Here is a 69,774-nt window from a genome sequence, read left to right as displayed (position 1 = left end):
TCTCTTTTATTTCATCTGCATCAGATTCAAAAAAGGAAAAATCATACAACATTAGAATAAATGTAGTTATGACTATGTTTTCAGCCTAGCAATTTAAGTTCAATTTTCAGCAGCAACGTTTCACTAGAATCAGAGATTTCTTTGATGGTTTAAAAACACAGTGAAAATTTGGCACTTTGGAACCTTACTTGAATACAGCTTTAACTTCTTATTTTCAAAGAAAAATGAGATTTAACATTAAAAAACTAAGGCAATGCCCCTTAAGGTCCTTAAAAAAAAAAAGAAAAGAAACTCAACCTGCTGTACACATTAAATAATTCAAATCAATGATCCTTTTAAGCCCTTAGCAATGCACGAACCAATGGGGAAAAGCAATCTAATACTTCATGCATTTAGGGGATTGCATTAGAAAGACTCTTAGCCTGCTTCTGCTTTTATAAATGCAAATATATGCAGAGCAGACAGATTGGGATCTGTACGATTTAGCAATGATCGAAACTTGTAATTTTTGAAAATGGGACAGATGTCCAGACTAGTTATATTAAGATGCTGCTTATTGAGGAAGAAACCAAACAAACAATCCAATTCCACCTCCTCCTTAAAAAGGAAACAAATAAACAATGCTACGACAAATTAGAATAAGCTGTATGTCATCTTGTTTCTTTTATAGAATCTGAAAGCTGAAAGGCAGCTTAGGGTAGAGGAACAAATATTTCCCGACTGTATAATTCACTGCATTACTCATCTTCCTGTCCCTAAAACACAGAAATGGGGGGAAATGCTTCCCCATTCAAGGACCACTGAGAGTCTAAAGGTTAGAGATCAGCTAGATCTCTGGTCAACAAATAAGGGCTGAATGAATGCCATCTTACTTTATTCACTCAAAGTTGTTGAGTGCTTACTGTCTTCCTATACTCAGAATATAATGGCTCCCAGGGCTTATTTGATGATATTGAGTGCCTACAACGTGCCAGGCACTGAGGAAATATGATGAAAACAGTAATTGCCCTCAGTCTCGCGGGGAAGACAAGTAAATAAAGACTTGATTTAAATGGGGTGCTAAGTATGGTAATGAATGTATATGAGGTACCATGGCAAATGAGATGAGGATGGATTGATTCTGACTGGGTCATCAAAAAAGACGTTATTACTATACACTTGGGCTTTCCTGAGTGGTGCAGTGGTAAAGAATCCGCCTGCCAATGCAGGAGATGCAAGAGACGTGGGTTTGATCCCTGGGTCAGAAGGTCCCCTTGAAGTAGGAAATGGCAACCCACTCCAGTATTCTTGGATAGAGGAGCCTGGCGGGCTACAGTTCATGGAGACACAAAGAGTCAGACATGACTGAGCCACAGAGCATTCATGAACTATATGCTTTGAGACTTGAAAAATTGCTGAGTATGTTTCCTAAGAGTTTAAACTGAGAAATGACATGATCGGTTGTGTTACAAAACAGCCACTCTGGAGGCAAAGTGGAGTATAGTAGCATAAGGAAGAGGCTAGTGGTGAAGAGGTCTAATTGTGGCAGCTGCATAGCCCAGGTAAGAGGTGACAAGGGCGTGAACTAATAGAATGATGCTGAGCCTGGAGAAAGGATGTCTAGACATGAGATTCAAGCAAAGTTGTCCGCCACTGAGCTTCTGCTACATTTCCAGAGAGCTCCAATGGCTACAGGATCCACTCTTACACTGAGCTGGAATCAATCTCACTCCAACTACCATTTGCTGGCCTAGTTGTGCATTCTGGAGAAATTCAGACATGACAGATCCTCAGATCTTGGCTCTGAGTTCATGCTTGATTGCCATCAGTGAAATTCAGATAAAATATTTATATTCCTCTAACTAATAAAACAGCAGAGTCAGGACATACATTTCAAACGTGCCCTAAATCTCCTGCCCTAAACATTCACCTTCAAGGTAAGCTGAGATCTGCTCTGAGAGGCAAAAGCAGAGCAGTTGGTTTTTTTAAATCTTAAAAAAAAAAGAAAAACTAACAAACTTCAGTTTCATAGATGTTTGCTGGGTTTTGAAATCATTCACCTTATGAGTTACCCCTCCTTGCTTTACAGAGTCTACAAATGAGGTTCTTCATTCAAGAGAATAGGATATGGCCATTCTGAAGGAAACTGCTTCTCTGATCAATGGCCAGTACTTTACATGAATAACGGACAGGAGCGCAAGAGAGGTCATTCACGGTTCTACAACCCTGCTCTCTGCACTTTCACTGCAGAAATTCAACCTGCTGAAGCCACCACTAGAAGCCTACAATTCTAAGAATTGTCCTGGATTTCCCTCCGCAGTTTTACAAAGAGTCCTTCAACCCAGCCCAATCTACCTCCCAGAGCAAGATGGTGAGCAGAGGCCCTGGTCAAGCAGAAGTCTCTGTGTATGTCGTCGGTATATTCAGGGAGGCCAGGGATTAATAAAATACTACTGAGTTTTGTTCAGGGAAACACAGATTTTTTTATTATGAAAGTTTTCAAATATATATAATACAAACTCACGTATGACCTTCCTTCAGATTCAACATTACCAACATCCGCCGCTCTTTCTTCATTTATCCTTTTCATCCTTTTTCTTTCCCCCTCTTTAACTTCCTTTTTTCTTTCTCTCCCTTCTTTTCTTCCTCCATTCCTCTTTCTTTTGTGTAGTATTGTTAAGCAAATCTCTTACATTATGTTGTTCTATCCCTATATGTCAGAGTAACTCTAAAACAGACTTTCTAGGGACTTCCCTGGCTGCCCAGTGGTTAAGCCTCTGAGCTTCCACTGCAGTGGGCAGAGGTTTGATCCCTCATCAGAGAACTAAGATCCCACATGCCACAGCCAAAAAAAAAGGGCATTTTCTTATATAAACACACTGACCAAATTCACTATCACACCTGGCCAAATTAATGATCAGTGTTTAAAACCATCTAGTATCTGGAACACAGGAAAGTTTTAGAAGAAGGCTTGCAATTTCTGTTGCTTTTCTAGGGAAAGACTATGCCACAGAGATTTCTTAGATTATCAGGAAATTTCCCCTTATACTCAGCTTAAATTTGCATCCTATCACTGTATATTATATCCATGTATCATGCTAAATAATTAATCTACCTTTTTAATGTCTACACATTTCGAGTATTTGTATATAGTTAGCTGGTTTTTCCCTTAGTCTTTACTTAACTGAACTATACATATTTAATTCTAATCTTCCCTTATTCACTGATGCCCTCAGCCCCTTAATCATTTCAGTGCTTTGCTTTGAACCTCGTCCAGCTGGTTTCCATAAGCCCGGTGATGAGTAGCCCAGAACCAGATGTAGTGTTCCAAGAGTGTTTGCACCCAAATTAAACTGCTCCCCATTTCCCCCCCCGAATATTCAATCCCAAACCACAAGAGCCGTGCTCTTTGTCATATTATAACAGGAACAAATGTCTTGTTTTCTGCTTTTATTCCCAGTTATTTTTTGGCATTGCAGCATGTGTTTCATTCCTCCCACTAAACATCTGTGCTTCAGATCACTTTCCTCCAGATGTAATACAAACAGCATCTGGGAATCCAAAGAGTACAGAGACCCAGCTCTGCCACTCTAGCGATGCGACTCTGGCAAGTCACTTACTACTCAGTGCCACTTCAAGTCCTTCACCTAAATAACAGATACAGACATTCTTCCTACTTCACAGGATTGCTGGAGGGTCAAATGAGATGATGTAAATGAAAAATGTTTACTAACCATTCTTTGAAAAGATTTTTTTAAAAGTTAACTAATTTATTTATAGCTGTGTTGGGTCTTCATTGCTGCATGCGGGCTTTCTTCAGTTGGGGAGAGCAGAGGCTACTCTCCACCTGCAGTGCATGGGCTTCTCATTGCGGTGGCTTCTCTTCTTGTGCAGCACAGGTTCTAGGTGCATGGGCTTCAACTGCACCCAGGATCAGTAGTTACGGCTTGTTAGCTGCAAAGCACGGGCTTCATTAGTTGCAGCGCAGGGGCTCATTAGTTGTGGCTCATGGGCCCTGCAGCATGCAGGCTTCAGTAACTGTGGCGCACGGGCTCCGCTGCTCTCAGCATGTGAAATCTTCCAGGGATTGAACCCACGTCCCCTGCATTGGCAGGCAGACTTCAACCCACTGTGCCGCGAGGGAAGTCCAAGGTTTACTATTAATAACTTTAATGGCATATGTTTATGTGTGTGTGTTTATCTATCTATATCAGTACATGAAATATAGAAAAGATGAACATTGACATTCGCTAAGGACTTTTTCTACTTGTATCAATAGCCTATTGTACCATTTAATAACCTCCGGTATCAGGAAATTCTTTCTTTCAGCCCAGTTCTTCTCATCAAAACAGAATCATATAAAGTGTCTTATATACCTGGACTACATAAGCCATGAGGATTTCAGGTTTATCCTTCACTTACATGTAAATCAGGTACAGGACATTTGCTTCTGTTTACTACTTACTGAGTTCTAGGGAAGTATGCTAAACACTTTACCTGAAAAATGACCTAATTTGGACTTCATAATTTCATCAAATAGTCACCATTGATATCCCCAATTTACATATGAGGAAACTGGGGCCCAGGAAAGTTAATTAACTTTCTTAAGGTGAATAGCTGAAGATAAGCAGTAGAGTTTGGTAAACCTAACAACTCCGGAGCCCTTGCTTCAACGATGGGCATGAGTTAATATCTCAAATAATAATTAGGAACCCCTAACTACAGATTAAATTCAACAAACATACTATATGCCAGACACTTAGAGAAGTGAAAAGGAATAATTCTTTTCAGGAGGCTTACTGTTTGATCACAGAACTCATGGCTGTTACAAAGGAACAAGTAATCATGGCTGTTGTAATGATGACTCATGGCCATCGTACGCAACTGTACCAACTATCCAATGCCTAAGAAAATGCTTGAAAGTGTTAGTCCCTCATCATGTCCAACTCTTTGCTATCCCATGGACTGTAACCTGCTAGGCTCCTCTGTTCATGGGATTCTCCGGGCAAGAATACTGAAGTGGGTAGCCATTCCCTTCTCCAGGGGATCTTTATGATCCAGGATTGAACATGGGTCTCCTGCACTACAGGCAGATTCATTACCATCTGAGCCACACTTATGCAAAAAATCATATTGGTTTAAGAAAATCTATTTGATGACTATTGCTAATCATTTTTCCTCCAATTCTCTGGCTGTCAATTATCTAATAAATCACTGAATAAAATCTTTTTCTTTAAACTGTCCATTCAAAGATGTATTAACTGAGAAGGCTCTAGTTCAGACTTTTTATTATCCAGACTCAGTCCTGGATTACTGCATTAGACTCAGTTCCAACTGACTTTCTGCCTATTTCTACCTACTTTGGGCTTCCCTGGTGGCTGACTGGTAAAGAATTCCCCTGCCAATGCAGGAGATACAGGTTCAATCCCTGGGTCGAAAAGATCTGCTGGAGAAGGAAATGCCAACACACTCCAGTATTCTTGCCTAGGAAATCTCATGGGCAGAGGTGCCTGGAGGGCTACAGTCTGTGGGTTTCAAAAGAGTTGGACATGACTTAGCAATTAAACAACATTTCCACCTCTTTAGTTTCTGCCAGACATCACTGCTAGATAAACCTTCTTAAAATAAAGCTTCCATATGAACCAGTCCCTCCTCTGAAGTTTTACTCAGTTCTGCCTTTCAAGGTTCCAAATGATATGATGACAATTTGCTTTTCCATACACAAGTTCTCCTCGCCACCCAGACCATCCTCTTCTTTGCTGATGGAATGTGCCTTGTATACCACCGTCTTTGCCGGAACTCCTCCCCTCCATCCGACTTGTCTCCTCTTTGAATAGTATCTATTGTTCAAGGCCCAACCCAGGTCTTCCTTCTTGAGGCAGCAGTCCTGGTCACTGAACGTCCATGTTCTCCATCCTCTGTTTTCAGTAGGAGCTCAGCAAGGGTTTGCAGAAATAAATTATAGCTTCATTAAACACCAATAGCACTTTTTGGCAATATCACCCACTGATACACAATTATGTATTGTCTTATGGCACTGTATGCATGCATGCTCAGTCGTGTCTGTCTGTTTGTAACCCCATGGATTGTAGCACGCCAGTCCCTTCTACCCATGGAATTTTCCAGTCAAGGATACTGGAGTGGGTTGCCATTTTCTTCTCCAGAGGATCTTCCCAACCCAGGGATCGTAGCCGGGTCTCCTGCATTGGTAGGCGGACTCCTTCCCACTGAGCCAGCTGGGAAGCTCAGTGGTGTTACTTAACTTTCCATTTGTACATTTCTTGAGTTCCTATTTGAAGTAAAGTGAAAGCTTCTTAAAGGCCTGAACCATGTCTTCAAGACTTCTTTTGTATGCCATATATTGTTCCCCAGGCAAAGGTATTGTATACTTAAACTGACAAAGAACTGACCCTGATGCTGGGAAAGATTAAGGGCAGGAGGAGAAACAGGCAACAGAGGATGAGCTGTTGGATGGCATCAGTGACCCAATGGACACGAGTTTGAGCAAACTCCAGGAGACAAGAAAGGACAGGGAAGTCTGGCGTGCTGCAGTCCATGGGGTTGCAGAGAGTCAGACACAACTCAGTGACTAAACAACAGCAAATACTTACATAATATGGAATAAAATCACCTAGTCAACACCTTTAGATAATATAGCCAGTTCGGCAGGCCAAAAGAACAGTCACGACTTAAAGTATCTGGCCTCTAAGTCTTAGCCTTACTAATGCATTAATTTGGATCTGATGAAAATAAACTGAAAATGCAAGAAATTCAGATGCCCTCAAAAGGATAAATACAAAGGAAAACACCTAGACACATCAGAGACAAACTGCTGCAAATCAAAGATAAAACCTTGAAGGCAGCTACAGAAAACTATACAAGCCAGAAGACAACTGAATGACATGAAAGTGTTGAATGGAAAGAAAAAAGAAGTTAATGAACCCAGATATATATATGCAGAAAAACTGTAACTCAAAACAAAAGGTAAAATGAACACTTTTCAGACAAACAAAAGTAAATTCATTGCTCTCAGACTTGTGTAGTAAGAAATGTTAAAGGAAATTATGCAGAAAGGAGTATGATACCAGATAGAAATTTAGATCTACATTAAAAAATGAAAAACACCAGGATGTAGATAAATATAAAAGTTTTAAAAACCTTTTTAGATTTAGAAGTGTTTAGAAGATAACTAACAGTCAGGGGTCAGCAGGCTACAATATGAAGGTAAATATAGTTTTATTGAAATATAACTACATCCATTCATTTCTGTGTAGTGTCAAGAGTTGTCACCCCTGGTCTAAAGCACCAAAGTAAAGAACAATTTTAAAAACCCAATATATTATAAAGTTTATAATATATGTAAGAGTATGAAAATAGCCCAAAATATAGAAGATATGGAAATATACTCTTGTAAGATTTCTACCATATATATGAGGTGTCATAATACTATTTGAAGGTAATCTGTGATAAGGACATGTATCATAAACATAAAAAAATTTTAAAGAGGTAATATTAACAATAGGGAGATATAATGGAATACTAAAAATATTCAAATCTGAAAGTTAATCAAGTGCCCATCATTCAGAAAAATGGATAAATGTAGGTATAGTCACACAATGGAATAGTAAACAATAATGAGAATGATTTATGACTGTACAAGACGATGGAAGAACCTCACAAATATAATTGTGAGCAAAAGAAGCCAGACATAAAAGAGTATACACTGTTCACTTTATTTATATAAAACACAAAAACAAACAAAATAACAATCTGTAATGTTATATATGTGGTTACCCTTGGCAGTGGGGTGGGGTTAGAAGGCTAGTGACCAGAAAGAACTCTCTGGAGGACCTCCAGTGAATTAGTAACCTTCTGTTTTTTTAATTTAGTTGTTGGTTACACAGGCTTGCTTTATGAAAATTTATTGGGTGATACATTTATGATACATGCAATTTTCTGTATGGATATTAAATATCTGTAAAAATTATAAATATATATATATTAACTTTTACTGATACCTATATAAATATATGATATATACTTAAACTAAACCCCTGATGAAAGAATATGACAACACACACCAAAAGAGGGATTCTGAAAAAAAGTTGATGTTCTATAAACTTTAAAAAGTCACAGTAATTTTGAAATAAATACACAGGTAAACAGTACATTAAAATAGTAAATTAAAACAGTAAATTAAAATAACAGTAAATTAAAATTGGAAATTCTCTAAGAAGAAGCACTGAGATAAAGAGCTGGAAAATATGAGAGTAATTAGACACAGAATAAAATGGAAAGACATAAATCTAACAGGACTGCTAGATGGAACAGATGTGATATTCAAAGAGATAAAGGATGAGAACTTTCCAAAACTGATGAACAACATGAAAGTTCAGGCTCAAAAAGAACATGCTCTGAACAGAATAAACACAAATCATCTATACTTAGAAGCCTATGTTAGTGCTGCAAAAATTCTTAAAGATAGACTGGCTGTCTCCTTTGTTTTAAAGATAAGAATACTAAGGCCTAAAAAGATTAAGTGATTTGCCTTAATCAAAAAGCTAATAGTAGAGATGGAAATAATCTTAATATGTTACAGTTTAAGGCTTACTTACAGATAAGAGGAACAAAATAGTAATTTCTGACTTCAACTTTCCTACTGGTATCATCATTTATAACAGCAATATGAGATATTACTGTTCACAGAAAGAATTTAACTCAAGTTGAAACTATGAAGAGATTACGGATTCAAGTGCATGCAGTAAGTGTTTAACAAGTAATACTCAATAAATGATTAGGCCAGGCTACTGCTGCCTACATATGCCTTAAAGAAATAGTTTCAAGATAAATTTCCTATTTCAATTTAACTACAAGACCATTATAATCATTTCAACCCATAAAACTTATATTTTTCATATTCCTCTATTTAAAAGTTTCAACATTTTAGAGTGCTTTTGAATTACAATTTTTCTGTTATATGCATCAACATATAAGGTAAATTACTTTCTTCCTTTAAAATAGAACTATTTAAATCTCTAAATGCCCATGGTAAGTCTGATACAAACTTCAAACTGGTCAGAGAGACAGAAAATGTACTAAAGACCTGATATAAAGCATTCTTTTCTTATGTAGTACAATGAATAATTTCTGATGGTGGATCTGGAATAGGTATTAATTCAAGTATTAAAGAAGAAAAGATCTAGTTAGGATAGGAAAGTGTTAAGTTTAGTTCTTATTCAAATTTTATAATTTTGAATTATCAGAGAAAAATTATATTATTTTAATGATCATGGATCTTAAAGCTATAATAAAATAATTCTATGGCCAAGTCTGTTGACTTTTCAGACAATATTTTCCAGAAATATAAAAAAATTAACTGTCAAAATGAAATGATCTGTATATTCCAGGTGGAAGCATTTTCAGAAATTTCTAACACATGTTTTCTTACAAATAAGACAACTTTATTATGACATGAAATACACAGGCACAGATATTTCTTTAATATTTTGACTAAAGTGAAAAAAATAAAGCAATTGGTACTTAAATACCAGATTCAGGAGAAAACTAATTTGTTTTATGGATGAGTCAAACTTTTTAGAGCATCCTGATCAGTTACAGTTGCTTATGAAAGTTAATAATGTTTTTAATTTTTAATAAATTTTAACTCTTCATACTCACAAATCTGGCAACTATAAAAGAATTCTTAAAATTAGCAAATTTAGTCAGTAAAAATGAAAAATGAAACTAAAAAAAAACAGACCATGAAAATACTTCTACCAAGTATTTGCTGCACAAATAACTCACACAAATGTATAAAGAAACCATTAAGACATTTATTTATATAAGTGACAAAGTATATGAAAAAGTCACACAGAGGTAAATCGGCAATTTTGAACTCTTATAACTTACTAAATTAGCAACAGTAACATATAAAACCCCCACCCAAAGCTGTAAACTTCTGGTGAACTGATATACTCAAATGGTAACACTGTAAAATGTTACAACTCTCTGGGAAAGCAATAAGGCAAACTTATTAAGAACCATAAAACTGTTTATATTACTTCATTTAATAATTCCACTTCCAGGAACTTATCCTAATAAAACTGAAAATAACCTAAGAATTTAGCAATAGGGAAATGGTTTAAATAAGCTAAAGTAAAAAGATTAAATAATCATTATCAAAACTAAATACAAATAGGCGAAAAATATGAAATTAAAAAATAGTTTAAAAAAAGAGTAATACAAAATGAGTGTTCTGAAGTCACTGTATCAGGGTGGTGAGGATTATGGGTAACTTTTCCATTTGGCAAAATTTTCTTCAGTGTTTTCAATAAAAGAAAACGATCGGCTACCATTTCAGAAAGTCAGTTGTCTTTTCAAAACATTTACACTCTTTACCATTAGCAAATTATACATGCCCAAATGTAATTGAGGAACAGAGCCAAGATGCCTCAGGCGCTTTCCATCCCTTACCAGGCAGTGTGTGAAGGCGTACTGGACCCTGTCCCATTCCAACGGGAAGAGGCAACCACGGCCACCTTTGGTGACACAAACTGCAGGCCCTAGCCACAAACTAGTAAAAGTTTCAGTTCACATCTTTGTATGTCTGAAGTTTTATTTAAGGCATTATGATAACTAGCTCTTTTCCTTACAATTTTCTGTGTCATTTAAGAAAGTTCTAACATTTTCGTTCTAAAAATGTTGACAATACGCTCAAAGTGCTCTACTGAAGCATGTAACTTCTTAGACTGAGTTTATATTATGTTCACCACAAAAGCGACCATTTTTCTTTACATATTTAAAATTTAGAGGTTAGAGGTTGCATAAAAACTATCTTTGCAAGAAAGACAATCCATAAAAATCTAAAAATTCTTATTTGATGAAAATTTAACAACTCTTAACTTTGAAATTATATTTATTTGAATAAATGCAGTGGGATTTCAACAGACTGGCTGCATTATATATTGCTTTCCCGTAACAAAAATATGAAGCACTCATTACACATGAAATTTACTCTTTTGGAACGTGACTGTTTTCAAAGCTATGGTAAAGAGGGACATGGACCTGTCAGTAGGCCATTTGAATGAAAATGTTCGAGAACAACTGTTTTTCAACATTTAAAAAGACGGGATTAACTGAAAACACAGGGCAAAACTCAAAGTTTGTAAACATCACTTGAAAAAGCAAACTGCAAACAAAATACCAGGGGCTTGATACCCTAGAAAGAGGTGTAAATAAATACTAAAAAATAAAGAAAAGCTTTTAATTGAAGACACATTCTTTAGCTTAATTTTTAAAAATTAGCTTATTTAGTATATTGGCACGGGGTGGTCGACTGTACTGATTACCAGGAAAAGATCTCATAGCTGCCAAAACATAAGCCATAGGAGCTGTCCTATGCTAATGGTAGAGTAGAGGTGAATTCATTCAAACATTGAGTCTTCTCTTTACATTCCATTAGGGGTAGCAGCAATAATTTGGTTCAGTTACAAATATTTATTATAAAAGTTTATTAGTTTCCAAGATCTAAACAAACACAGCTATTACCAAGATAAGTATAACATTATTAAAGAAATGTTCTTAATAATCATCAACTCTCTAAGACATAAGAGCTAAATAATGGCTGTTTCAAACATAGTTAAGGAGTTTCAATAACCAGAGCCACCAGGAAGCCAAAATAAAGTCAAAGAAACAAATATACATTCACTTCATGACACCAAAGAAATATGTAGCTCATTGTTTTTCCCCTCTGATTAGAAAATATGGTCAACTTTTTCATAGGAAAAGACTTTTTAAGAGAGATCAAAATCAAAAAGTTGCTTTTCCTGAATCCGATCTAACAGCATGACACCATTCTACAGTACAGCAAGAAATGAACAACTGCAGGGCTATTTATAATGTACAGCAGATAAATTGTGTACCATAGAAACCATAAATGATGGACATTTTTCTTCATGCAAAAAAAGAAAAAAACCCAGAGGTATCATTTGTCTTTTGCACGTAGCCTGTCATTCTGCACATAGGATTCAAATGTCAACCAGGAAATGATAACAATCCCAAGCCAGTCTTAAAGTGTCTTAATTACATCATCTTCTCCCTTTGTGTCATTCAGAGTTATATACTCACAACTCAAAACTTGCTCATTAGACTCCTCAGGTTTTGACTTTTTAAGTGCCAGCTCTGCTGGGAGAAGAGATGAGCACTGCTCGAGAGACTGTGCGATGTCATCGATCGTCCATCTGTCTTCGGGCAGGGCATGCTCCTCCAGGGTGAAAGGTCCCTGTTTGGTGCGCGTCAGCTCTAGCACATTGGCACAGGAAGAGAGTTCTGTGGCAACAAAAGGGAAAAAGAAAATGCATGATAAATGATTTAGTATTTCATAGTCTTATCATTTTTCAAATGACTGAGGGACTCAATTCAAACCTTTCAAAACTACCCTAAATGTAAAGTTGTAATAATCCAAAATAATAACCAGGAGCCTTGAGATTAAGAAATGATTAAGTAGCCAAATAATATTTAGTAGTTCATCTAATGAACTGGTTCAAGTCTAGAAGGAACTGGCGCTCACTTTTCTTATGTAGCCCAGGAAGCAACCCCCGGAGGTTACCATTACTCTCACTCTGCAGATGAGGTCATGAGGCCTGTCCCAGGCCACCACAGTCAGCCAATGGCAGGGCCAGACCTCCAACTTCCCGGTTGTTAGTAAGGCGATGGCTTCTCGGTTGTTTTAAAAAATTTGACATATAGCAGTGAAAAAAAAATTTTTTTTTAAAGAGTAATCTTTTCTTCTTGTACCTACTTTGAGTTAAAACATTTTATGCTTGAAAAAAAAATGCTGGTCCTTAGATTCACTATTCACATCTTCATTTTCTGTTCCTCTTTTTCTCTTCTCTCCCATTACAAGCATTTCACTGCAGCTATGGATGCTGCTAATTGTCTGCCATAAACCTAGAATGCTTTTAAGGCTGAAAGCACAGGCTTCATTACTGGCACAGTTCCTAAGGCCAGTCAGTACTCAGAGATATGAAAAACGGAAAATTCCTTTTTCCCATCAAAAAGGAATATTACTCTCTAAATGGTAATTCGTAATTCATATTTATGCTTACCTTTGCCAATGTCACTGACCAAGCTTCTGATATAAAAACCTCCTCCACATTCGACATCTGGAATGTTAACAGTGACATGGTAAATTGCTAAGCTCCTATGAAATCCACTTTACATAGAAATGATGCCCCTAAACAAATGTAAAAATGCACTATGTAAACAATCGAGTGATAAAATATTTATGTGCTAAAACATAAATTATTCATCTAGTAGCATATGTGTGTGTGAGACTGAAAAGTCAGAGTGTGGAGAAAGCAAAGAGCAGAAACTCACAAGCAGGTCTTAAATTACATGGCAAGTCATACCACTCTAATACTTCAGCCTTGTACATTTAATAGGTTTTAAATAGTTAGGAATCTCAGCTTTGCTATCATGAGCTGCAGACTTAAAAAAATTTTTTCAGATTTGCACATCTTGTTCATTTAAAAGGTTTCAAATGGTTAGATATCTCAGCCTTGCTATAATAAGCTGTAGATTTTTAAAATATTTCCAGATTTACATACTCGAAAAATACAACAAACAAACAAAAATTCCCTTTTCAGTGACAGGAATTATGTTTGGGGAAATATATTACACAGAAAACTCAGCATATTTAAATGTCCTTTTGGAAATATTCCTAAAAAAAATCATGAAATAACTTAAATCTACACAATGTACCAGAACTGACTACTGACTGCATGTCTAAACATCTTCGTAGCTTAGCCAGTATAATACAAGTTTATTGGTTAAGAGCAAGGCTCTGGATTATTTTTATTCATCCACAAGACATCCTGAAAAGAACTGTATTTCCATACAAAAAGACTACATTCCACCTGTTTCTAGCTTAGCATACAAATGAAGTTATTTGAGGGAATTAATCAAAACTCCCCACCTGGGTATTTTAATTTCTTTTTTCCCCCATCAGCTCAAGGTTGGGAGCCACTGCTGAGATTTAAAAAAATGAGCACTAGGACCAAATGGAGGTGTACTACACTCTTGCACTATATTTGACTTTGATGAAAAGAGTCAAATGTGGCCTACTATAAACTCCAACGAACAAATGCAACTGGAAAAATCTGAGGTTTGTTTTTTTTTTTTCACTTTCATAGATAATATCTGCTTTGCCAACACAGCTGCTGCTTTTTCATGGAACATAGTAAAATACTTTTTAGCATATTTGTTTCATTGTTTGTCTAATATTTTAGAATCAGGAAACTTAAGGAGTGATTTCCTAAAAAAAATTATACAAAACCCACAACCTACAGGAACTTACACTAAATAATAACGTCAAAAGGAGAAAAAAGAGCAACAAAGTTTAGAAAAAAAGATTTGGGAAATTATTTCTAAAAGTCATCCTATTCAGAATGCACCATGAAATTAAGAGCAGCATCAATTTCAGGGAGGAGGATCAATTTCAGGGAGACTGAAGATTAAGAAGAATTACAGCTTTTGATTCTTCACAACTCTTACATATTCAGGGCTTTAGCTGGAGATCATAAAATTTTCAAACAACAGAAAAAGTCTTTTTGGGTTTTAAATTTATTTCAAATATGGATTATAGATAAATTCAAATTGCTAACTTGAATTAAACTTTACTACATGTCCAGGAATACATTTCTGCATTACCCATTATTCCTATATTTTCATGATCTTTAGCAGTAATTTGCTGGTGACAAAGAGAAAGAAAAATCACTCAACTTTTAGAATTTCTTGTTCACAGACTGAAAATGCATTGTTTTAAAAGGACAAATAAATGTCAATAAAAAAAACTGAGTGTAAACTATCAGGTACTAGCCAAAATGAGAAACAAGTATTCATAAGATAATAAAATAGAAAATACAAAATCTTGAAAATATGTATTCCTTACCTACTCTTCTCTACAAAGATCCAAAGTATGTTATTTACAATTTTATAGTAAGATAATATAAGAAACTCAGACGATTTAGGACAACTCTGAACCCCTATATAGCCATAGGTATTCTCATCATATGTGTTGTCAGAAAGTTATTAACAAATTCTAACCTTCTTTAAAGTCCAATTTAAAAAAATTTCCAATATCCTCGGATCCATCAAAGTTACAGAAAAGTAGCCAAATATAAAATAAAGTCACATGTAAATACAAATGATTTCCGATTTCTCCATCTTACCGAGTGTGAAAAATGGTGGCTGGAATTTCTGAAGGGAGAGGCTGTATACAGTAACTGGCCTGGCAGGCTTTGCTTCTACTACGTCACCTCTCTTCATCAAAGTTGAAAGTCTCTGGCCATCTTTCTTTAATGCAGAATAGCTTGCAAAGTACAAGAGGGAGACAGAGAGAGAAGAAGGGAGCAAGAATAAAGAGAGATTGAGAAAGTGACAGAGAATAATTCCAGATTACAGCATGAAGAGAAAAGATGATTAGCAGCCCTTTCAACCGAAAATCCTTCCAGGAATGAACTTTTTTTCCTTCTAACTTACTCCACACTGGTGTCGGGGACAGAGTTCCTAAATATCTTGGAGGCTAATACAGTTCATTCTGGCACTCAGGGAGCAATGTTGTCAAATATTCCTCTTTAACCATCTTCCTGGAGATGGTCTATTCATGTCTTCACTAGTCCTCATTCTGGGTAAAGGGAACAAGGCATCCGGTAGCAATGATCTCAGCTTTATTTCCTTGAAACAATATATTTCCATTGTAATTATATTCATTTTCACATAAAAGTTACCAAACTGTTTCCAAAGAAAAAATAAGCAAATAATCTACTTAACAGCACTTAACTTTGTGTGATTAAGTATGATTAGTGCACAAAAAAATCCTTGGAACAATCACAGGGAAGAAAATCCTAAGACGATTCTTATAAACATAAATGTTTACTATATCTTAACAATAACGATCCAAAATAATGTTTGTTCAGATCCTGCTACAATTTTTAAGTCTTCCCATTTGAGGCAAAATTATAAAGAAACATTTCCCACAGAGATTTCAGTGTTCTTAAAAAAAATTAAGAGTTTTTTAAAAAAAACAAAATTCTAAAAGAAGTTTTAGTAACATATCCTGACACATTTTATGCCATTAGAAAAAAAAAGGAAGCAATTTGCTTGAAATTATAATGTGCACAAAAATATGGCTTAGGTGGGAAATCAATATACTTATACTTTTAATAAGTTATAATTCTCATCTGTTTCATTTGTTGCAGAGAATTGTGAAATATAAGATTCTGGGCCCAAAAAGAATGGTTCCAACACCTGACAGGAAGTGTCAACTGGACTCTAAAGCAAAACTCTGATGCCTGTGCCAGATGGGACTGGTCTCTTTTCTGGCTATTCTGGGACAAGCAACATGTCTGCTGCTCTCCAGAACTGCCCTGATGACTACAGGGGGAACCAGAAAAACCAACAAACCCTGGAAGAGCACAGATGTCAGGCTGGGGCAGTGTGTGTATGCGCTGTGCTCAGTCGTGTCTGCCTCTTCGTGACCCCACGGACTGGAGCCCACCAGTCTCCCCTTAAAGACACCAGAGGCTCTGTATCCTATCTGAATCAGGGTCACCTCTCTTGACCAGCTGCTAGGTCTAAAAGATGCCTTGCCATAAAGTAAAAGGAAGCCACTCTCCTTTTTCTTCATTAGCGCGATGTCAGCCACTGGAAAATAAAATCAAACATTTATTCAAATTCAACAATTGAACTTACAGGGGAGGTACTTGCATTATATTCCCAGTGAATTTCTGAAGAATGCCTTCAATATCTTCTTGTGTTATTTTATCTGCCAAAAATGAACCAAAAAAAGTGTGACTAAAACAATCACAGAAGTACATGTGCTATTTTCACAGTACTGACAACTCTGAAAATTAAAAAAAAAATTTTTCAACAAAGCACTTATTACATTATACATTTTACAGGTCAAATTCTACCTTGTTGAGATGGATAAAATACACAATAATGAGATAAAAGGGGGAAAGTCTTATACTGTCCAATATTAAGACTAAATTCAACTTCCTATGCTTCATTTTTTTCTCCATTAAAAGAATCCAATCATTTTATGTACATTTACTACATTCTCACTAGGGCCTTCAGAAGACCTGAGAAAAATGCTGCATTAGCTACAGAAATGGTCCTGCAATGATCAAAAATGTGGTGATTAGAAAGTAGGTAGAAAAATACCCATAAAGCTATTTCTAAGCTTCTCCAGGGATCAGATATAATAAATAACTAAATAAGTTATTGAAAGCTATCAAGTACTAATCACATTTAAAATTTTACCTGATAGATTTCAAAACTGTTGTATGTATGGCATGGTATGAATTTTCTACACTCACATGTTAACTTTGTCCCCAAATAAAGCTGTATTTATCCGTCTCCTTCCCTCCCTTCACTGCTCTTAGAATTTCAATCCCGAGTCTGGTCTCAAAAATAAGCCAGTGTAAGAAAGGAAAAATATTGGGTTGGTTTGGGTTTTGATGTCATGGAAAATCTGAATGAACTTTTTGGTCAACCCAATACATAACAGAGATTTTATCTGTCTTAGTCATGTTTTCAGCTTTTGTTTGATACTCTTTCAAACAAAATGATGCAATATTAAAATACTGTTCTATAATTTTAACAACTGGAAACTAACACACTGAAATTAAATATTTGGGATTTTCACATATAGATAACTATACAAATTTCATACTCAGTAAAAAAACTAGGTTACAGAAACATTCTATTACTTGTATAAGTTATAGTCAATGGAAAGAAATTAGTCTTCCTCTACACTCTGTAGGAAATTTACTTGAACTTTTTATCCTGGTATATACATGTTGTATGTGATCTTCTTATTTAAACAATATTACACAAAAACTAATTATTCTGTTTTGAATTACTGTACTAACACTAGAATAAAAATTAAAAGACAGCAAGGAACACTGTCCAGATTTTAATATCAGTGCAGCAAGAGAGCTTTAATCTCTGTGTGACCTTGATCCTTATGAGCTAAACATGAACAAAAGACCAGAATCTACTAGACTCAAATAGAGAACAGCTACACAACTCAAAAGAATAGCACCTAGCAGCTCCATACAGGTAGAGATGAAATGCCCATTTTGTTCAAATTGTTGTACAAACAGATGTATCTCATGATATGAATGAGGATTTTTTTCCATGAAAAATGTTTACTCTCTTGAAACATTAAGACATAATTACTGGTGATATTTCAGTTATGCAAGACTTCCAAATCTAGACAGCCAATGCTACCACCATGCTGGCAATTGCTCAAAGAAATGCCACTGCTGATAAAATTGCTACAGTTCATAATTTAGTCATCCATACATTTAAAAAATAAGACCAAACAGCTTTCTAGTTCCACCAAGCTGGTCTCTTTACTAACATTTCTGCCAAGGCCAATTCCCCTGTCCTGCTTGGGGGACTCTCTTTTACTGAAATTTTCCCACATAAGGTGACAAAGATGTATTCTTTCTCATTCTACTCCTGCCGTGGTGTCGCCTTCTCTGACTTAAGATCCTAGGCATGTATGGTTTTGCTGTTCATTCTGCAATTAATCATTCACAATTTTTAACAGCTATTTATTTTATATATGTGTGTGTGTGTGTGTGTGTATGTGTAGGTACTATCTCACCAATGGAATTCTAATCTCCTAAAAGGCAAAGATAGCTTTTCTTCTTATATAATGCACACAATTAAGATGGTACTCGAGACATTCTTGTTGAATTTAATTTGCTGAGGAATAATAGAATCTCAAGGTCAAAAGAGCATTCCTAGTCACCTAGGAATCATTTATTTGATGCTTGAATCACCAAACAGAAAGCCTATGCAGCAAAAAAAATTTTTTATAAAATCCAATGGTTGCTCATGATTAAAAAAACAAACAAATGGTAAATTAGGAATAGAAAAGCAATTTCCTTACTTTGATAAGAAAACTAAAAAGCCTATAGAAAAAATCTATAAAAATAAGGTACAAAAATCGCTCTTTCAGATAACAAGACTTATTCTAAAACTATAGCAATTAACATAGCTTGGTGTTAACACAAGGATAAACAGACCAAATGCAACAAAATAGATTCTAAACAAACCCACGCTTATAAGATGCTTGATTTGTGATCCAAGAAACAAGGTAGTGGGGAAAAGTGCTGAGTGAACTGGATACCCATACAGAAAAAAACGGTAGGCTGTAGATGTAATGTGAAAGGCAAAGCAATAAAGCTGCCAGAATGTAGAAAAATATCTTAATGCTCTTGCATGGGAAAAGTTTTCTTAAACAGGACGCTAAAAAATTAACCATAGACTAAAGTAAAACTAGGAACTTCTGTTTTCCAAAAGACGCAGCTAAGAGAGTTTTGTAAAAGACAAGCTACAGAGAAGACAGTATCTGTAACACACGCGATCAAACAGAAGAGCACATATCCAGAGTTGGTTTTTTTTTCCTTCCAATAAAACTCATACAAATGAATCTTAAAAAAAAAGTGACTCAATAGCGAGGGAAAGAAGAAACAAAACAAAGAAATGGGCAAGAGACCTGGACAATAAACAAAGATGGCTTAGTACCCAAAAAACATATGATAAACTGCTGAGTCTCACTGTGTGTGTTAGTTGCTTAGTCGTGTCTGACTCTTTGCGACGCCACGGACTGCAGCCTGCCAGGGATTCTCCAGGCAAGAATACCGGAATGGGTTGCCATTCCCTTCTCCAGAGACCCTTTCTGACCCAGGGATCAAACCCTGGTCTCCTGCATTGCAGGCAAATTCTTTACAATTTGAGCTGAATCTCATTAGCAATGAAATTAAAACCACAATGAAACACCATGACCTACTGATCAGAATGGCCAAAACTAAAAACACTACTCATTACCATGTGTTGCCAAGGATGCGGTACAAGTAGAATGCTTATACACTGCTGGTAGAAATGCAAGGTTGTACAACCACTTTTAAGAATTACTTGACAATTTCTAGTATAGTAAAATATGCATTTACCCTATGACCCAGCAATTCCACTTGGGTATATATCAAAAAGAAATTATTGCACATGTTTACCAAAAGACAGGCATAAAATACACATAGCAGCTTTATTCATAAAGTCTCAATCTGGAGTCAACCCAAATATCTCATGACAGAAGAGTATGTATGTATACACACACACATCTCTTTACATATTTTATACAGATGCACGTAAATGTATGAGTGTGTGAGTGCTAAGTTGCTTTAGTTGTGTCCGATTCTTTGCAACCCTATGGACAGTAGCTCGCCAGCATCCTCTGTCCATTGGGATTCTCCAGGCAAGAATACTGGAGTGGGTTACCAAGCCCTCCTCCAGGGGATCTTCCCAACCCAGGGATCGAACCTGGGTCTCTTATGTCTCCTGAAATCGTAGGTGGCTTACCACTAATGCCAGCTGGAAGCCCACATAAATGTATATGTACATACATGGGCTTCCCAGGTGGCGCTAGTGGTATAAGAACTCACCCGCCAATGCAGGAGATGTAAGAGAGGCAGGTTCGATCCCTGGGATGGAAAGACCCCCTGGAGGAGGGCATGGCAACCCACTCCAGTGTTCTTGCCTGGAGAATCCCCTGGACAGAGGCTTTGGTGGACTACCGTCCAAAGGGTCACAGAGTCAGACACGACTGAAGCAACTCAGCACACGTACATACATATACTTTTCCACACAGTAGCACAGGCAAAGCTATACTATAGTTTTAGGATGATCAGCAAAGCGTTGGACATTAGAATAGTAGTTATATTTAGAAAAGAGAGATGTTGTAGTCACTGGGATGGGACAGGAAGGGGGCTTCTAAGAATTTTTAATTTCTTTTAAGGATTTAAAGATATTTATTTATATTTTTGCTGTGCTGGGTCTTCATTGCTGCACACGGGCTTTCTTTAGTTGTGGCAAATGGAGGCTACTCTCTAGCTGTGGTGCGTGGATTTCTCACTGTGTGGCTTCTCTTGTTGCATGGGCTCTAGGGCGAGTGGGCTTCAGCAGCTGAGGCACGTAGGTTCAGTAGTTGTGGCTCATGGGCTCTGGAGTGTGGGTTCAGTAGTTCTGTTGCGAGGGCTTAGCGGCCCCATGCCATGTGGAATCTTCCCAGACCAGGGATCAAACAGGTGACCCCTCACCACAAGGTGGGTTCTTAACAACTGGACCGCCAGGGCGGCCCCTCTATTTCTTGACTAGACTGGGAGCTGCATGGATGTTTGTTTTGTGATAGTTCATTAAGTTGTAAACTTATACCTTCTTCACTTTCCTTTATTTGCATGATACTTCATAAGAAAAAAGTTTCAGTGTAAATAAAAGGTACCACGGGATGACTGATACCCAGCTACACCCTAGCCCCAATATAGTGTGTGCCTTATTTGTTTAAATGACAACTGGAGACCCAATTCAACTTTTCAGCTTCCTCTAGGAAATGTGGGCAAGCCAGACCACAATCCAGGAGGAGCCACTCGCATCAGATACGACATTAGTGGCATCCATTCGAGAAGACTTGGCAACGTTCTATTACGGGACCAAGAGGTGGTGGTGTTTGGAACAGAGGATTAGCAAGAGATGGCACTTACAGTTTACATTTCTTGCCTCCCAGTAACAAAGCCACAGGAGGCATAGAAAAAAGCTATTCCCATCACCAGAGCAGTAAGGCCTTCCCAGAAGCTTGGCTCACATCCAAGACAGCCTGGGAAGCCCACAGCCTCAATGTCCTGAGCTCCCTGAAGAGCAGATGAGCACACTGGAGCCGTGTATCCTCGGAGACACTGGCAGCTGTACCTGAAACGTAATACCTCACTGTGGATGAGAAAAGAGCAGCAGAAGATAGGAAGACGCTTTGCCTTTTCTGGAACTTCCGTGCAGTCTTTTCAACATCTCTATCACCAGCCTAGTTTATTCATACCCACTATAAACACTTTATTCTATATGCCACGCATTGCTCTAAACACCAAAAACCAAGAGAGACACGGTCTCAGCCAAGCTTAGGAATTAATGTACAAAAATTTATTAAATAAATGGCAAAAAATACTATTTAGAAATAACAAAAGGTATCAGGATAGAGAATAAAAGAAAGGGCCCTATTAATAGGGTTTGAACGCTGAGTCTGAGCTAGAGATTCATTTTGTATGGCTAAAAATAGTAATTTGTCTAGATGGGATAGTGACCTCAGGTCCTTCACATGCCGTTTACTGCATAACCCCTTCTTTTACCCAGATGGCGGTTGCTTTCAACAGGTCAATTAAAAGCTGCATTTTTCATTGCTGTAATGACTGGTGGGTGGCGACGGCAGCAGCACCTAATAGGTGAGGACCAGGGATGCCAGACGTCCTGGGGTGTGCCCGGGGCAGTGCAGCGAGGAGCTGTCCTGTGCTCTGCCTGAGTTCTGGACATCGGCCAGATGCTCAAGTGGGTGACCTTCTGTTTAGAATTACTTTAGGCTAGGACCGGGCTTCCCTTGAGGCTCAGCTGGTAAAGAAAATCCGCCTGCAATGCAGGAGACCTGGGTTCGATCCCTAGGTTGGGGAGATCCCCCGGAGAAGGGAAAAATGCCCACTCCAGTATTCTGGCCTGGAGAATTCCATGGCTTGTATAGTCCGTGGGGTCGCAAAGAGTCAGATACAACTGAGCAACGTTCATGTCATTTAGGCTAGAATCTAAGTCCATTTTCCACTTAAATACAGAATTTTTTGTACAGTCTTGTTGTTTATTTGCTAAGTTGCGTCTGATTCTTTTGCGACCCCATGGACTGTAGCCCACCTGCCGACTCTGTCCATGGGATTTCCCAGGCAAGAATACTGGAGAGAGTTGCCTTTCCTTCTCCAGGGAATCTTCCAGACCCAGGGATCAAACCTGTGTCTCCTGCACTGCAGGCAGATTCTTCACCACTGAGCCACCAGAGAAGCCCCAAAATAATTCTCTTCTTCAGTTGCTCCCACAAGGAGATACTGAACTTTCCAATACTGAGTCATGAACGCAACACACATGTCAGTCTGCATTTGACTTGTGGCATTCACAGTGATTGATGGGTAAGTATCTGATATATATACGTATCTGATTACCTCATGAAGACTTTCAGTGTAGTAATATCTGTGCATTTACATACTGATGTAACTATTTTACTATAAATTACCTTTATTTCTTCTTTATAGTCCATTTACTATAGTACATTGATTTTTTTTTTTAATGTGTAGGTAGGGGAGAAAAACCTCTGAGTTTTATTTCAGCATAATAAAGAAGGTATTACAAAATACTGGTTATAGGTCTTAGGTTTAAGTCTCAGAGGGTTGAGAACACAGGTCCTAGTTGTCCATATGACATGAGTTTCTTAAGGATACAAGGTGGGTTTTATATTTAGTTTCCCCTTGGCACCTGCTGTGTAGCTTAAACAGATGACAAACTATGCTGACTTACCAAAATCATACAGAAAAATCATGTCAATCAGCAAAACTCTCTGAGCGCTCATTTTCTGGGACGACACTGTCCAGTCAACTATAGGGAGCTCTCCTTTTCAGGGCCTAAAGAAAGTTGTTTAGTTTCTCAGATTTCAAGATTATAATGAGATGATTTTAACACACTAACATACTTTCCTTAAGGTAAAGTAAGGTCATAAATGATATAATACAAAGTAGAGTTTTTAAAAATTCCAAAATGCTTCAGGGTAGTCCTTCCTATGGGTGTATATTCAAGTAGTTCATTACCCTGGTCCTCCTGTAACATTCCCTACTCAAAGAACTGCACCGTCATGTAACAGTTCTAAAACCCAGAAACCTAGATCTTTTTTTAACAACTTCCTCTCTGTCCCCATCCAACCAATGAGTCTCACCAATTTTACCACCTCACCATTCTATTAACTATATATAAACTGACATATAATGTAGGATACTCTGGAAATCTCTGACATCCTCCTAGGGCTCTTTAATCTCACAAGCATTCTGGCTGAAGATTATGGTTGGGTTTCCATTAAGTGGGCATATGCTGTTATTCCATAATAATAATAATAATAACGATTTCAAGGCTAATTCAACATCTATTTTTTAAAAGACTCAAAATTGGTTGATTTTTCTTTTCATTATGGTGCTTGATTAATCATGCAAGATACTAAGCCACATATAAACACTAACAGGACAAGAGAAGCCATTATGAACAAGGAAGGAGAAGGTTGGTCTCTCTACTGGGGGAATATGTAATATACATTAAGACCACTCAACACAAAAACACAGGGAAGCAGATGTTAGACTGCCTAAAGCTACATTAAAAAAGATAACATTAAGCACGGGCAAAAAAACAAAACAGAACAGAAAGCTTACAAATAATTCAGTTGATGACATAATGATGTAGGTGAACTGACCGTACAAAAACCACAACTGCTGCATTATAAATAGCATAAGCACTATGAGAGTTGCTAGGAAACCATTTCATTTACCCATCCTTTCTTAAAGAAGTGAAAGAAGGGATGGTAGAAAAATTAAAGTGCGCCCCAGTGAGTTCTCTTTATTTCCAGAGAAATAGCTTTCCTTTTGTTATATTTTTTTTGGATACTCCAAAAGCACAGGAATATGATCAATTTTAAAGTATTAAACCTAGGACATTTATTTCAACAGCTATGAGATAATTATATACACCAAAACCAAAACAACAACAATGACACGATGCAGGTAAAATCGAGCAAGAGAATTTCTCTGCTTTGTTTCACCTAGGACTAGGAAAAATGTCCTAAATCGTATCTGTTGTATATGTGTTTTTGCCAAGGGAGTTATTTGGAAGAATTCTGCATGTTAAAAAAATATTGAGGTGGGAGGGGGTTCAGGACGGGGAACACATGTAAATCCATGGCTGATTCATGTCAACGTACTGCAAAAACCACTACAATATTGTAAAGCAATTAGCCTCCAACTAATAAAAATAATTGGGAAAAAAATATTGATTATAGGAAAAGTCAATTACTGCAATTCTTTACTAACAGGCATACCATATAAGCAACAATGTAATAAACAATTTCCAGCCTTTTTAACCTAAAGAAATGTACTGACAATTAAAACCACGGGAAACATAAGAGACTTATTTTTAAATTCCAAGTTCAGAGAAAGCTTCTTTAAATATTAGGAATAAGGGCTGCATGTGGCGAGCTTCGTACCATAGGGTTTCTCCTCTGTTACTCTCCCTGTAGAGTCCAGCGTGTCGGTGGCCTTCCCCAGCTCCCCAGTGGCGATGTACCTCTAGAGGAAGAGACACAAGAGAGGAAGACAGGCCATGAGGTAAGAACTGCTATGCATGTCTTAAAGCTGATAAAGAACCTTACTAATAAACCTATCTGATACAAAATAAAAGGCAAAATCAATAGACTGTAACTGCTTGGTTAGTTGTTGACATGTGGGAAGTACTGTATAGATTGAGGAACATTCACAAACTTTCCAAACCAGCCAACATGACAAGGAAAAACCTGATTTTATTGATAATCATCGCTTATAAATATACAGTTGTTGTTGTTCAGTCAATAAGTCGTGTCCAACTCTTTGCTACCCCATGGACTGCAGCATGCCAGGCTTCCCTGTCCTTCACTATCTCCCAGAGTTTGCACAAACTCATGTCCATTGAGCTGGTGATGCCATCCAACACTGTACAAAAAGTTTTTAAAAAATCAGTTATATGTGAGACAGCAAAAGAGACACAGATGTATAGAACAGTCTTTTGGACTCTGTGGGAGAAGGCGAGGGTGGGATGACTTGGGAGAATGGCATTGAAACACGTATATTACCCTATGTGAAACGAATCGCCAGTCCAGGTTTGATACACGAGACAGGGTGCTCGGTGCTGGTGCACTGGGATGACCCAGAGGGATGGGATGGGGAGGGAGGTGGGAGGGGGTTCAGGATGGGGAACACATGGGGAACACATCCGTGGTGGATTCATGTCAATGTATGGCAAAACCACTACAATATTGTAAAGTAATTAGCCTCCAAATAAAATAAATTTACTTTAAAAAAATTAAAAATTAAAAAAAATCAATTTTCTACTGGGCAGTGTAGATTGTGAAGGGAAAATTTTAAATATATCTAGGAGTAGAGATAATGGTACAATAATCACCTACTTAACATCACAGGATTCAATAATCTGCTGTTTTTGTTCAGTCGCTAAGTTGTGTCCGACTCTGTGACCCCATGGGCTGCAATAATTTTATACCACATGCAATTAAAATTAATTTTAAATTATCATTTCTTATATGAAATACCAAGCTCAGTCTTAGGAATTTGATTATGCATTTAAACAAAAGCTAAATACATAAAAACTAGTATAGCAGAGAGAATGTACATATGTGTTTCTTGTAAGGAGAAATGGCTACATCTTAAGCTCTCTGAAAGGATACAAGCCACTTCTCAGAACTGCTCATCACTCACAAGTGAAGAATTAGACCACTCCCAGTTAACTGAGGATTCTTCTGCTTTCTCTCTTGGGTCACACTGTACTACATATTCTTTATTCTCTTCTCGCTTGGTCAAATTCAGATTTCATTTTGAGGATCACAGGAATTAGCGAGAAAAATGCAAGGAACAGAATTCTCACTGAAAAGAATCGGCAGCTATGTGAGCAATTTAAGATGGAGTACTTTGCAGAAATATGAGTTTATTAATGATAAGCTTATTATGCTACCACTCCGAAACATGGTTTTGAATATCTTCATTAACAAGGAACAGCTCTATACAGTGCATAAAATGTTAAGTCCTTCAAAATTTTGAATATAGTACTTATGAAATATAATGAATATTAATAGAGTGTAAAGAAAAGGTACAAATTGGATGAACCTCTGGAGAAAGTGGATTAGAGATGCTCCAATCTTAAGAGAGCTGCTGCTAAGTTTCACAGGAGGAGCTTTATTAAAGTCACACTTTGCAGTAGACACTGATTAGGTAACCTAAAAATGCTTGTGTACACCTGGGGGAAATTACTGTCCTCTGAACACATCTGGGGGAAACATCTGTATACCCCAGTGATGATACCCATTCAATGATTGGAGGGGATACAAAGCTGCTTTCTGCGGAAATGCTGGCTTTGCCTACAGGCACTATGGTTTATCTCCACATAGATATGCGAGTAGCATTATACCTGGAAAATGCTAGTTAAGAGCATTTTCATGGCACCAGCAATCTCGTAATCAACCCTTCCATGGCTCATCTGGTTTCAAAAGCACATATAAATAACCAACTTTTAATCAGCAATATAGGAAGCTAATAAAGATAACACTCCAAAACCTCATCAAAGCCTGTTACTTCAAAGTACACCTGCCATCCAGATTCTCCTGAATGACTGGCTCAGACAGTAAAGGGACTGTGAATCTATTGCTTTCTTCTGGGTAAGCTATATTCCACACTTAGATCAAGTTAAGTCAAAGGGATGTGTTCACCTAACTCCCTTAGAATCATTCTACCTGTTGTATTTCATGCAGAGCCACTTATACACATGTTGTAGAACTATTTTTGAGAACCACTATCTATCATTCAATCTCCCTTACTGTAAAAAATTTCTTTCTGACTTTAATACCCAGAGTAAAGTCTCTTCCTTAAATAACTGGCATGCTTCCTCTTCCTCATCAATGTCATGTTTTTGCCTAGGCCATCAAAAAGTCAGAGATAGAAATAAAATGAATGAAATTAACTGCATTCAAGATTTCCAACAGAAATTGCTCGAATAAAATTAATGTCTATGGCATCTGTAGTCAGAGCGATCCAACAGGCCTGTAACTCAGGAAAAAGAGATTGGGGATAGACGAAACACGTGGAAACAGTAATAACGTATTTACTGAGCAACTTTTCTATAATAGGCACTGTACAGAAAACCTATGTGCTTTTTTTACATAATACACTCAGAATCCCGAAAGAGAATGCAGCAAGAAAAAAATGACTCAAGATAAAGTTGATCATTGGCAGAGCAAAGCCTGATAGATAGGAGAGAAAGCTAATGACAAAGACAAGGAAAGGCTCTTTTCTCAAACCTTGCTCTGATCTGACTGGGCAGGAATGCATATAAGGAGTGGTGGTGGTGGTGGTGTAGTTGCTAAGTCGCATCTGACTCTTGCCACCCCATGGACTGTAGCCCATCAGCCTCCTCTGTCCCTGGGATTTCCCAAGCAAGAATACTGGAGCGGGTTGCCATTTCCTTCTCCAGGGGATCTTCCTAACACAGGGATCGAACCCAGGTCTCCTGCACTGCAGGTGGATTCTTAACCAGCTGAACCACAAGTACATAATCTAAAATTAAAAGTGTAAGAAATACAAACAGCTACCAAGATAATAATGACTCTTATTTTGCAAAGGTGAAGTACCCAAGAACTAGGTCTCTATAATAAGACACATCTGGAGTTTTCTACTTATATTACAGTCATCTGAAGATCAGTGATTTCACTGTATGACATTCAGCTTTCCTAGCTGAATATCAAAATGATTTGTGATAAATAAAATTTAAACAAGAGCCAATGATGTATGCATTTTTCCAGTCATCACACTTCTGGAAATGTGTCTGGAATTTACATGTAAAACCTTTCAAAAACATATAATGTGTTACATGTACTTATGGGTTTTTTTAGGGGGGGTGGATAATGAATATTTCAGTGAACTTTAACATTTTATATTGGTGGGGAAAACAAACAAACAAATGCCTTAATGTAAAATATATCTTTTGTTTTATTAAAAAGTGAGTTTTCATTGTAAAGATTTTGAAGAATACCAAATAGTATGAAAAAATTAAATAAAATCATCCATAATCTTGTATCAAAATAACCATGGTCTATATTTTAGAATTAAACATATATTAAGCAATTGGAAAATTCTGTACCAGAAACAGATTCTAACCTCCACGTGTCAGTATTTAAATACACTGTACAAATTACTGTACAATGTCAAACTCCTCCATTCTAACACAACTGTTATATTCTGTGATTTTGGAGATTCTTCCACTTATCTAAGGTATGAAGATCCTTCCCAACTGAAAGACAGGCTTTTATGCCAACTAATAACTAAAATGGGATGTTAAAGGCAATAGGCTTTCCAGGTCTTTTCATTTTAAGAAAAACTTACTTAGACCCCTGGCCCTCAACAGTCTGGCCCAAGGGCCAGTACCCACCATGAGATAAGTTCAGAAAATGAAGGTGCTTAGAAACTTATTTAGCAATTTGATATTAATTATATTTTTAATAAAAGTCTGCAGTGAAATGGTAAGTTTCTTAAACGGTCTTTGACCACAGTTTCTTTTCTAAGGAAAAATTTGGACAGAAAGCAGTTTACCAACTATTTATAACCCACTTGCAACAAGGGTTTTAAAACAAACAAAAAGTTTAGTCCAGGAACTTGCTGAAATTCTCCCCTTCCTAATGGCATATTAATCTTCCTTCCACATTTCCCACATTTCCTATCTTCCCCATTTTCACTGGTCCCAAGTCCAAGCTATTAAAACCAGCATCTAGCTGCTAATTAGAATACAGATATTATTATCTCTCTTAAAGCCGGAAGAGGCCCAGAGAGGTGAAACACTGACAGCTAGACTTGTCCCAGGGCTCCTTCCACCTTGCCAGTTCAGTGACGGTTCTCACTCAAGGCCTAAAGCACAGGTTTAGAACCTGTCCTGTCCCTGCTTAATCCCTCCTCCCTCTCCTATTCAAAGCCTTAAAGGTGCTTTTGGATGCAGTCAAGGAATGATGTAACATCATCTTTAAGAAGCCCCATTCTTTTAGTTAGTAAACATTTTGTAAACACAACAAAACATGTCTTTTGTTGGAAACTGCATGGCTTACAAAATGATATTGTTTCTACAAAAATTCTAAGGTTTAAAAAAATCTTCTAACAGAATTTATGATCTGTAAGCTTTCTTTAAGACATATAATTATACAAACAAAAAGAAACATACCAAAAAATCCCTCACAAAAACTAAACACATCTATTTTTAAATTATGGGTACCACAAAATTTTTGCTTCGATAAGTCAAATTTACTTTTCAATTATGAATTTACAGTCTCAATATTTTGAATCTCAAATATCATGATTATAGACACTGTGATTAATACCCAGGGTTGACACTCATTCAAGCAAGTTATACAGTTTATTTTTTAACTGATAAAATCCAACACATAGGTCATTATGAAAACATTCAAGAAAAACAGAACCATTCCAGTATTCTTACCTTGGACCCTGATAACATTCTGGTCAGCATTTTTGTTCCCCTTCCAATTCCAACCACTACAAATCAAAGAAAGAGATATTACGACATCGTATTGTGAAAACTAGGCTTCAAAACTGTGCTTTATGACATACATTGGGCACAATTTCCTGGCTTATGTAAAGTTAGAAAAAGCATTTATTTAGCATAATGTCAGGGCTCCTATGACTCCAATCAGTTGAACTTGTCATGCAAGTAAGAAATTCTGAAGTGGGGGTGGGGGAGAGACTTTCTTTCTTTCTCTAAGTGTGAAACATAATATTAGAAACCTCAATCCAGACAATTAGATAACAAAAAGTTTTGAAAAAATCTCCAAGGACTCACTGGAATTTTATATGGGCATCAGTGAAAAAAAATGCTACAGCTAATCTTGGTATGATAAACTCCCTGACAGAGTCCACTATTAAACAAAGCAAAAGCTATTATCATAACTAATGAACCATTTAAGGATGATTTGTGCCCAGCAGTATACAATCAAGAAAATAGAAACATAACAAATCAACCAGACACAAAGAATAATACAGGGTAAAATTTGAGTCTGGAGAGTATAATAGTTTGCCTGGACCAAATAAAAAGTACAATGGCCCACATGTCTCCTCAGTTTCAAACATTATCCTTGTAACAAAACATTTCACCAGCCAAAGATGAGAGGATGTAATCATTTCTTCACTTAACAGCAAGCAAAGTTTCATAAGAATGGAAGTATTTCTCATTAGTGGATACAATTTTGTAAAAGCACACACAATACTACCATCGTAATTCAGGATTATAAGAAACAAAGAGAAATGACTGGCGAGTTGAATGAATTATCATGAATATTTATAGCAGATATGATCCACTGAGTTTACCATGTATCAAATTCTACTCTAAGTGCTTTCCATTCATTAGCTCATTTAATCCTTAAAACAAGATGATACGATTATCCCTCTATAATAGCTGAGGAAACTGAGGCATAAGAGTCTAAGAACTCTGCCCGGTATCTCACAACCAGTAAATGCTAGAATTAAAATTCCAACCAGACTAACAGCAGACCTCCTTCCCCTCATCCCCCTGCCAACTTACTTATCCAGGCTTTCCTCTCACTGCCACCAGCCCAAATCAACCTCCCTGCTCTATATCCTATCTCTTCTTCTTCCAATTCATACCATTTCATAACCATTTCCGAAAACTCCACGGCACAAAGCTTCTGAACAATCCTCAATAGGGTCCCAATGCCTACAGCACCAACTTCTTTGTAAAGTATTTAAAGTCCATCCTGTGAAACACAGCTCACATCCCCACTCCTTCATAAGTCTATCCCAAAGCCCCTCTCAGCTTCTTTGATAGTCGTAGTGGTTCAAGGGCTAACAAACACTCTCTGCCTTCGGGATCCTCTGTTCAGCACAGCGCTCTTCAAATGAGAGCACCTGCTGCTGAGGCAAAAACTTTGTATAATAATAACAAAGATTCAATTCAGTTTCATTCCATTCAAGAAACCCCAATCAATATTTTGCAAGCAAGCAGCTACTAGGCACTCCATCCCAAGAACACTTTTAATGGAATAGCACATAGCCTGACTTTGAAAGGGCTTATAATCTCATGGGCAAAATACAATACAGATGAGGGAAACAGCAAGTGCTCAAAAAAAAAAATTTTGCCTGAATTAATGAGAGAATAACATTAAATAACAATACAACAATACATGGTGTGTCAAAATGAACACACAGATGATAACTACTGTAGGAGGTTACTCTACATGGCCGCAGAGTCCAGAGAATGCTTCACTGAGGCATTCAGAATTAGGCCTTAAAGAATGTACAAGATTTGAACATGCAGACGAGAGAAGTGTGTTCTAAAGAAGGAACAAATTGACAGATTCTCAGGCACAAGGATGAGCACAGTGGGTTTATCAGCCAGAGTGCAGGGTGTCTTAAGAGCAGGTTGATGTGTCTGATTCTATCATAGTTAAAAAAGGCTGGATGGATGACGATTTCTCTGTTGCTTCAGTGATCCACAGTGAAACAAGAAGGTATCTTAGAGTAACCCAGCTTGTACATGTATACAGTCTACTCTGTCAAGGGCTCAGCTGTTTCTGACTCTTTACGACCCCGCTAGGCTCCTCTGTCCGTGGGGATACTCCAGGCAAGAATGCTGGAGTGGCTTGCCATTTCCTCCTCCAGGGGATCTTCCCAACCCAGGGACTGAACCCACGTCTCCTGTGTTTCCTGAACTGTAGGTGGATTCTTTACCCGCTGAGCTACCGGGAAAGCCCAGAGTATATATATATAATAGCTCAATTTAAAAAAATCTGCATAGACAAACAGCTAGGGAGAAATATAACCACAATGTTGACAAAAATTATTGCTGGAAGGTGGAAAATGGATAATTTTTACTTTACACTTTATGTTTTCTTGTATTTTCTAACCTTTTTGACATAATTTTCTAAGTTTTAAAGTTAAACTTCAAAATAGTATATCAAAACTTAGTTCCATTTTAAGTAATTTATACTGAATATCATCTTCCTACTGCTTGTGCAACAGATTACCAACACAGTGGTTTAAAACAACACAAACTTATTATCCTACAGTTTTGGAGGTCAGAAATCTGAGGTGACTTTTACTATGGTACAAATCAAGGGGTCAAGACACTGCCTTCTTTTCTGGAGGCCTGAGGGGAGAACCTTTATGTAGAGGCTTCCCTGGGGAGGTTCCTTGCCTTTTCCAGTTTCTGGAGGCTCTTTACCTTCCTTGGCCCAGGACCCCCTTCCTCATCAAGGCCAGCAACCGCATCACTGCAACCTCTGCTTCCATCGCCACATCTTCTCTGACACGCTTCTGCCTTCTCTTCCAATTTATAGACCCTTGTGATTATGCTGGATCCACCAGGATATGCCAGGATGTCTCTTAAAGTCAACTGATCAACAACATTAATTCCATGTGCAACTGTAACGCATCCTTGTTATGTAATCTAACATATTTATAGGTTCTGGAGACTGGGACACGGACATCTTTAGCGAAGTCATTATTCTGCTTATCACAGAGTTGTTCAGAATTTTGTAAGCCCTCTTTATAGAATTATATATGCTTTATATATAATATATATGTATTATATGTAATAATTATTTAACATTTGAAAACATTTTATAACTATTTCTAGTACTTATATAAAATATAGGCTAATAGAATTATAAACCTGAATTTCAGATTATATTTTAAATTGTCAGCTAAACTCTTAAATCTTTACCATCAATATTTCCCCCTCAAAACAGCAAAAACAGCCTAAAATGTTGAAAGTAAAAGTATTTTTCCACTAGGTCCAGTTTTGTTAAAAACAACAACAATAATACAAAAAGCCCTTTAACAAAGCTCTTCACAGGGTAGAGTATGTATCAGTATACTATAGACACTTCCTGCCGCTGCTGCTGCTAAGTCGCTTCAGTTGTGTCCAACTCTGCGCAACCCCAGAGACGGCAGCCCACCGGGCGTCCCCGGCCGAGATTCTCCAGGCAAGAACACTGGAGTGGGTTGCCATCTCCTTCTCCAATGCATGAAAGTGAAGTGAAAGGGAAGTCACTCAGTCGTGTCCGACTCTTAGCGACCCCATGGACTGCAGCCTATGAGGCTCCTCCGTCCATGGGATTTTCCAGGCAAGAGTACTGGAGTGGGGTGCCATTGCCTTCTCCGAGACATTTCCTAAGACAGTCCAATAAACCTGAGAATTACAGTAGATGCTATCACTTTTTAAGAGATAAACTGAAGTTCTGGGAGGTTATGGGATTTGCTCAGGGTGTGCGTACTTAGTAAATAAAGTAGCCAGTATACAACCCATGATGATTACACCCCAGTGTTCATTTCACCTTACACCAAAAATCAACTTTGCTTAACAGTCTGTAGAATTTAGACAACAAACTTCCCTTAATCTGTGACTAAATATCTACTTTTTAAAAAACTATTTCTCAATAGAAATCACAGGTATTAGGAAAAAAATTAATAATTTTGACATACGAACACACTATATCATATTGAAGGACATGTGTGATCAAATATAAATTAACCCTCTAAATAGAAAATTATTTCCAGCGCAATTTCTTCCACTCACACAAATCTCTGCCAAATGCCACCCCTTCACAATACTAAAATGGAAGCTTTCAACAAGATCCCTTAGATTTAGGGTAAAAAATAAACTTCTTTACCCAGTGCCTTGAATATCACTATTTTCTGCATGCCAATGAATAACAACAGTCATAAATTAATACAATTGGTCTATTCATAAATAAACACACATTTTATTCCCTTTCTTCTTGGACTTATGTTCCTGTGCTTTAGAAAGGGGCTTCCCAAGTGGCTCGGTGGCAACAAATCCACCTGCCAGTGCAGGAGACACAGGAGACATGGGTTCAATCCCTGGGTTAGGAAGATCCCCTGGAGGAGAAAATGACAACCCACTCCAGTATTCTTGCCTGGAGAATCCCATGGACAGAGGAGCCTGGTGGGCTACAGTCCATAGGGTCGCAGTCAGACACCACTGAGCGACTGAGCACGCGTGGACACCTTAGAAAATGGAAGAGCTTAAGAAGAGCTGAACTGACAAGAATCATGAACCCACTTCTGGAAGGAATGGTAAAGAATGCTGACTGATTAGTCATTTCTGCTGCGGACAAGGGGAACAAGGGTAGGAGTACCAGCTATTTGCCATCCTAGGTTAGGGCAGAGGCTTTAACACTTAGCACGTCCAGGTTCAACTCCTGATCTCACCACTCACTAACTACAGGACCTCACACACAGTAAGTGCTCAATAAATGATTATCAATTATTATGGTAAGAAACAGTTAACATGTCAGAATTTGCCTATTCAAGTTCTCTAACTCAGAAAATGAATTTTCATGTGTTTTTTCCTGTTTTAACCTCAAGTAAAGATGTTTCTGCCAACATGCATCACATAAAATCTGTAATTTTAGAAAATGCAAATTATATACTGTTTCCAATTTTCTTGAAAAATATAATTTTATTCACCAATTTTATCCTTTTCTTCTAAATAAGCATTCATTTCCTTTGGCTGGCTTAGATCAGGTTTGTTTTTATTTGCATCTAATTTTAGCTCTAATAAAATGGATTGGATGCTCTAGCACAGTATTTTTCAAAGCATGAGTCACATTCCATTAGGGCAGCATGAAATCAATTTAGAGGATTATGATCAACATTGTAAAAAAAAATGGAATAGAGTAAAATAAAAAACACCAGGGCATGTAAAAAGGTAGGCTTGTTCCATAAAAGTTTGTTCCTAGTATGTGGGGCAGGGGGAAATAGGAATTCCAAATGTCTATTTCTGTGACTATGGATACAGTTATAAAAAGGTGTCTAAAAACATACCCCATCCTGCGGATACACACTGTGGCAGTCTAAAAAGGCAGACTTCAGGATCTCTGCATGTGTGCTAAATCATCTCAGTCATGTCTGACTCTTTGCGACCCTATGACTGTTGCCCGCCAGGCTCCTCTGTCCATGGGATTCTCCACTGGAGTGGGCTGCCATTCCCTGCTCCAGAGGATCTTCCCCACCCAGAGACTGAACCTGCATCTCCTGCAGATCTTGCATTGCAGGCAGATTCTTTACCACAGAGCCACTGAGGTGTTCCCTCAGAACCTCTACTAGATGCAAAAAAAAACCCCAAACAAACTAAAAAGGTGGAAGAAAAAAAGACAAATGACTCTTCTTCCCTCAATCAATTCTATCAGTCTTCCTCCACATGCAGTAAGACACTTAACTAATGTCCCCAAGAGAAAGTGACTTCCTCTGAGGAACTACAAGGTTCATCTTCTGAAGATACAGGCAAAAAAACAAACAGTCATATACTTTGTCAGGAGTCCCCAAGACTATCCCACGCTGAAAGATTCATCCATGGCTAAGATTTACCTACAGTGACATCCTAAGGTTACACAACTGGATCCTCTATCCTTCCATAATCGAAAAAGGAATAACATGTGTAAAATGTTCCTGCTCAAGGGAGCCCACTGGAAACCCAGCATCCAAAGTTTTTACTGGAGGGGATGAGAGGAATGGTTATCCAGGCACCCTCTCACTGCATGGTGGGACAAAAACTGCAGATTCCAAGATGGAGAGCAGGTGTCCAGCATAAATCACACTGCTTACACAAACCACTGAGGAACACCAAAACGCGCTTATCGGATGGGGAAGGGTGGGTTCAACCCCAAATCCAGGTCCCCAAATGCAGGCAGGCCTTCAGAAAGATAGTGAACTCAGACTTGCTGTGTTAACTCTTTTCTGCACAGATACACACCCTTTCTCAAGGTTCATCCACACTCCACACATGAAAGTGGCTATTTCTAATAGCCTTCTATACCTTGCAGAAGGGCTTCTTGAGAAGATGGCACTGTAAATCTATAGTAGATGTGAAATATTCCAAGTAGACTGAAAATGGCATAGCTTTAGTCAATTTTGTCTGTTCTTAATCAATATTTCTTTCTAATATAAGTGGCAGTTACATCAAATTTCCATTCGAATCTCTTACCCAGGACTCCTCGGGCTGCACTGTCTAGAGTCCCTCCGTGCCCAATTTTCAAAGTCTGCTTTTTCCTCTTGGTCCATTCTGGAGAAGGCATTCCAGCTTCTTTGAGAGTAATTGGGATTAAAAAAAAAAAAAGAAAGAAAGTAATTACTGAGAGAAACAAAGTAGAATCTCCAATACCATGGGATGAGGTGGTGTGGATGGAATACTCAAAACAAATAAAAAGCATTGTACAAACTTTATATATAAAGATTATAAGAACTGACCCATTTGAAAAGACCCTGATGCTGGGAAAGATTGAAGGCAGAAGGAGAAGGGGACAACAGAGGATGAGATGGTTGGATGGTGTCAGACTCGATGGACATGAGTCTGAGTAAGCTCTGGGAGCTGGTGATGGACAGGGAAGCCTGGTGTGTTGCAGTCCATAGGGTTGCAAAGAGTCGGACATGACTGAGTGACTGAACTGATTACAACATTACTGAAGAACAGACTTTAAATATACAGACTCTATCTAAATTACAAAGAAACAGTATTCCCAAATTAGTTGTCGAAAAACTAGAACTCATTTTGTAAGGGAAAAAAAAATTTTTTAAGTGGGTAAATATCCACACTAATCCACAAAGATCCAGTGAATTCCTGGCAGTAGTGGGCTTGTAGATGGAGGATGATGAAAAGAAGTTTTTACATAGGCAGCTAGTTTTAAAAGTCCTCAATTGCATCTCTAAAATCTCTCTTGTCCCCTGGTGTTCTCTGCTGGCCACTCCAGCTACCTAAACATCTGCAGCATATCTCATACAGGGTTACTTCTGAGAATACTAAGTTCCCAGACTATCTGTATATCTGCCCTCCTCTCCTAATCAAAAGTCACCAATTCCTTAAAGAAGCTAATCTCAACAAAAGGTTACATGGGAAGAAGGTAACAGTTTAAGATGCCACTTATACTCCAAAGCATTTAGATTTTAAAGAGAGAAAAGGAAAAAAACAAAAGATGCTAGCCTGGCCTATCTCATATTCCTAGTGTAAAGAATAAAATCAAATAATGCTACCTGAACGTGCTTTGGAAACTCAAAGTTCTATACCAATATGCTGTTACCATCATCGTCATCATGGTAAATAACAACATATTGAGAGAATACTGGCCACCGGACTTCAAATGAGCATGCAGAGAGAAGCAGGAAGAGCCGTCTTGATCTCTATCTTTCCAAACCCATAAAACCATCCTTACTTGCCAGGTGGCGCTAGTGGTAAAGAACTCACCTGCCAATGCAGGAAATGTAAAAGACCAGGGTTCGATCCCTGGGTTGGGAAGATCCACTAGAGAAGGAAATGGCTACCTACCCACTCCAGCATTCTTGCCTGGAAAACCCATGGACAGAGGAGCCTGGTGGGCTACAGTCCACAGGGTTGCAAAGAGTCCAACATAACTGAAGCGACTGAGCATGCATGCATTACCACGGACACAGAGAAGATGGAAAACAGAGTAAAAGAACCTGAAACGCAAGGACAGAGCGAGGTAAGGAGAGAAGGCAGAGCCACAGTGGAGAAGCCAGGTGAAATGGCCAAAAGGATGCGCTGGGTTGTAATCACCACTTAATTACCATCTTGGTGAGTTAGAACTCCGGATTCTGGGACACGATCCTAATGTTACTCTCTGATTACGACATCACCATGTTTGGAGAGACATGAGGATATGCTTTAACGTGAACCTGTAAGGTTAGGCTTAGACTTCAAACCCTTCACCTTCACCTGTAACCCATTATGGCTCTCTCATATTGTACTTATAGAAACATTTTGGGAACTCTTTGCATTTTTAACTTAAAGGTGCTTGGAGAATGGAGGCCCTAAAGTTTACTGTCTTCCCTTTGTGCTTTTCCCTTTTTCCAAGTTTGAAGACACCTGGCCTCTATTATGTTGGAATCTGGTTCACCCCACTGGCATCATGGATGATGAATATTTACCAAGATCTTTTCGAGCTATAAAATTCTGCTATGTTTTAGGCCTTGAAGGTTTCAAAAAGACAGAAGAGCAGAGATTTCAGTGCCAGATGAATCAATGTAAGGAAAGGCAAGGAATATTAATAGAGGCCGTGACAACTGACTGTGGCCTAAATCAGCTATTGTCAAACCCGGCTGGCATTAGAATGTTATGTTCTGGAATCTGTATCTTTAAGAGAACCTTCCAGGTAAATTCTGACAACCAGTCAGAACAGCATTTAGAAAGCCCTGGTCTAGCTAACATAAATATAGAATCAGCCAATCACAAGCAATAAAGAAATGGAGAGTGATGAGAATGTCTACTTCTGAGTGAGTGGCCTCCAGAAGACAGTTCAGCAACAGCTTGGAAACCATCAATTTTAACTAAGTTTCAACAAGAAATTTCAGTTCCTGGAGATCAATTAACCAGAAAGCCAGGCTATGGCTTTAATCCTATGAGAAACCCACCTGAAAGAAAGAACAGAAATTATTACTTTGAGGAACAAAAATGCCATAGCTTAGCTAACAATGAAGGCCAAAGGAAAGCAATTCTATGAAGGAAAACTCCATGATGACACCACAAGGCTTGTCCCTGATATAATTCCTTCCTTCAACATCCTTACAGGTAACAAAGTATAATGAAAGTATAACAAAAGAATGACCAGATATAACACAGGTATTAAATATCTTCAGGAATTTACCAACAAACATCTGAACCTGTGTCAGTTTTAATTAACAAATTCCTACCAGAATACTTTGTTTTTGCAATAAAAAGGAAAGCAGTAACATTTGCCAGGGGACACTATTCAAAGAAGAAATTTCCTGTACTGATTTGATGGAAAAATAAGCCAGGGCCAGGCTCTGGAGGGCCTTGAAAAGCTAGTTAAATAGTTTTATCACCAAAGGCTACAGAAATTACTACTATAAGCTCAGTTAAGGAGGAGTCAGTGTCTTTCAGATTTGACTTATTGCAGGTGTCAAAAAAAACCCTAAAAGTTCCTTGATTTCACTGTATGAAACGAACTACTGGATTGACAAACTGAGAGATCCTTTAGAATTTTCTAATATTCTCCCAGTGTATATAAAGAAACAAACAAAAAGAATGCTCTTAGAAATGACCAAGTTATAGTGTTCAACAAAATGTGGTCCATAGACTGCTTACACCAAAATCACCAGGAACAACAGTTTAAAGATGGAGTTTCCTAAAAACACCCCATACCCTCAGAATCACTATTCTGACAGGGTAAGGATTAGGCATCGGCATCTGCATCTGTGCGAGGGACTTTAAATAATTCTCATGTCCACTCTCTGAAAAACACTGTGTTAAGTCTTGGTTAAGTAATATCCACATTTCCAACATATTTTTAAGAAAGCAGCTTTGGAGTGTAGAGAGCCAGTGATTCATTTGGGTACAGTTCACTTACGTGAGCCAAACAAAAGGTTTCTGAGGGATTAGATTACAGAAAATTGGTCTGCATGCCCAAGAGCAGAGGTTTATTTGTGGGTGTGTAGATTTTGTTTTTTCTTGTTTTCTTCCCTTGAGAACGACAACTGCCAACTAGGCTACAGGAGTTTACGTTAGGACAAGTCTTAGCCGGAGATGCTCCAGATTTCTGTCCAGAGCTTATACATTCAGTGGTCGTTCTCCCTTTCCCTTCTTTTTATCACTTGAGCCTTGAAAGGGCAAAAAGCCTAGCGTGCTCCGTGCGGCTTCCGCTCTCGCGGCGACCGCATGGCCTCCGCCTGGTCCCCACCCGGCTGCAGTACCTGCCAGCAGCTTCTCCTTCAGCCGATTCAGCAACTCGGCTGAAGTGGGCCCTTTGGGCTTGTGCACAGCGAACACGCCGCTCAGCGACAGCAGCTTAGAGGCCAACGCGGGCTTGGAGACCGTGGCTTCCGATCCGGTCCTGGCCGCGGCCGCAAGCGCCGCGGCTGCAGCCATCGCTGAGGATGTGGCGGCCGTTGCTGCAGCTGTCCCTGCACTTTCGGGGACTGGGGCTGGGTCTGGTTTCAAAGAGGACGACAACACCACCGCCGCCGCCTCAGCAGCTGCCATGCTTTTGTAGTCCACGCCGGTTTTGTAGCCTCGAGTCGCACGCTAATGACGCAACAAGCAGTGCGCCCGACATCCCTCCTGCCTTTCCCTTGCTTCGAAGCTACCCGGGTGGGTGGAATCGCAAGGGCTTGTGGGAATTGTAGTCTTTGCTTTCCTCGTACTGGCTGAGAGTCGCTGACCCTTCTGAGGGCTCTGATGGAGTAGTTTTCCTTCTATCATCCTGTTTGCTTGTTAAGTAGGGTTAATTCGGTGCCGCAGGTGTAAGTCACAGTTTCCGAACCCAAACACCAAGCCTATGTAGATTTTCGGCGAGAAGTATCTTCACATCTCTCCCCTATCCCTTTTAAGAATTAAGAAGACCCAGCATCCAGGAACAGAAAATTTACTAATAGAATGCTGACTTCTGCTGCAGCTTGTGAAGAACTACGGTTCGCGTGGTTAACTGCTTTATTCAATGTATTGTGCTCTTGGATTCATGATTCAGAATTAAAATACACCTAGACGTAAGCTCTATTAGAGCAAAGAATCTGTTTTACCTAGTTTAATGTTGTATTTCGGTGCCTCACACAGAGTAGGCACTTAAATATTTGGGAACACATAAATGGATATGAATTCTTCAAATTCCTAAAAGAAAACTCAAGGCCAAGCCAGTGCTAAATCTTGTGGGTTTATTTTGATACCCTTCATGCAAGCCTTTCCACACCTTAAATCCCGCAACTCACATTCAATTCTTAAGAATTCTAAGACATTTAATAGTAATTCTTGTATGGATTGCATTCTTTAGTAACACATTGCTTAGGCATTATTGCAGTTCATAAAATTAAACTTTCCTTTTGATTTGAGACCTCTCAAAGTTATTCACTCCCAAATAAGATTCAGGAACACTGTTCTGATCCTGGTAGAAGGCAAAATGAAGAAAAATTCTTCATTTTACTTCCCCAGATAAATTAAATGGTATTATGAGTATTGTGAGACAGATCAAGTTTGTGTTCACTGTTCTTAGAAAATTCCTTACAATCACCCTTTCTCTGCATCATCTTTTTTCCCATTAGTGTCTAGAATCCTAATGATGCCTCTTAGCTACTCAGAATCACCCATTATGGGATCCCATTTGAATTTACCCCATTCTTTCAAGAACAGGAGGAAAAAAAAAAACCAATGTTTAAAATACAATAGTTATTTCTTCCTATATTTCCAACCCTCCTTTGCTTCAGTCAGATCACCAGACCCTCATTAAATCTTTGGGGTGCCCAACAATGTAAATGTACCTAATGCCACACAACTGTACACTTTTAAATGGTTAAATGGGAGATTTTATGATATATATTATACCAGGGGAAAAAAAAGGAGGAAAAAAACCCAATATCTGAGGAGGAGTGGAGAAAGAGGGAGAGTTTTTGTAGGGTGAAAAGCTGAAATTCCTAGAAGGAATTTACTTACTCTTGTGGTCTATTATAAAAACCTAAGCTAAATGAAAACATTGTATGCAGTCTACCTTGGACTCCAGAAAAGAAGAGAATTGTTTTGAAAATCAGAAGAGAGAAACTGAGATTGACAGGGCCCATAATTAGTGAACATCTGAGACTCCTTCAGGATTTTCCCTTTTTCAGAAAGTTTGCTTGACTTCAGATGGGATGGCTACAACTTAGGGAGCAAATCATCCTTCAACCTTTGTAAAGTTTCTGTTCTCCCTTCTTGGTGTAGAAGCAGAGAGGCAGGGACTTTGAGAGAAAGTATAAAGCAGGCTTGTACAATGATGACGTGGAGATTAGAGAGCCTATACCCGTCGTCTAGACATCAGTAAGCTTCTCCAATTCTGTTGTGACTCTAGGGTTGGGGGAGCAGAGGGAGGTCACAACTGGGGGTGAAAAAGAACACTTTCATTTGAATTTTCCACAGGCCCAATGCAGGATCAGAGGTAATGTGATTCAAAGAAAACAACAAAATAAGTATTTCTTGTACATTTTATTTCCTGGATGCCAGGGAACAGTAGAGGGCCTCCCAGGTGGCGGTAGTGGTAAAGAACCTGCCTATCAGTGCCAGAGTCCTAAGAGACGCAGGTTCGATCCCTGGGTCAGGAAGATCCCCTGGAGAAGGGCATGGCAACCCACTCCAGTATTCTTGCCTGGAGAGTCCCATGACAGAGGAGCCTGGCGGGCTACAGTCCATGGGGTCGCACAGAGTTGGACATGACTGAAGTGACTGCATATGTAGGGAACAGGAGAATTAATTCAACTCTGTATCAGATCTTCATTCTTGTCATTAGAAGCACCAACTTCTAATTTTCTGAAGTAACAGCAGCTCCCACTTTGGGTGAGCATTACATTTATAAGTTATTTTAATATAAGTGTGAGTTAGGATTCTTTATTTGAGAGTGACCAAAACTGATTCATTTCAGCTTGGAATTTATCAGAAGGATTTGTTTTGGAAAAGTTTATCAGAAGTGTACAGAATATTATGCAGAACCTTAGAGGTTCTTTTTGTCCCTCTCTCCCCACATTCTCCTTTCATGCTACTCTCTTGTATCTTTTTCGTTCTTCTCTTTTGCTTCTAACAGACTCCCCTCCACACTCCTTACTCTACATTCTTGATTCAGACCATCCTGTTTTGATCCAATTCCAAAAATACCCTGGATGAAGCCACTTCTGGCCACCTACCAAACATAGCACTTCACTAATTTCATTCCTCAACTACAGCACTTTCCTTGCTGCTTTTCCTGCTTGCTTTTTCTTCATAGCATGCTTTATCTGACATACCAAATATTTACTTATTTTGCTTACTATCTTATTTCCTCCATCAGGACGTAAGCTCTGTGAGAAATGTTTGTATGTTTTATTCATTGCTGTATCTGCAGGACCTGAACTAGTGTCAGATGTAGCACTCAATAAATAGTAGTTGAAGAAAGGAATGAATAAACATGACAGCTTCAGCAGAAACTGTGTAGATAGAGGAGAATTAGCACCAGTTCCCAGAAAAGTAGAGTGCTGGACACAAAAAATATGTATATTCCCACTGCAGCTTATCTCATGTGGCTTCAATTTTTAAATCTCTATTTTATATGTGTGGAACTGAAGCAAAGAAAAATAAGATTACCTAATGCTATATAAAACTTCAACTTTCTAGACAAGCTTCCATGCTGTCCTCACCTACCCATGTGCCTTGAAGGATTGTTAATTAACAGCAATTAAAAATTGACAAGACTTTCAGGTTTTATTCCAAATCTGTCCCTGGCTCTGCCTTGGTTGCCTTGCTGGGGCACTTCTCTGGTTCTTGCTTTAAGCACAAATGCTTTAAGCACAAATTCTTTACAAACGTTTCTGTAGTTGTTGGTCATCTGTGCCACTTTCTATAGAGATAGAATCATAGAAAATAGTACTTGATGAGGACATACAGAGAATATAACCTGAGTCTCATTTTAAAATGTGCTCCTGATACCCAAAAGAGAAAGCTCAAATCTATACCATGGACTTGACAAAAGGGTAGATTTTTAAAGTTTAGAGAAAAGATGGATATGTTTCATTGCACGAAATTTGAGAGAGCCAGAAACTCTCCAGAAAGAAACCCTTCTGTTTATTGCATCAAGAATTGTCTTAATAGGGAGGAATATGGTAAGATAATTAAAGAAACCAGTAGCACAAGGATCTCTACTGTGAGCTGAAGTAGATAAAAGAAATACATTGTGACTTCTTTAGAGCAGAACTTCTAAGAAAGTTTAAATAAGTATTTTAATTATTTTAATTTTGACTATACATTTCTTTGTAATTAGGAAAAACATGTAACAATAAAATATTTTTTTAATTAGGCAAAGAATTTTTTTTAAAAGGGTAGATAATAAAAGATGAATATGAGAAAGTACCACAAATATGTAGGAGTAAGGCCAGAAAAGTTTTATTGGGAACAGGAAGAAAATACCAGAGACAGGAAAATAAAATGGAACTTTTAAAGAAGATCAAGAAAGAGATATATTTACTGCTTGAGGCCAATAAATAATAAAGGTCAAGCAAAGCTTCTACTTCGCCTGTCTTCTCCATCGAGAATGATTTTTGGATGAAAATAAAGAGTAATCAGTTGATAGGAGGAGGAGGATGTCCATGGGGGACAGAAGGGTTGGAAGAGGACATCACTGTACTCGTTGAAGTTAAATCTCCTAGTCCAGACAGTTGCATATAGGGGTGGGGAGAGAGGAGAGAGATAAGAACTCACAAACAATATTGCTTAAGAGAACTAACTTTTGTTGAATACCTATGCTTTGTGCTGGTACTTTACATTTTCCTGGAGTTCCTATAGTAACTCTTCAAATTATGCTTGCGAAGGAAATACAGTGTAGGCTGGCTGCCAGAATTTCACTGCAAAGCAGGTATTTTTATTTTACAGATGAGGAAAGTGAAACTAAATGAGGTTAGATAATTTCATTGAGGGTATATAGTTGGCATAAAGTGAATGTGCCAGGAGTCCCTAAGACCAGTCTTAGACTGGATTTGCTTGAAGGACCAGCAACATTCAGAAGAGCTATAATGTTCATGATTATGGTGTATTACAGAAAATGGATACAGATTAAAATAAGGAAAAAGAAAAGGCACATGGAATGAAGGCACCAGGAGGAAGCGGGTGCAAGCTTCCAGATGACCTCACTTAGTGCAGTCCCAAGGACAGCTCTTACCTCTCCCATCAGTGAAACGTGACAATATGCGTCAAGTGTTGCCCATCAGGGAAGCTCATCTGAGACTTGGTACCAGAGTTTAACTGGGGATCAATTATGTAGGGATACAGGGCCTGTGGCCTCGCTGGTGAAGAGCTCCGTTAAGAGTCCTTAAGAGCTCAGACGGTCAAGAGCCTGCCTGCAAGGCAGGAGACGCGGATTCAATCCCTGGGTCAAGAAGATCCCCTGGACAAAGGAATGGAAACCTACTCCGGTATTCTTGTCTGGAGAATCCCATGGGCAGAGGAGCCGGGTGGGCTACAGTCCTTGGTGTTGCAAAGAGTCGGACCCGACTGAGCAACTAACACACACGTGCAGTGCCTGAATGACTGACCTTAGAGGCTCAGTCTCTGGCCTTCCAGAGGTCAGACTGATTCAGTGTAGCCAAGGTCTCAGGTCCAGGGAAGCATCCTTGTCAGGCAAGATACACCAAGGGATCAGAGGTTATCTCCCAGTAGCTTGACAAGGGCTAGTCTTTCCTTTGAATGTGCAGAATTAGCGCAATGACTCATCTGATCCACATGGAACTCATTAAACAACACTGAGCAGTATTATTGCAAGGTAAAGATGAGTAACTTAGGCTCAAAAATATTAAGCGGCTTGTTGAAGTTCCAACAGCTATTAAAAAGCAGTTAGGTTTAGTAGAATTCAGGTTTGCCTGACTCCAAAATCCATAATCTTAATCAGTTCTCAGTGACCTGTAATCAGAATGGATAGCTGAATTCAAGTGAATTTTTACAGAGGTGAACATTAAGTCCTAGAATATAGATGCCAAAAATCAATTTTCAAGGGCAAGTCATAGAAAACATGATATGGAATCAACCTAAATGAAAAAGTTGGAGGGATTTCTGTCTACAGTGAGCCTTACACAAGTGCATTATAAACTTTATATGAATATTAAATGGCCACCAGAACAACTAATGTAACCTTGGAGGCAATCACAGAATTAATATGTCTGGAATGAGGGAGGTATTATCCGGCCCTGATAATATGGCAGACTCTAGGTAGTGTTTCACACTTCAAACCTTTCCCTTTAGTAAAGATCTCTGCCCTCTCCCTAGTTTTAGTTCAGTAACAAGGCAATCTGATAAACTATTCCTATGAAGGTATGATGTTGACTCCGATACAAGTACTACCTATGTAGGTCGAAATGTTTGAATATCAGCAATTTCAGTCTAATATAAACACCTAATAATAATTTAATGTGTCATTTCTCTAGGGGTATTTGCATTTTAGTGTAGAAATCCATGAGACAACATTTCAAATCAAGAAAGGCAGAAACTTGTGAACTTGGAAACATTCTGATGCTTGCCGAAGTACACCACACCCAGCCTATGTTTTCTTGACAGTTTGTTCCATTAAGCTATACCAATATCTCTTTATGGCCCTGTCAACTCATGTCCTTCAAATAAATTAATGTTCCTATCTCAGCTGACTCATTTGGCAGTAAAAGCTAGTTCACATGCCAGTGCATTAGCTGGCTCATATGACCTCTCTATCAAAAAAGGCATGTTTTCACAATAATAAGCAAGAAGGAGCATATACCCTTTCTTGCCCAATGTAGTAGTTCAGTTTAAACAAATGTGAAAAATGTAAAGGGCAAAGGAGTGGAAAAGTGGAGACAATGCAGAAAGACCTGGGATGATACAGATATCTTACAATGTATAAAATAAGAGTACTTAATGTGTTATGTCTTTAGGTCTATAAAAAGATAATTGTAACTACTTCTGAGCTCTCAGAATTTTCATTAAAAGGGCACAACTGATTCCCTACAATGTATACAATATTATCAAGGTACATTAAGGACATTTAATAAACTCTCAAATTAAATCAATATACACAATTGTAAATATTTTTATTAAATGGTATGAATAATATAAAGTTGATAGTTTAATGTAAACTAAATATATGTGATTTTATATATGTATTAAAGTGAAAGTGAAACTCACTTCGGTCGTGTCCGACTCTTTGCGACTCCATGGACTGTGCAGTTCGTGGAATTCTCCAGGCCAGAATACTGGAGTGGGTAGCCTTTTCCTTCTCCAGGGGATCTTCCCAACCCAGGATCGAACCCAGGTTTCCCGCATTGCAGGTGGATTCTTTACTAGCTGAGCCACAGGGGAAGCCCTTTCACTTTCACTTTCACTTTTATATTAAGCAAATTACAAATAGAGAAGAACGGATTACTCTGGAGTTGGTTAAATGTTGTTTAATGTTGCAGAAGTGACACAGCAGATCTGATTGTTTGTATGTTATTTAACACTTATTTGTACAACAAATGTTTATTATGCACTTGCTCTGTGATAGGCATGTGAAATAACTTACATATTGACCACAGCTGCAAATAAAGTCATTTATAAACAGCTTGGAGAAAGTGTTATCAGTATCTGTTTTTAAGTAGGCTCTGAGGATTTGAAATATTTAAACCCGTTCTACATTCACATTCCAAAGACAATGTACAAATTGTCTTCATTGATTAACGATGCTATCATAAGCTGGGGAAATGTCGCTCTATGACTTCAGTTTTCTTTAAACGTTTAATAATGTTCTCCACTAGAGGAAGGGTTTAAGGCTGGACTCAGAGACAAAGGTGATGGATGATTCCCATTACCAGGTTGAATGAAAAGCCTCTTATTTAGCATGGACTCTGCCTAGAGGCTAGCTGAACAAGAAAGCTTTGCCCGGTCATTTGTTATCTCAAAATTCCTGAAAGCTTCAACCTTTTCTTTTACTACTTAATTGAATTTAGAAAATTATGATTTCTTCCTTTTAAATATTTTACATATTTTTACATGTAAAATTGATTTTTTTTTTTTTTTTGGCCTGGAGAAGGTTTGGATATGTTCCTTTAGTCCGTGATTTGCTATCTATTCCACAATTTTAAAACATTATAATGTTTTGGCTAAGTTGGAAAATAAAAGTATGTTCTCATACTTTGGAGCCAAAGCACAACTGCTTAAGTTTCTTTGCTATGTAAATATACCTTGGCTCCAAAAATTTCTTGATTTTTGTGGTTTACCTGAAGAAAATGGAAAACTATTTCAAAAAAAGCAAAGCTTGAGTATGAAATCCCGAAATTACTTCTTACTATTAAACATTGAATAACATATAGTATGTTATACATTTATTACTATGAAATAAAATTAATATTTTATGTCAACAAGAAACAAACTTTTTAAAGTACTATTAACTTCAAAAAAATGTGTTTTGCTGTACCAGATCTTTAGCTGCAGCATGTGAGCTCTTAGTGGCAGCATGTGGGATCTAGTTCCCTAACCAGGGATTGAACCTGGGCCCTCTGCATTGGGAACATAAGCTCTTAGCCACTGAGCCACCAGGGAAGCCCCTAAAAACTTAAATGTGAAAAAGTTTTCTCTTCTCTTTGACCTGCTCTCTCCCCGCTACTATGCACTGTGTATCTATATTAGGTATTGACCAAACCTCCCCATCAGCAGAAATACCTGCTCAACATAAAGAGCAGCATTCTCCTAGTATCAGCAAGTATGTGCCTGCATGCTCAGCTGCTCAGTCATATTCAATTCTTTGTGACCCTGTGACCATAGCCTGCCAAACTCCTCTGTCCATAGGATTTTCCAGGCCAGTTATGAATAAGTCATGCGTGACTTTTTGTGACCCCATGGACTGCACAGTCCACAGAATTCTCCAAGCCAGAATACTAGACTGGATAGCTGTTCCCTTCTCCACTATTAGTAAGACAACTCCTTAAAAGATAACATTTCTTCTTGATCTTGTAAGGGACCCCAATGACCCACGACTCATTAGACTGTATAAACTGTCAATAATACATCACTTAACGTACAGCTCTCTGTCTCAAAACCTTATACAACTGTTCTTTGGCCCCAAACTTGTTTTTAGGTTCTGAGAAATAGTTCTTAGACCTTTCTGAGTGGCTGTTCCCAGGTTACAATCCTCAGTTTGGCTCAAATAATACTTTCCATTTCATGAACTTATTTACAAAACAGAGACTCACAGACATAGAAACAAATTTAAGGTTATCAAAGAGGGAAGGTGAGGGGAGGGATAAATTAGAAATTTTGGAGTAACATATATACAGTGTTATATATAATACACTCATATACAGTATTATACATAAAATAGATAACCAACAAGGACCTACTGTAAATCACAGGGAAATATACTCAATATTTTATAATAACTTATATGGAAAAGAATCTGAAATATATATATATGTATATCTGAATCACTTTGCTGTACTCCTGAAACTAAGACAACATTGTAAAATCAACTATACTTCAATAAAATAAGTAAATAAGCAAAATAGTAAATCCTAAGAGTTCTTATCACAGGAGAAAATTTTTTTCCTTTATTCTTTTTTCCTTTTTTAAAAAAATATCTATTTGGCTGTGCCCAGTCTTAGTTGTGACATGTTGGATTAGTTCCCTGACTAGAAATCAAACCCGGGCACCCAGCATTGGGAGCTCAGAATCTTAGTCACTGGACCACCAAGAAAGTTCCTATTCTTCTCTTCATTTTAAATTATAATCTGTATAAGAAGACAGATGTTAGCTGAACCTATTGTGATGATCATTTCACAATATATGTAAATCAAACCATTGTGCTGTATGCCTTAAAGTTATACAGTGATGTAAGTTGATAATTTCTTAGTAAAACTGGAAAAACTTACACTTCTAAAATTTTTTTTCTGTTTCTTGGATCGATTGATTTTGTTGTTGACATTACCCTATAGATTTCATAATAGGAATTTCAAGAATAAGACCTTAGTCCATAATAAATCTTCTTTTTTTCTTTTTTCTGTTTGACTCTCCCACTGTGAATAAGCACTAACTCACCATGAACACACCGGTCATTTTCCCCAGAAATAAAATTTAGGTCTACTTCACAGAGTTTCCGAAAGTGTCACTGGCAAAGCCCACTGGCGTAGGGGTAGGGGATAGGATAAGGGCTAACCTCTTCTTCGGTGCATAGTTTGGTTTCACTTACCTACACGCGGCACCTGCAGTAACCTTGCGCCTAACACGTGGGATCAGCATTCTCACACGTGAGATCAGCATTCTCAGTGCAGAACTGAAGCACCTGGCACGTGCCTTGGCGGGCCGTGTGCAGAGGTGATGCACCTGACACCTCAGTCACCATGGCAACAGGGAGCGGTGTGCAGAGATGCTGCACCTGGCGCTGCAATCTGGATCCCTGAGCAACACACCTGCGCCTGCCCTGCCCACAAGACCTTCATCCCTCCCCCCACAGATGAGATCCCCATAAAGCAGCCCCACCCATGGCCAGTCCGGAGAGTCTGTGTGCCCTGGAACTATGACTGGCACCTCTCCGTTTTGTTTTGTTAAATCAAAAAGACTAAAGCTTTTCTTTGCCTCTGAACACTATTCGATCTTTTTCTACTGAACCGAACGACAGTGAGCAGCAGGGCCGCGGCTGGGGCCTGACTCTGGAGGGTCAGTAACAGAAGGAAAGAAAACAATTTTCTCTCAGTTTGGTGAAGATCATTCTCAAACTCAGTGTTACTGGGCATTGATCTGTTTCTTAAGATAAAAGATGGGAACTTCAAGTTTATGTTTGGTTTGTGAATGAATCATGCCAGCTCAGCTAATGGTCGAACCATCCTGCTAAAGGTTATATCCTACCTGTAGGGGAGGAAAAAGTTTTCCTTCACCTCCTTAGGTTCCCTCACAGGGTCAGAAAATTAAGCTGGCGGATTAATGGGAGAAAAGCATATACATTTTACTGAATTTTTATATATACGTGGGAGACTTCTTAAAACAATGAAGACCCAAAAAAGTGACCGGAAGAGGAGGTTTTTATACCTTTCAGACAAGCGTTGTCCAACCTTTTTGGCACCAGGGACCAATTTCATGGGAAACAATTTTTTAATGGACTGGGGGTGGGGGTGGGGATGGTTTGGGGATGATTCAAGCACATTACATTTATTGTGCATTTTATTTCTACTATTATTACATCAGCTCCGCCTCAGATCATCAGGCATTAGATCCTGAAGGCTGGGGACTCCTGTTAAACAAAGAAGCAATGAATAACTGACAAGGCAAAGGGATTTGGGATTGGGGTGGTAAATAGTGAAGAGATAACTAGTAAGGGTTAGTTTAACAAGGTTTGTTTTGTACAGATTTCTAGGCCCCAGATTCTTGGCTCTAGTGTGATAAGAAAGCCTTCCTTCCTCCTGGCACAGAGAGGGTACCTTTCACATGGGAGATTTATCTCCTGCTTTCAGGGAAGAAAAACAAGGGGGTAAGGTCAGAGTGACCTTCTCACTTCTGCCCTTTTCTCACATTCCTTCAACTGAAGATATTCGGCATAGCAAGGTGACAAATTTTGGAGTAGCATATCCTGAGCCCCATTATAACCAACAAATAAATGTATCTTTGTTAATAAATACCTCTTCCAGGGGAACATCTCTCTCTCTGTTTCTTTCTCTCTAATACATATAGTTTTAAAAATAATATTGAGATCCTGCCATCTAACAAAATAAATATTCCATATTTTATCAGAAAGCTAGGGTACTTATGATATTCATAAAGCTGCCAGTCTGTGTAATTCATCAAAGAGATGAGCAAACCCATGTATGAAATTTTAACCTTGATTCCTTTCGGAGTTTAGAACAAGCCAGCTTGTTTTATTAAACATATGTGTCTAATATTTAAGTATTTCACATGCATAAATTCTATTTTCTGATTACCATGAAGACACATTTAGTTCACACTCCAACATAAAATAGATAGGGATGCCAGGCAAGGATTTTTAGACATGGTGTCATTTTACTGAGAGATACATTCTTTGCTGGTAAATGGCTTTGAAAGCAGTTGTGTGGCCCTCCCCTTCCTCATCTCCCCCACCTCACAGAGGGTGTCAGGGCACCTTTATAACCTGCCTGAAGAGAATTATAATCTGCAGTGTGACTTTGCCAGCCATTAATCTTCCTCCCGTTTTAGAGTCTGAAAGGAGAAATCCCTAGAGCATGTTTTCCCCTGGCCTCCGAATCATCCTGTTAGCTTCTTTGGTCACAGATAAAAGAGCAGTCTTGTGCTCACGCAGCGGGTCTCTGGGGGCAGAGCCAGCCACACAGCTCGATTCCTGCGATTTTTCCACGAAGGATTCATGCTTGTCACCAACCAGCAGAAAATCAACCCTATCAACGTCAGTTAAGGTATCACTATAAGCAGAAGGTGTTTTCATGGCCTGGACACAGCTCTGAAAATAAGGAAATGACACATGCCATTGAAATCTTAAATACATTATGCTTCAGGGTGTGGGGGAAAGATTTCTTTTAAAAGCTTTCATAAAATAACATTTTTCTGCCAGCAGCAGCATTTTATCACCAGTTGCAATAACCTACTCGTTAAATGCATGTCTTCCCTTGGAAGTCATGAATAAGCCAATTCTGATTCCTGGGTACATAAATTGTCCAGGATGTCTCTTCCAAGTGCCAGATTATATGTCTATCTTCTGCCCACAGAAGAGCCCTGAGCTTATCTTACAGCCTTGCATTATTCACTGGAATGCTCCGGCGAGGCAGGGTAAAGAGCACCGCTCTCAATCAACACTGTGTAAATCGCACCACTTAAAAGCATCTTCAACGTCTGTCACTAAGGCCCATGATCAAAATGACTGGAAGGTTCACTGATATGTCCACACTTAATTCTTTTTTCACCAAGCACCATGAATTAAAACTCAGAAGCAACGTTACCTCATGGGTCACTGGTCACTAATTGTCCCATTTAACATTCATCAAGCACTTCCTGCAACCCCCTTTGTTCCAGGCAGCAGGCCAGAGGAGCTTGGGGGCATACACGTGCTCCCTGGCATGGCCCAGTGCTCCCAAATCCCTCAGAAACAGACCCAGGAATTGGTTAGCAGTCTATCAGTACAGGAGGGAGAAAAGATCTATTTCTGGGTATCCTAGTGGTGCTTACAGAAAAATCATTCCGGGAGCTTCCCTGGTGGCTCAGATGGTCAATAACCTGTCTGCAACACAGGAGACATGGGTTCGATCCCTGGCATGGGAAGATTCCCTGGAGAAGGAAATGGTTACCCACACCAGTGGAGAATCCCATGGACAGAGGAGCCTGGTGGGGGCTGTGGTCCACGGGGTCGCAAACAGATGGACATGACTGACGGACTAGGCACACAGACACAATTCATGTGGATGGATATGTTTGTAAAATATTTTTTAAAAAATGAACTACAAGAAAAATTAAATTTAAGAAATCCACCAAATATGGCATGTGATTTATTATTGTGCATTATTACAGTTACTATGTTATTTTGTATTACTATAAAATTATTATTACTCTGTCAAACCGCTAAAAAATTCCTAAATGCTTACTTTCCATTTCTGTATTTAGCTCATCACAGACTGATAAGACCTAGGTCAGCTAGCACAGGTCTGTTTTTTTGGTTGTTGTTCAGTCACTAAGTCGTGGTTGGACTCTCTGTGACCCCACGGACTGCAGCCCGTCAGGTCCTCAGTCTTCCGCTGTCTCCTGGAGTTTGCGCAGATTTATGTCCATTGAGTCGGTGGTGCTATCTAACTATCTCATCCTCTGTTGCCCCCTTCTCCTTTTGCCTTCAATCTTTTTCCCGTATCACCACTGGTCTGTAAATCAGGCTTAAAGTACCTCTGACCTAAGTCATAACCTTTGTGCTTGAAATACCTTATGTGTTTTAAATGTGTGCTTTTATGAATTATAATCAAACTGAGATGTAAACATTTTCAGAGAAACCTCAGGAGAGGAGAGATCCCTCTTCAATGTGGTGGAAAATATCCTCCAACGGGGAGCTTATCTTTATCTTTCTAGGAACGGAATATTATCATGGAATAAACTTTGACTTTGTGAAAGGGAAGTCATTCAGTCGTGTCCGACTCTCCGCGACCCCATGGACTGTAGCCCACCCGGCTCCTCCGTCCATGGGATTCTCCAGGCAAGAATACTGGAGTGGGTTGCCATTTCCTTCTCCAGGGGATCTTCCTGATCCAGGGATCGAACCCAGGTCTCCCACATTGCAGGCAGATGCTTTAACCTCTGAGCCACCAGGGAAGCCGGGTCCACATAAATCAGGATTTGAATCCCAAATCTGTCTTTTACTAGCTGTGTGACCTTTGGCAAGTTAATTAACCACTCTAAGCTTCTTCCCTATCTGTAAAATGTGGTGGGCAAATGACTTTTTCAAGACTGTTACAAGGGTTAAACGTAACAATTGCCAGTCCAGGTTCGATGCATGAGACAGGGTGCTCAGGGCTGGTGCACTGGGATGACCCTGAGGGACGGGATGGGGAGGGAGGTGGGAGGGGGGGTCAGGATGGGGAACACATGTACACCCATGGCTAATTCATGTCAATGTATAGCAAAAACCACCACAATATTGTAAAGTAATTAGCCTCCAATTACAAAAAAGAAAAAGAAAGAAAACATAACAATGGATAAAATGCATCTGAAATGAAGCAGATGTACGATAACATAGCCCACTAAACTGGGAGCTTCTCTGAAGCAGGTTGGAGGAAAAAGCACATCTCTTGGAATGTCTCCCAGCTCCTAGCTCAGTAGCCAGCAATAAATGCTTCTGGGTGTAAATAGAAAGGGAAGGGAAGGGAGTGCAAAAGAAGGAAGGGAAGAGAAAGGAAAGCGAAGGAGGAAGAGATTGCTGGCCATGGTAAATCAAGGATTTCCTCCCTTTAATGAGTTTCAGAAAGTGCTTCATTATAACTTGCAGAAATCGGAATGGATGAAACGGAAATTCCTTGGTGAGCTGCCAATGAGGGTTCAAAGTAGGGTCACTATCTTTCATCTGGCATTAGACATCCACTCGGGTTAATCCACATGCAGTCGTGGAACAATCCATCAATCAGTGGTACTTATTGAACAAGGTAGCCAGCCCTTGTACCCCAGCAGGGTATCCCTGCTCGGCATATAGAGCACGAGGTTGGGTGACCTTGGGACACACCTATTTAATTGGGGAAGGGGGGGACACAATTTCATAATTCGATATCACCTTGAAAATTAGAAATTGGCCATAGCTCCAAAAAGAAACGTACTTAGCAGTTTTTGATGAACAATTAAAGTGTGTCAGTGGTTTCTAACATGTAAGTGAAGTTGGGTATCATTATTTAGAAGGTCGATCTAGTGGAGTCTAGTTTGCTTCACAGACAAAAGTGGCAGTGCAGGCTGAGTGGGGTTATTTATAACCTGCCGCAGCTTCAGAACTGCTGATGGAAGCTTCGGAGTACGAGTCCTTTTCACAGATGACGTCAATTATTTTGGTGCGTGTTCTTTTCTAAGAGGTTGTTAACTGGCTTCAGCTGTGATAGGAAATGATCTTGGTCTTTGGCCTTTTGCGATTACGGTAATAAAACCTGTAATTGGGTATTAGTGTTCAATGATTCATTTTAAGACTACAGCCTTTGCTTTGCCTCTCTTCTGTAGGGAAGAGCTGTCACTGGAGAAACTACATTTTGTTCTTCCCGAGAAAGAATCACCATTTTCAGTATTGCCTAGAAATCTATATAACACAATGTTCTTCTTCTTGGACTTACAAGACAAGCTTTTCTGTGATTGTTTTAAGTACTTGGCCTGGTACTTCTGGTAAGAGGAAGATTTTAGTTTTTACTGAGGCTAAAATAAAATATTCACCCATCAGTAATATTGTGAAGCTCTATGCTGTGAGAATACTCACTGTGGCAATTACTTCTCTGGATAGAATGGATAATGACTGCTTTTTTTCTGAAATGAGTTTCTTTTATTTCTAGGGATGTTAAAGGAAAATGTGTAGGCTTACCAGGGCACTAAGGAATCAGTCTCCATTCCTACAAGGAATTCTCATTTTCATTATGTGGAATTTGCCAAGTTCTTTAGTTTCCTTTATTTAAAAAAGAAAACAATTATTTAATTGTATAAGTCTTTCCAAACTAAACACCCAAAAATAAGTTCGAAAAGTGGATGAACAAGGTCTTTAAAGTCTCTTCCCTTTCAAAGCATTAAACATTTGTGATTATCAGGAGTCTATGTGTATAATTAGTAATGTACAGTGTAATATCTCATCTCGAATATCAGCACAGTTCTTCATATTATGACAAGATAGCAGGCAGATCCTGACATTGGAAGAATCAGACCACCCAGGGGAAAATGAATGAAATATATTTTACAGTCCTTTGATTTCCTCCTAACTCAATGGGGCTTTTATTCCTGGTTTAAATTTATAAGATTTATGATCATTCTACTTGCAATAAAAATATTCTCATTTTCCAAGCAGGGATAGTCTAATTAATAGTTGAGGAAGAAATGACTATAACACAGTGGAATGTAAAACTTTAAGAGCTTTCAAAAAATTATCAGTATAAACAATTGGTTATTTAGGGTCGGTGATGGATCTTCTTTTGTTCTGGCAAGACATGAGAGAAAAATTATTTCTATATTTTACATCCTCTGTCAGTGATAACGACAAAGATTTGGACCAATCCTGGCATGTGAATACACCAGTCATGGCAAAAGTCATTTATGAAAAGCTTGGAGCAGAATTTGGCTCCACACTGAAACTGTAATGAACCCCAGCTGAGTCCCCTAAATTGCCTAGGAAGCAGTGTCCTATGTTTAATATCATCTCCCAATTCTTTAGTGATATCTAGAGACACCCAGATCACACCTTCTGGATGTGTCTCCAGTGACTGTCTCCTGGCCTTTGATTTAAGCTTTCAAAACTGAGACCCAGTTGAGATGGCTTCACATTTTTTATCAGAAGATCCAAACTATTTCTCTCTTTTTATTGTACTCTACCTCTCTGAGCCTGGCTGTTTCATTGTTCCAATGAGCTGAAATATCATGAGGGTATATTTCTATACATGTTGTTCCTTTATAACCTCTGCATATAGGGTCCTGGGAGAATGGTGAGGCTGCAGGCTTTAGTGCTTCTCTCCAAAGCTGACAGCTTCACATCTGTTACTATCCTTTCACGGCCCCTTCCCCTCTCTCAAACTTTTCTTTGGATTATCACTTACACTAAGGTTCAAATAACTGATCACGACCTACAGTAATAGTTCTCATACCAGAGTGCACATCAGAATCACATGGGGAGTAAAGTTTCACGTGGTTTGGTTCTACTCCAGTCTTAGGGAATCAGAATCATTAGGAATGCGAACCAGGAGTTTTTATTTTGTAAAAGCCCATAAACATTTTTGATTAAGAAATATCGGCCTTCCATTGTATCAGCCCTTTAATTGGTTCAAACTGGCAACTAAAATCACTATGATCAACTGAAGAATTTTAAGCAGCTGTGGAAGTGAACTGCAAAAAGCCAAGAATTCCCGGGACAAAATGGGTGGAGGACTTTGGCTCTAAATTCTTTGCCTGTAACAGCTACATCTTTTTTTTAACAATAAAAATTTTAATAAACTTTTTTATGACTAAGAACTGCATATTCTTTATAGGAAACGTGAGGAATATACAAAGGGGAAAAAACTGTTCATAAGACATAAACTCAACATTTTGTCTTATATCTTTCTATTTTTTAGGCAACTATTTGTATTTTTTTAATTTTTGCTTTTTATAAAATTGGCCTTATCTTTTTCATGCTGTTTCCTGCCAGAAAACAGTCTGTTTGATGAATGCAGGATCTATACATAATATTCTCTTTCTCTCTCTCTTTCACACACACAGAAACACACACACATACACACAGTGCCTAACATATAGCACATCTATTATTTTATTTACTCAATAAATATGTGCAGACTAAATGTATTCATAGGACTGATTTTGGATTCCTTTCTAGGCTTTCACAGAAAGATAGTGACAAATTATAATAATTTCTATTTCTTGCCTTCTCAATCAACTTCAAAAGATAATCATTTTTTAGGATGATTGTGTGAAAAATACATAATAGAATTATTAAATACAATTCAAATAGCTCTTTGCTCTTTCAAAATAACTCAACAGCACCATTTAAATTTGAAAAGAATCTGTCTCCTAAGAAAGCTGAGTGCAGAAGAATTGATGCTTTTGAACTGTGGTGTTGGAGAAGACTCTTGAGAGTCCCTTGGACTGCAAGGAGATCCATTCAGTCCATCCTAAAGGAGATCAGTCCTGGGTGTTCACTGGAAGGACTGATGCTGAAGCTGAAACTCCAATACTCTGGCCACCTGATGTGAGGAGCTGACTCATTTGAAAAGACCCTGATGCTGGGAAAGATTGAGGGCAGGAGGAGAAGGGGACGACAGAGGGTGAAATGGTTGGATGGCATCACCGACTCAATGGACATGAGTTTGGGTGGACTCCAGGAGTTGGTGATGGACAGAGAGGCCTGGTGTGCTGCAATCCATGGGGTCACTAAGAGCTGGACATGACTGAGCAACTGAACTGAACTGTCTCCTAAGAAACAAGGCTTCTTCTGCTAACTTAGTTTCTTCCAGAAAGTATCACTTGGAATGCCTTTCAGCAGCTGCAACAGTCACAATTGGGTTTGGCTGCATACATCAATAATGGCAAATAATAGCAGTTTAAACAAGAAAAAGTAAAGGGACAGACAGTTCAGTGCTGGCATGGTGGTTCCCTGGTCAGTCGGAGACTAAGCCCCTTCTTTCCTTCTGCTCTACCATCTTCATGAACACTGCCATCTTTAAAGTCTTCTCACAGTCAAAAATCGCTGTTGGAGTACAATTTACATGTATATTCCAGGCAAGTAAAGAGAAAGCTCAAACTATTGCACAATTGCACTCATCTCACATGCTGGTAAAGTAATGCTTAAAATTCTCCAAGCCAGACTTCAGCAATATGTGAACTTTGAACTTCCAGATGTTCAAGCTGGTTTTAGAAAAGGCAGAGGAACCAGAGATCAAATTGCCAACATCCACTGGATCATTGAAAAAGCAAGAGAGTTCCAGAAAAACATCTATTTCTGCTTTATTGACTATGCCAAAGCCTTTGACTGTGTGGATCATAATAAACTGTGGAAAATTCTGAAAGAGATGGGAATACCAGACCACCTGATCTGCCTCTTGAGAAACCTGTATGCAGGTCAGGAAGCAACAGTTAGAACTGGACATGGAACAGCAGACTGGTTCCAAATAGGAAAAGGAGTACATCAAGGCTGTATATTGTCACCCTGCTTGTTTAACTTATATGCAGAGTACATCATGAGAAATGCTGGGCTGCAGGAAGCACAAGCTGGAATTAAGATTGCCGGGAGAAATATCAATAACCTCAGATATGCAGATGAGGAAGAACTAAAGAGCCTCTTGATGAAAGTGAAAGAGGAGAGTGAAAATGTTGGCTTAAAGCTCAACATTCAGAAAACTAAGATCATGGCATCCAGTCCCATCCCTTCATGGCAAATAGATGGGGAAACAGTAGAAGCAGTGGCTGACTTTATTTTTCTGGCCTCAAAATCACTGCAGATGGTGACTGCAGCCATGAAATTAAAAGACACTTACTCCTTGAAAGAAAAGTTATGACCAACCTAGACAGCATATTGGAAAGCAGAGACAATATTTTGTCAACAAAGGTCTGTCTAGTCAAGGCTATGGTTTTTCCAGTGGTCATGTGTGGATGTCAGAGTTGGACTATAAAGAAAGCTGAGCACCAAAAAATTGATGCTTTTGAACTGTGGTGTTGGAGAAGACTCTTGAGAGTCCCTTGGACTGCAAGGAGATCCAGCCAGTAAATCCTAAAGGAAATCTGTCCTGAATATTCATTGGAAGGACTGATGCTGAAGCTGAAACTCCAATACTTTGGCCACCTGATGCGAGGAGCTGACTCATTTGAAAAGACCCTGATGCTGGGAGGGATTGGGGACAGGAGGAGAAGGGGAAGACGAGGATGAGATGGCTGGATGGCATCCCTGACTTGATGGACATGAGTTTGAGTAAACTCTGGGAGTTGGTGATGGACAGGGAGGCCTGGTGTGCTGCGGATCATGGGATCACAAAGAGTCGAACTCGACTGAGTGACTGAAATGAAAGAGCGTGAAGAGTGGGAGAAAGAAAAGAGAGCATCTTGGCCAAGTTAGTGCTCTTTAGGGAGCAATCTCCGAAGACACACCCATCAATTTCTATTGACTTCTCAGTGAAGTCCTAGCCTCAAGAGAAATGGGAAATGTGTGAAATTGTTACTGAGAATATAATCAGAGTTCTATTCATATGAAACAAAAATGGACAACAGATACCACACAGGCAGTTAGCAGTCTCCCTTCCACAGCATAGCCTTTTATGCCATTTATTGGTTATGTTTTTGGCTACACATAACAAAATATTCAATAGTAAGTGGCTTAACAGCCTGGTGTGGTGCAGTCCATGGGGTTGTAAAGAGTCGGACACCACTGAGTGACTGAACTGAAGTGGCTTAAACAGTAAATTTTGTCTTAAAAACTAAGTCAAGTTGGTTGAGAAGCTCATGGATGTTGTCAAAGCCCAAACACCTTCCATCATTCTGCTATGCCATTCATAATATATCAACAGTATCTTTCTTTAGGGCTTCCCAGTTGGCAAAGTGGTAAAAGAGTTTGCCTGCAGATGCAGGGGACACAAGAAACGTGGATTCAACCCCTGGGTCGGGAAGATCCCTTGGAGTAGGAAATGGTAACCCACTACAGTATTCTTGCCAGAAAATTCCATGGACAGAGGAGCCTGGTGGGCTACAGTTCATGGAGTCATAAAAGAGTTGTGACTGAGTGGACATCTTTCTTTATCTTCAAAAGATGACTGCACCATGACTTCACATTACAACATCCAAACATTGGAAAGGGTAAATTCTCATTTGTGTCCCTTCAGGGTAGAAAACACCTAGATGACTCATGGGGTGTCACATGTCCATGCTTAAACCAATCATTAGCAAGAGTGATGGAATTGCAAGTGGTTTAAAGTGATTCCCTTCTGGGGCTGAGTGTGTGGGAAGGTAATTCTACAAGATCGGGATTCTCTTACTAAGGAAGAAAGGAGGTAGTCAGGCAGTGGGAAAATGGCTATTGGATAGATAAAGGTTTGCATCTGCCATCCTTTTTCTGTTTTACAAAACACAGTGATTTACAACTGCTTTCCTGAGTAGTGAAAACTTGGGAAATTCCATGATATCTGACTCATTACTTAAATAGCATTTTCTTTCTAAAGGGCAAAAGACAAGCCTGAGATTGGACCATGAATCATTAAGCATTAACACAGAGACTCATTTCTATTTGTTGTTGGTTCATTTGCTAAGTCATGTCTGACTCTTTGTGATCCCGTGGACTGCAGCATGCCAGGCTCCTCTGTCCCCCACTGTCTTCAGGTGTTTGGTCAAATTCATGTCTTCAAGTCAGTGATGCTATATAACCATCTCATTCTATATCTATAGTTGTAGAAAATAAAAGGATTGTATCAGTATTCTTTAAGTGTTAGATATTTAGCATTACAATGGTGTTGAGGGAAAGGACCAAAACTCCCAATTATTCTAAAATTCAAATAATCATAAAATAATGTGCATTTCTCCCACATAGATGAAGCTATATTTTCATTGGATGTTCCATTTAAACTGCTAAGGACATGAACAGGTCAAGGTAAAATTACCCTTTATTTTCCCCCCAATCATAACATTTATGTGCTCTGTTGTAAGCATCACTCCTCTCACCTCAAATTAAGCAGCTCAGCCTCCTGTGTTGAAGGTTTTAATTTCCTTAGCTTCAAGAAGAACTGTTTGACCTGAATTCTCAAAATCTAAGCTGATAAGGGTTTCAGACTTAGGTTATCCTGGATTGGGGAAAGAGAGGTTTCTGTGGGTTGAGGGAGAGACAAGTGAACCTACCTTGAGAGTTAAATTCCATCAGACTGAGTAGGGTGGTGGGACAGGATTGCAACTTCTACAAGGTGTGGGATCCACTCTCACCCAGCACTCTGGGGGTGACTTGGCACCTGATGGATGCCCCTATGGAGACTGGATCTCTAGCACTGTAGTCTGAAGAACTGCCTCCAGCCAATGGATTTCTGTGGCAGCAGTCTTGGATCCCACCCAGAACACTGTTACTTGGTAGCAGATCGTGTAGTTAAAGAAGCCTCAAGAAAAATGGCAATTAAAAAAAGAAAGAAAGATGGCAATTATCATAAAATCAGGGCCCTTCTTGTTTTCCCAGAGTCAAATACATTTTTGGATTCTTATGATCCAATCAAGAGAGGGAGGGAATATGATTGTGTCTGTCTAATATTCATTCTTTCTCACTAGCAAAACTATGTTATTGAAGGCAGTTGTACCTGGCCTGAAAAAAATACATTACCTGATCTTTCTCACATATGTATGGTGGATGAGAATAAAAAGAAGCTGAGAAACACTTCTGAAAAATTTCCTTTGTTCTAGAACTTTTCCTTCTTCCTTCCAGGAATGACATCTGGAAATCCAACAGCCATCTTTTAACCCAGAAGGTTACTAAAGATAGCTGTGCAGAAATACGGGAAGTTAGGCTTTTCTGGTGGCATAGCAGATAGAAGCCTGCCTACCGATGCAGGGGACATGGGTTTGATCCTTGGTCCAGGAGGAGGAGGATCCCACATGCCAAGGAGCAACTATGCCCATGTGCCACAACTTCTGAGCCTGTTGGCTAGAGTCTTCGAGTCACAACTATGGGACCCATGTGGTGCAACTACGGAAGCTCGTGTGTTGCGACTACTGAAGCCTACATGGCTAGAGCCTGTGCTCCTCAGCAAGAAAAACCATCACAAAGAGAAGCCCATGCACAGCCACAGAGAGTAGCCCCCCACTCGCCACAACTAGAGAAAGTCTGTGCCCAGCAATGAAGACCCAGTGCAAACAAAACTAAAATAAATAAATAAAAGAAAAAAACTTATTTTTCAAAATAAAAGGGAAGAAATAAAGAAAGAGACGGTTGCTAGTGACTTCCTGGGGCATCCATAGCAGTTCAGGCTGCCTCCATGGGAATTCTACATGACAAATTAAGTGGTTCAAGTTTCTTATTGGCAGAAGTATTAATCTCCTAATCAATTTATGTAACTGTCACAACAACCTTGGAAGTATTACTATGACTGATTCCATTTTTTTTAAAAGATTTTTTTATGTGAGCCATTTTTAAACTCGTTAATGAATTTGTTACAATATCGCTTCTGTTTTCTGTTTTGATTTTTGGGGGCCTCTAGGCACGTGGGGTCCTAGCTCCCTGATCAAGGATAGAACCCACACCTGCCTTGGAAGGCGAAGTCCCAACCACCGGACCTCCGGGGAGGTCCCCAGTCCTATTTTTTTACATGATGAGGGACAGGTAAATCATGGAACCAGAATTCAAAGCCAGTTTTGTCTGTCTGTAAATCACATACTTTTAAGTATCATGCTATCTGGTAAATCAAGCTAGGATAGTTAAGGTTAGGAAGCAATCAGGGGGTGGAGGTGGGGGTGGGGGGAAGAGACCGTGCAAATACCAGAGCAAGAACCAGGCAGCCAGAAGCTGGGGGGAAGAACCCTTGGAGAGGTATGTGTGTATGTGTATGCAGTTACAAGGCCCAGGAAATATCATCAAACTGATGAGTACTGTTCCATTTGCTTTTTAGCCCTGATTGTTGCACTCAAAGTATTTCTGAGCTTAAAATCTGAAGCTCAAATAAAAAATATGCCTAACCATTGGTCCACTAATTAAATTAATGTAGGTGCCAATCCTGATAAGTCAGAATCTGGAAAAGAAATTTTGATCTGAATTAACTAGTTTAATTGCCTGCGAAATCCAAATTGACCAAATAATTGCAAGTTAATCCTTTCATTTAATGCTGTGTAGATCCTCCCACTCTGATTGGAAACATGCTGTTTGTACTCTCAGAACTTTCAGCCTTTATCTAACAGGCTTGACTCCCTTTTCCAAGTGTGGAGTACAAATGTCTTCAGGGGACGTTTGGCAATGTCTAGAGATGTTTTTGGTTATCACAGCTGGATGTTGTGATTGGCATCTAGTGGAGAGACACCGGTCTGCGGCTAAACATCCTGCAATGCACAGGAAAGCTTTCCCCAGCAAAGAATTATCCAAGCCAAAATGTCAATTGTGTTGCTATTGAGAAGCCCTGCTCTAGTCCAGCAGTACTTAGTGAAGGGAAAATTGGGCGCTTTAAATGGTTAATGATAGTCCAATCGGTTACTTAAGGCTCCAGAGTAATATTTAAACTTGGCCTCTTGATTCATCAAATTAAGCAGGTGATTGATCATGCTCTATTTCCCTTTTTCCATTGTGGATGCCGCCAAAAAGTGAAGCTGATAGGTTGCTAAAATCCTTCATCCTTTCTGTTTCAAGTCTGTGTTTACTGGAAGGTCATTAAGTTGCTTTGCTTTTGAAGTCCATTTATTACTTCTAAATCTAGTGCAGTCTATTTAGTCTTTCTTAATGCTGTCTAGTGAAACATTAATGAGAAGCTCACGCATAGTCATAGAATTTGTCTGATTACATCATTAATTTTTAATGAGTTTGCTGCTTACACTTCAGGATAATAGAACAGAAATTGGATAATGTAATTCTTTCCGGGTGGAGTGCCCTAAATTTGACTCTCAATTATTAATCATGTAGGCCGGGGACATTAAAGAGTCTTTTGCCCATTAATTTACCCAAATCTTTGGCTACATAATTTCTTTAATATATTCTTTTCCCAGAAATTTCTTTTGATCAATTATTGTGGCTGAAAACATCCAATTTTCTCCAGAATGAAATCCTCAGAAATCAAAATCTGAGAAATTGAACTTCACTGTAAGGTTCCAACTTGAGCCTACTACCATTTAGAAACATTATGATCACATCAGTTTCTTTAAAATGAAAGTGAATTGTTATTTTAAATATTCATTTATGGTTTCTCTAGAATCTAGGTAGTATCTGCCATCTATTTATGTACCTAGAGCATCTAAATGTGTTATACATTGTTTTAAAATTCCTTTGAATTTGGGACACAGAGTTTTATTAGAGTACTAATTTTGCATCTATGAGTAATTTAAGTCCCATGGTAGCCATGATTATAAGATTACTCGGCCAATAAAAATTCGTTTTACAATTGCAAACATCTCAGCACAAAAATGGTTGAATTAGTTATTTAGTCAATAAACCTAGAACTTCTGTATCCTAGCCCTTTTCTAAGAATGGTAGCAACCATTTCTTTCCAATAGAGCAAGAATAATGAAAGTCAGACCATAAAGGTTATGAAGGCTCCTATAAATTCCTGACTATACCAGTCCTATCTACCCCATTCCAAGAAAACAAAAAACAAACCAAAAGCAGCAAACTAATTCTGTCAGTTCGTGGGAGTTATAAATCAATTCAGGATGTGTTCATGTGTTCAGTCTAGAATCATTACAAAAAGTACAAAGGAAGCATTCCACTGAATTAATCAGCCTCAGATCATCAACACAGGAGTACAATGCGGATGACCAATTCTTCCCAGTCTCTAGTAATCCACTATCATTTCTCTCAGCCAAAACCAACTGGCTTGACTGCAAGCTGGAGTCGTAAATCTACAGCAAGGGCTCTGTAGTGCCACTTCACAGCATGGCTTTTGTGGAAAAGCGAAAAATCAGAGTCAAACGGGTCGTTTTGGTGATGTAGATGAAACTGCTAGAATTCAAGCGGGCTTATTAGTCACATCCTTTTGCTGAATTAGTTCAGAAGCAGACTCAGAAGTCAAATGATGATCAAAATATGAATTTATTGCTAATAAAGCTAGACTTGGGTTTCCCAGGTGGCGCAAGTGGTAAAAGAACCCACCTGCCAATGCAGTGGACATAACAGACACAAGTTCTACCCCAAGCTCAGGAAAATCCCCTGGAGGAGGGCACGGCAACCCATTCCAGTATCCTTGTCTAGAGAATCCCATGGACAGAGGAGCCTGGCGGGTTACAGTCCACGGGGTCGCAAAGATTCAGACATGACTGAAGTGACTTAGCGCAGCACACATGCCAAGGAAGCCTGGAGATAATTTTGAACAGTGGTTCTCAGCTCTGACTGCACATGAGAGTCCCCTGACGAGTTTTTAAATAGTGCATATGTGACAGTCCTCATTTCCAGAAGTTTTCATCTAATTGGTCCAAGGTGTGGCTCTGACATTAGTATTAGAAGAGATCTCCAACCGTGTAAAGGGTTTTTACTAGGTGGATGCCGTCCCCAGCCAGGGGCAGGGTTTGGCTCCGGTTATGCTCTGCTTCCTACCTCTCAGCAGGGCCTTTTTGGATCAGTACAGAACTGGATGAGCATTCATAGTCGCTCTGCTTCTGAAGTCCTACTCCACAGAGGTGGAAAGAAAGTAAACCCAAAGGTAAGTCTGGAAATAGAAGGAGAACTAGATTGAGAAGAGCCACGAAAATCTGGAGTTACAAGCAGCAACCGCAGGAGTTAGTCTGAGGTCTCTCTCTTACAAGCTGTGTGATCTCAGAGGCTCAAGCTCTCCGGATCTCTGTGCCCTCCCTTATTACAAAGCACAGTGGGAGTGTGTTGGATTTCTGTTTCAGCTCTGGGGAACTCTGGAGCTGATTTTGTTCAATTTAATCCAAATGCAGGTGTGGGGTGAGTGTTAAGAGTAAGAACTTGTTTTCTAGTTCCAGAGGAGGTGTTAAAAGCAGAATTCTCCCCTAAATAAATGGCTTTTTACCCCAAGACAGAACTTTCCTCGTGACTCAGGTGGTAAAGAATCTGCCTGCAGTGCAGGAAACCCGGGTTCAATCCCTGTGTTGGAAAGAGTTCCAGGAGAAGGGAATGGCAACCCACTCCAGTATTCTTGCCTGGAGAAGTCCACAGGTAGCGGAGCCTGGGAGGCTACAGTCTATGGGGTCACAAAGAGTCAGGCACACCTGTGCGACCAACACACACACACAGACACTCACAGAACAAGGAGAAAGCACAGCTGGTTGTGTTGCTGATAACCATCCTCCTGAGACCTGGTGAGGAAGAAAGGGGAGGACCCCTGACTAAAAGAGGAGGTTTAAAAGGCAGAGAATCTCCCCACTCTTGGTGAATTCCGGGCCTGCTCAAGGTGAAGAAGGGCGTGTGGAGTTGCTCTACTCAACCTGGATGCACGGGGAAACCGGCCTGTTCTTTGCTCAAGACCAGAATTTCACTGCTTCGTCAGATCTCAGTAAACAGAAAACTGGTCATTGGACTGATGCTTTGCCACAGGTGCACAAATTTTAGCATGCATCAGAATGACTCAGAGGAAATGTTAAAACCTAGGTTACTGACCTCTCCCACCTCGCGTTTTTGTGTGAAGGGGGCCTAGCAATTTACTCTTTCTGCTGGTGAGAATCTCTGCTTAAGGGTATCTTAGAAAGAGCCATGGGGCTCTCCCTTTTTATATTAATAAATCAGTTGCAGCGTCTTTGGGCCACTATAATATCCTTTGAAAACTTCTGAGTCCACTTGTATTCTTTGTAAAAGACATGTCCATTCTTTAGGTTTCATCAGGATACATGTACAACAATATTTTTGTTAACCAAAGTAAAATGTTATTCTATTAAGCTATAAAAATCCCCCACAAAACTTGACCTTTTATTTGACAAATTAGTATCATAAATAAAGATCACACTGAGCTATGCTTCTATATATCTCCTTTGACAGTTTTCAAAGTCCTATATGGTGACTATTAGTAAATATGCCCTTTTCTACGTCATAGCCAAGAGACTATTTAACATTTTGCTATTATGAGTAAAGACTCAATGAATATATTTGGGTATAATATTTTTTCACAGAGTTTTGGATTACAAATATAGCTATTGTCATACTGAGCAAAATTACACTTCATGTACTTTATTAGCCTGGGTTCTCCAGAGGAACAAAACCAATAGGACGTAAAGGAAATTTATTAAGAGTAATTGGTTCATGCAGTTATGGAGGCTGAAAGATCCAGGATCTGACAACTGCAAGCTGGGCCCAGGAAAGCCAGTGGTGTAATTCAATCTGAGTCTGAAATCTTGAGAAATAGGGGAGCTGACGGGTAGAAGAAAATGAGAAATTTTAGCTCAAGCAATGAGGCCGAAAAAAGGGACAAATTCCTCCTTCCTCCAACTTTTGTTCTATTCAGGTCTTCAACAGATTGGATGGACAATGCCCAGCCACATTGGGGAAGGTCATCTACTTGAATCAGTCTACTGATTCAAATGCCAGTCCCATCCAGAAACACTCTCATAGATACACCCAGAAATAATGTTCAAACAGATACCTGCACATTCTCTGATCCAGTGAAGATGACACATAAAATAGTCACCACATGCACATTATAAAATATCCTCTTCCCAGAGAATGGTTCTGACCATTCTCCACCTCCCTCATCTACCATAGTTATTGAAAGTGAAAGTGAAGTCCCTCAGTCGTATCCGACTCTTTGCAAAACTGTGGACTGTAGCCTACTAGGCTCCTCCATCCATGGGATTCTCCAGGCACGAATATTGGAGTGGGTTGCCATTTCCTTCTCCAAGGGATCTTCCCAACCCAGGGATCAAACCCTGGTCTCCCGCATTGCAGGCAGACGCTTTAAACTCTGAGCCATCAGGGAAGACTATAGTTATTGAGTACCTACTATAGTTCTGAACTAGATGACAGAAATACAGTGATGGACAAAACAATCATAATCCCTAATTTTATGGAGCTTACATTTTTTTAGAGAGAGACAAAGAAGAGAGAGAGAGGAAATAATAGGAAGTTACAATACCTACTATAAAGAAACAAATAGGGTGCTGAGATAAAGACCAACAGACATGAATGATCATGGAGGAAGGCCTCTCCAAGGAGTCATTTAGGCTAAAACTGAGGATAGGTAATAGCTAGCCATGCTACTGCAGGTAGAACATTCTGCACATTGCATGTGCAAAGGCCTTGAGGTGGAAATGACTTTCAGGTGGAGAAACTGAAGAAAGAACAGGACATCTAGAACCAAGGGAACGGTGGTGAGAGACGCATGCTTCAATAGTAAAAGGCTTTGTAAACCTTTGTGAAAAATTGGGATTTTTATTCTTAATGACATGGGTGGTTTTAAGCAGGGGAATTATATAATCAGATTTTTGTTTTAAGCAGATCATTTTACTGTTGTATGCAGACTTAGAGGAGGAAGGGTAGAAATGGGGACAAGGGCATTGTGGTGTTCAGGCAAATAATGTTACAAATCAGGCAAAAGTGGGGTTGTGGAGATGCTGATTAAAGGACAGATGATAAGTAAAGGAAATGTACTTAGAGGTAAACTCTGGGATTTCATGAAAAATGGGGATGAGAGAATGAAGGACAGGGAGGAATCAAGGATGACTCCTAGATTTCTCAGAGATGGAGGGAGTAGTCACGCAACTTAGAGGCCTAGGTAAGATGTGTGAAGTTAGGGAAAGATTGCCTATGAG

The 69,774-nt window shown here is 39.0% G+C and overlaps 1 protein-coding gene across 1 annotated transcript; it reads right to left on the bottom strand.

Annotated features, from left to right (window-relative positions):
• Positions 1-9,453: 9,453 nt before the first annotated feature.
• On the bottom strand, positions 9,454-40,759 carry TRUB1 (TruB pseudouridine synthase family member 1). The gene is made up of 8 exons (XM_065923395.1): positions 40,464-40,759; positions 36,727-36,825; positions 30,184-30,239; positions 25,151-25,232; positions 16,732-16,804; positions 15,210-15,349; positions 13,086-13,142; positions 9,454-12,306 (listed from the first exon to the last, which is right to left on the bottom strand). Exons 1-8 carry the CDS (start codon positions 40,750-40,752, stop codon positions 12,047-12,049), a joined length of 1,056 nt encoding a protein of 351 aa, XP_065779467.1. The 5' UTR covers positions 40,753-40,759; the 3' UTR covers positions 9,454-12,046.
• Positions 40,760-69,774: the final 29,015 nt, after the last annotated feature.

The sequence above is a fragment of the Muntiacus reevesi genome, chromosome 2 (genome assembly GCF_963930625.1).
Source record: "Muntiacus reevesi chromosome 2, mMunRee1.1, whole genome shotgun sequence".
In the NCBI taxonomy this organism is placed as follows: domain Eukaryota; kingdom Metazoa; phylum Chordata; class Mammalia; order Artiodactyla; family Cervidae; genus Muntiacus; species Muntiacus reevesi.
Note: the sequence above shows the minus strand (reverse complement) of the source record. Positions and strands in the feature narration are given on the sequence as shown.

What these genes read in the sequence shown, in the direction of transcription:
- TRUB1 (XM_065923395.1), bottom strand. Translation starts at nt 40,752, where the DNA reads ATGGCAGCTGCTGAGGCGGCGGCGGTGGTGTTGTCGTCCTCTTTGAAA. An exon ending in GAATGTTATCAGGGTCCAAG is followed by an intron (nt 25,233 to 30,183) that starts GTAAGAATACTG and finishes CTCTTCCTCTAG; the next exon opens with AGGTACATCGCCACTGGGGA. An exon ending in GCCACCATTTTTCACACTCG is followed by an intron (nt 13,143 to 15,209) that starts GTAAGATGGAGA and finishes TTAACATTCCAG; the next exon opens with ATGTCGAATGTGGAGGAGGT.